Source organism: Cucumis sativus, chromosome 2 (assembly GCF_000004075.3).
Source record: "Cucumis sativus cultivar 9930 chromosome 2, Cucumber_9930_V3, whole genome shotgun sequence".
NCBI classification, from domain to species: Eukaryota; Viridiplantae; Streptophyta; class Magnoliopsida; order Cucurbitales; family Cucurbitaceae; genus Cucumis; species Cucumis sativus.
In genome coordinates this window covers 23,457,732-23,518,679 of record NC_026656.2, presented here as the reverse complement: position 1 = coordinate 23,518,679, position 60,948 = coordinate 23,457,732, and the positions used below count along the sequence as shown (strand labels likewise).

General features: G+C 31.6%; 6 protein-coding genes across 8 annotated transcripts; 1 reads left to right on the top strand and 5 right to left on the bottom strand.

Moving 5' to 3' along the window:
• Nucleotides 1-2,551: 2,551 nt before the first annotated feature.
• LOC101213629 (peroxidase 39) lies at nucleotides 2,552-4,198 on the bottom strand. The gene is made up of 4 exons (XM_004151830.3): nucleotides 3,905-4,198; nucleotides 3,610-3,801; nucleotides 3,304-3,466; nucleotides 2,552-3,188 (listed from the first exon to the last, which is right to left on the bottom strand). The coding sequence occupies exons 1-4, from the start codon at nucleotides 4,121-4,123 to the stop codon at nucleotides 2,776-2,778; spliced, it is 987 nt and encodes a 328-aa protein (XP_004151878.2). The 5' UTR covers nucleotides 4,124-4,198; the 3' UTR covers nucleotides 2,552-2,775.
• Nucleotides 4,199-11,367: 7,169 nt separating this feature from the next.
• LOC101213873 (APO protein 4, mitochondrial) lies at nucleotides 11,368-14,451 on the bottom strand. 3 transcript variants are annotated; one of them, XM_031881410.1, is made up of 3 exons: nucleotides 13,520-14,451; nucleotides 12,964-13,419; nucleotides 11,368-12,455 (listed from the first exon to the last, which is right to left on the bottom strand). In XM_031881410.1, the coding sequence occupies exons 2-3, from the start codon at nucleotides 13,221-13,223 to the stop codon at nucleotides 11,723-11,725; spliced, it is 993 nt and encodes a 330-aa protein (XP_031737270.1). In that variant the 5' UTR covers nucleotides 13,224-13,419; nucleotides 13,520-14,451; the 3' UTR covers nucleotides 11,368-11,722. The 3 variants fall into 3 exon arrangements, with proteins under 3 accessions (XP_031737270.1, XP_004151879.1, XP_031737269.1); XM_004151831.3 differs by having other exon boundaries at nucleotides 14,141-14,451; XM_031881409.1 differs by having other exon boundaries at nucleotides 12,964-14,451.
• A 10,805-nt stretch (nucleotides 14,452-25,256) lies between these two features.
• LOC101214114 (isocitrate lyase-like) lies at nucleotides 25,257-27,632 on the top strand. Its single transcript, XM_004151832.3, has 3 exons — nucleotides 25,257-25,478; nucleotides 25,566-27,168; nucleotides 27,258-27,632. The coding sequence occupies exons 1-3, from the start codon at nucleotides 25,449-25,451 to the stop codon at nucleotides 27,353-27,355; spliced, it is 1,731 nt and encodes a 576-aa protein (XP_004151880.1). The 5' UTR covers nucleotides 25,257-25,448; the 3' UTR covers nucleotides 27,356-27,632.
• A 1,497-nt stretch (nucleotides 27,633-29,129) lies between these two features.
• LOC101207292 (syntaxin-132) lies at nucleotides 29,130-37,942 on the bottom strand. Its single transcript, XM_011651715.2, has 13 exons — nucleotides 37,785-37,942; nucleotides 36,857-36,973; nucleotides 36,657-36,713; nucleotides 36,526-36,586; nucleotides 36,221-36,309; nucleotides 36,024-36,097; nucleotides 35,891-35,933; nucleotides 31,809-31,869; nucleotides 31,632-31,657; nucleotides 31,469-31,546; nucleotides 29,797-29,880; nucleotides 29,654-29,719; nucleotides 29,130-29,546 (listed from the first exon to the last, which is right to left on the bottom strand). The coding sequence occupies exons 1-13, from the start codon at nucleotides 37,806-37,808 to the stop codon at nucleotides 29,397-29,399; spliced, it is 930 nt and encodes a 309-aa protein (XP_011650017.1). The 5' UTR covers nucleotides 37,809-37,942; the 3' UTR covers nucleotides 29,130-29,396.
• A 1,718-nt stretch (nucleotides 37,943-39,660) lies between these two features.
• On the bottom strand, nucleotides 39,661-43,205 carry LOC101214355 (syntaxin-132). The gene is made up of 13 exons (XM_004151833.3): nucleotides 43,071-43,205; nucleotides 42,342-42,455; nucleotides 42,143-42,199; nucleotides 42,022-42,070; nucleotides 41,671-41,759; nucleotides 41,484-41,557; nucleotides 41,354-41,396; nucleotides 41,214-41,274; nucleotides 41,033-41,058; nucleotides 40,870-40,947; nucleotides 40,644-40,724; nucleotides 40,504-40,569; nucleotides 39,661-40,114 (listed from the first exon to the last, which is right to left on the bottom strand). The coding sequence occupies exons 1-13, from the start codon at nucleotides 43,086-43,088 to the stop codon at nucleotides 39,953-39,955; spliced, it is 918 nt and encodes a 305-aa protein (XP_004151881.1). The 5' UTR covers nucleotides 43,089-43,205; the 3' UTR covers nucleotides 39,661-39,952.
• A 16,182-nt stretch (nucleotides 43,206-59,387) lies between these two features.
• On the bottom strand, nucleotides 59,388-60,561 carry LOC105434691 (vascular-related unknown protein 1). Its single transcript, XM_011651711.2, has 3 exons — nucleotides 60,121-60,561; nucleotides 59,985-60,041; nucleotides 59,388-59,876 (listed from the first exon to the last, which is right to left on the bottom strand). The coding sequence occupies exons 1-3, from the start codon at nucleotides 60,427-60,429 to the stop codon at nucleotides 59,739-59,741; spliced, it is 504 nt and encodes a 167-aa protein (XP_011650013.1). The 5' UTR covers nucleotides 60,430-60,561; the 3' UTR covers nucleotides 59,388-59,738.
• Nucleotides 60,562-60,948: the final 387 nt, after the last annotated feature.

Sequence of the window (60,948 nt, the reverse complement as noted above, 5' to 3'; positions counted from 1 at the left end):
AATCCTTGTTAGATAGCAAAGAACACCTTATGTCTCTCCAATCAAATGTTGAAGAAGTTGACCTAGCACATTGATGATAAATGAGATCTCAAACCACATATGTGTATGTGTTAGACAATGGAGTGCACCAATCAAACTTCTATTCTTAGTGAGATTAGGAAAAGGATATCTCCACCATAGGCCGATAACATTTTAACAACATATGTGGGGCAAAGTTATTTTAGATGCTAGAAGTTCCCTTTGTGCCACAAAGCAACGATTTTACTACTCTATATAAGGAGTAAACCTTGTGGAATCCGACATATACTTCTATGCCAAGGAAGAAGAAGCTCGACTCACCAAAACTATAAATTTGGTTAAACTAATTCTTCTTCTTCTTCTTCTTTTTTCTTTTAAGAAACATCCCTATATTATGCCATTGATGACCTCTTTTCATAGGTAAATTTGTATAATATAACCCTAATAAATATTGTTAGAGAATGATTTCGTGATCACGTTCTTCAAAATAAAGATTAATGAATCTATTAAAGTTAAAATTGAATATTTTGAAAATTTATTAGTTGAAACTAAAACTAGAATGATCCATATTCAACACAAAACTGAATATTCAAAATTGATTAGATCATGATGATAAATTTAGATCGTGAGAAACAAGAGGTTTTGTTAGTCCATTTGTATGGTTTCAATTTCATGATTGATTATTGGCATCAAAGTTTAATACTTTTTCCCTTTGAAAAATATCTTAGAAAGGATTTTTTTTTTTCTTTTCAGTACAATGTATTATTAATTGATGACCGTACACATTTCATTATTATAAAATCTAAATTGTATTAATTGTTATAAGGGCATATCCAACATAAGACATAATGCTTGTTTCATAGGGGAATTGAATTGTCAATGTTAGAAGATGATTGTTGGACTATAAATTAGTCATAAAATAGGGTTTAGGGAAAAATATGTAAAATCAAAATATATCCTATTCAAACAAACGAAAAGTATTTAATTACGCACGTATGTTATTATTTGCAAAAATAACAAAATTGAAGCCCAACCCACACATCAAGAGGTAAAATGTCATAAATGCCCTCATTACTAATATACGTTCGATACACCTTATATACGTCTGATACACCTAATACACCCCTTGATACACCTGATACTTCTTGATACACCCAATACATTTGATTGATACACGCGATACCTTTTGATACAAACCTGAAACATTACTAATATATGTTTGATACACCTGATACACTACAAATACATTTAGTATTCTTCACTTATACAAGTGATTGATTAATGCACTTGATATATTTGCTTGAACTTTTACTTATACACTTGATATACTATTGATATATACTAGTAAACTTGATTCAAGTTGATAATGATTTACTTTACTGATATGTTTTAACAATATATTGTTGATATACTTGATAATGATACACGGAGTTATATACTTAATAATACTATAATGAACTGCATAAAATTTAAAAAAACGAAAAATCATGTAGTAAGTATATTAATCAATTAATACATATATTATAATTATATCACAACACTGATATATCAAATTGAGACAAAGTAAAATAACAAAATTAATGTAAAAAAATAAAACAAAATCATTTGGAATAATGTTTAACTCAAAATACACATCGGAGAAAGTAAAAAAAGAAAAAAAATACAAATGAAGGTAAATTACTTTGATCAACAATTATTATATTATATTTCATATTACAATTATTATACTATTTATATTTTAAAATTAAGATTAAATAGAAAGAATAAATAATTTTTCTAATATAAAAATAAACAAATAATTAGATGATTAAAATGCGGGAGAATAAATAAATAATGAGTAAGGTGTTAAAAAGAGGAATAGAAATAAGTTATTGAAGAGTAATTTAGAAATATTAACAAATTTAAGATGGAGAATTGAAAATTTTGCCATTAAAGATACTATAATTGCTATCTTATAATCTTAAAATTGTATGATAGACGATCTTTCTTATTACAATGGTACTCTGTACAAAGTTTATTCATCCCACTATACTCTAGATAGTTTTTATTACCATAGGAGTTGTAACCACTCTTTCCCTTGTCTTTTATTCCAAAATGTTTAAATTAACTGAAAACTAAAATCTTCCATATATGTGTGATGTGCGTACTTGCAAGGGATATTTTTTTTTACTCTTTTTAGAGTGATAAATTATCCTTTTAAAATGTATATTCTTTTTTTTTATCTCTCATCTTATTGTTCTTTAGAATATTACAAATTAAGCAATTTCTTTTTTATATATTTTTACGCTATATTTTGTAAATCAAATGTTTATGAATTAATTATTATTACTTTTTATTTGTTATTAACTGTTGTAAAGTTGATGAATTGGTTGATGGTAAACTAATTTGTAATTTTGGGGATAGTTATTTTTTGAAAATTTAACGATGGTGATAGGAGTAGAAAGAAATCATCCATCTTCCATTAGTGGAAAGGCAAGATCACCCTCCTCCAACAACAGCAAAAAATGAATTTTGTTATCTGCCAATCCATACATAAATTATTCAAAATCAGAATCTTATTAATATTAACCTGACAAAACAAAAATAAGAACATTACAATGGAATTCCAATTATTCAACCCCACGAATCTCCCCCCAACAAAAAGGATAAATTCCCCACTAACCACATTCATGATTCAACAACATATAACCAAAAGATTTCACACACACACACACTCACTCACTCACTCACTCACACCCATTTCCAAGTTACAACAAATCAACTATTCACCACACCGCATCTCCTTCTGATTTCACCTTCAGTTCCAGTTTTCACTTTAATCCGACCCATTTTCTCCATGGATGCTGCAAATTCAGCGAAGAATTCTTCAATGGGTCCTTCTACCAGTTTCTGAACTAAACCCAATGTAGTTGCGTCTGTTGTAAGAGCAGCATCGGATTCGAAGAGGCCCCTCCTTTTTAGTAGAAGAGAATAGTAGCTAAGGTCAAAAGTGTTACGACTTCCTGGGTCCATTTCCACTTTGTTGTTGGCGGTGGGAGTTCGGCATTTGTTAGCCTTCAGATTAGCAGCGTATCTTGGGTCTAGAGAGGGATCTTGGTCTCCTACCCCGGTGAAATTGTAGAGTCGATTGCTGAATGATTGGCAGTGTGCTATGCCGATTGTGTGAGCGCCTGAAATCATGATTGGATGCAACGTGTTTCAGAAAAGTACTGAGTGAAGAATTAGTGTTAATGGGGTTACTTTTTCTTTTTTTTTTGGTTACTTTTTAAATTATATGGAACTTACCAGATAGTAACACCAAGTCTTTTAGATCAAGGCCTTGGTTTGAGAAAAGTCTTTGGAGCGTGGACAAGTTTCCAAATGGAGGAGGAATGTTATTTAAAGCTTCTCTTGATCTTGAGATCACTCCATCTCTTCGGCCAGTTGGAACTTCCCAGTAAGGACCTCCCTGCATATTGAAATGAATACAACCATCAAATAGAGAAAGTGTGTTGCTTGTCTTTTTCATTTTTCGATAAGAAAAGAGAGTACAAACAGCATCGAACACTGGAAAAGTTAAAAGGGCATTTGGTCGGCTGGGTGGATTCTTACTGTGGCTACAATGGTATCTCTTGCAATCAAGGAAAGAACATCTGCGCAAGAGACCACTCCAGGGCATTCATCTTCAAGTAAGCTTTTGACTCTATCAATGAAGTCAAAGCCTCTGAGTGTTTGATTTGGTGCAGAATCCCTCTCAGCTTGGTTGTTTGAGGTGGAGTTTATAAGCACAGATGCATCACAACCCTGTTCAGCAACACATCAAACAGAGAGAAGTAAATGTCAGTTGCATATAGGAGTTGTAAGGATTAAGGATTTTCATGAAGATGGAAACGAAAAGAAACAATACCCTGACAAAGCAATCGTGGAAGTGCATTCTAATGAAAGTTGCTGCCAATGAAGGGGCATTGTGGATATGCTGGTGAACGAAATCTAGCACAATCTTCTCAGCGTGTGGGCAGCTTTTGGCATAGAAACCAAGCTTTAACTGAGCTTGAGTGGAGCCTATCAGGCTTAGAAGACCAACTATAGTGGCCAACACCAAAAAAGTAAGCCTCTGCATTCTCATCTCTAACTTTACTTCTGTTATCTATGCCTTCAACCTGTTTGGAGGAAACAAGTTTTGTGCTTGACATTCCATCTCAGTGTGAAGAGTCTTATATATCCTAACAGAACAAGAAAGACAAGCAGCAAAATGTTGGAAAAGGTCCACAATGCATTAAAAATATTCTCTAGGTGAAGCTTTACAGTAATCTATAGTTTAATCCGTCTTATTCTATTATAGGCCAAGAATTGTAGACCTGATTAGTTAGGCACGTTCATTGTAGGACAACAGGAACAAGCTCTACAGATTGAGCCACTGTTCAATGGTAGAATGTGCTCACAGCAAAGAATCAGAATTAATTTTCTTCTTTTCTTACCGCAGTGGTTTTGTTTATTCGAAATGTAACTGTTCACGAAAATGCAGTTGTTAGCTATGAATGATTATCTTTAAATCATGGATCTTTGGCCCACCTTGAAATATTTCTCATTTCATTACACATACAACAAAAGCCAGCTAAATAATGGGGTGCCACGAAAATACATTCACCATGCACTTTTTCTTAATGAAAATTTATCTTTACCCATGTTTGAAAAAAACTAATGAGAAGAAAGAGACACTTCTTCTTAATTTTAGGGTCTGAAGTAAAAAATTTAACTTGCTGTGTTACCTAAACTGTAAAGTTGGATTAAAGTCCAACTTGACTGTTTCAAATCTCTGTTATACTTTCTTTATTATTGATGGTGGGTTTGGTTGGATGCAGGCGTCACTAAAGTTTGCAGCCCCAATCATAAACAATGCGTAAAAGTACCAAACGACTTGATAGGCTTACCTGCTCTGGGAACAAAGCACGTTATGGGGCTTTTTTCAATCAATAATTGTGTTCTTGCATGGCAGCCAGACATCAAAGCCGCCTTACAAAATATATATCAAAGGAAAGAGAGAGAGGGAAATAAATGGTTTCATTATGACTGGAATTGGTTCTAAATGATCATGAGTTAGGCCTTTGGGAGGCACATGCGTAGCCACTCCTCTTCCAGAGGAAAAGGAGAAAATGAACCAGGAAATAGCAGCCTCAAAGATTCCTAGTTTTAAATTTTGAAGCAGCAAAGCAAAACCAACAGCCGAACCATGTGCTTTGGGGAGAAGGTAAGAAGAAAAATTAAAAAAATAGAAAAAAAAAACTTCTACTCATAACTTTGTGTGTAAGAACTGGAGAAATGCTTTATCTGATTAAGGAAATGATGGTCCCAGAAATAAGGCAAAGAATTGATAAGGAAGTTGATTAGAATAGATTAGGTTTAGAAATTATATTATTGGAGTTCTCTAGACACCTTGAAACCTAGCCGATCTAAATGGAATTTCTTGCACTGAGATACACGATTTGGTATATTGAATTATTTTCCTTCAAATGATAATTTGCCTCATAAACTAGTTGGGTACACTTAAAATATGTTATTTTAGATTAGCAGCTAATATTATACCAATGGACTATAAAATATGATTCATAATATTCTCTATCTGAGATGTATATTATGATTAGAAAATTATGCTATACAAGACACTGTTCCCTTATACGTAGATGAATAATAATATACTATAGTCGGACTTAGAGTGATAAGTTCAAATCTTCTAATGACATTTCCTTTTTGATTAATTAATATAGGTACGCAAAAACTATACTAAAATAAACGTATAAGTTTAGTTAAAACCCTTTATTCCTGCATTAAGAAAAAAAGAAAAAGAAGAGGAGTTCGAAAGGACAAAGATAGGGAACAAAAAAAGGTCAAAAAGTCATATGTGCCAGCAAATAATGCTTCCAAAATATTGATTTTAACCACCCTTTAACTTATCACAAAGAAAAAAGAAAGGGTAATTGGAAGAACAATTAAATCTTTTTGCTCTTCCTTGAATCTTTGATAGGGTGCTTCTTCTAAAAATAGACCCCATCCAATTATGTACTGGGAGCCTTAACCAATAAGCCAAAACCCATCATCTCTATCAGTTTTTTTTCTTCTTTTTTTTTTTCATCTAACTTTAGTTGGCCATTGATTTTGTTTGGAAAAGGAAGTTCTTATTTGGCCTCTAATCAAGCTTTTGGGGAAACATATTTAATTGAGACCACTTGGATTCTCAAATTAAGGAACAACCCCACAAGCTTAAAAGGGTGAAGAGAGGACCCCTGAAAGAAAAAGAAAAAGAGAGGAAAAAACAGTGACTGAAAATGACAAAAGGGTAAGAAATCTGAAAAGAATTGCGTTTTAATCTGTAGCTTTTTTACCAAATCATTAGCCACGCTTGCTTGTGGGAAGTTGTACATGACCTTTATGCTATCTAATGTTTGAAGTGTTTTTCACATCACTGAAAACACCAAAGATAGGTTTTTTTAGGAAGTAATAATTTTGCATTTGTCTAAGGTTAGGTAACATTTCCATTTACTTTATTTTACTTTCAATTTTTTGCACCAAAATAATGTATATATTTCTTTTATAAGCCCCAATCAGGAGAAAGTAAAAGAAACTCCCTCTAAAAAAATTATAAATGGGAAGTAGAAAAACAACGTAACAAAGTTATGAAATGAGCAACATGATGCCTATTGCAAGGCGAAAATGAGAAAGTGGCTATTCCAAAATGTCTTGCTTTAAGAGTTAGATTCGACCACAATATAGCAAGGAATGGATCCACCACTCCTATGTAATAAAACTCAACTAAAGATTGAGCTTTCAACAAATTGATTGACCACTCCTATGTAATTGTTTTTTTTTTTTTAATAATTGTGAATGTCTTGGTCAACTTACATGCATCTCGACTATACTCATAGAACAACCCGTCTGACCCTACAATATTTGGTTATCAAGATAATTCATAAAAAATTAATTCTTAGGTAGGTGACTATAATGAACACTCTTGTATTATCTCATCAGGCTTTTCACTTCAACATCCTAAACCGATATTCAAGGTACTTAAACTAGAATAGGTGATACATACAATTTGATAGCTTTCATGTTACCTATCAAATTGTTATAATTAAGATTGAATTATTACCTACTAAAATTTTGGAATGAAACTATTTTTGTGGTGGAAGCTTAGAATTAAAATGTTGTTTTAGCTCAAAATTGAATGGGGAAGTGCACCAACGTGTGGGCGAGGGGACCTTATGTTGTGTCCCAATTGAGTGAACCATACTCAAAAGAAAATTCACCAATCAAATAAAGCTAAAGATGATTTACTTTTAGAATTCCAAAGTAAACTAATTAATAAGTTGCATGATTTATGTTGTTTGAGATGTCCCTCAAAGAACAATCGATTTCTTAGGCCATGCACGTACAAACTCTCATACCAAGCTAATTATGAAGTGGAAGATGTCTTTTAGGTCATGTTTAGGTAAATGTAATAAATGAATCATGATTTGAAAAGTTGACCCGTTTGATCAAGTTCGTTTTTGTTTATATGTGCCCTATAATCATAGTGAGATGTTGGTGTCCGATTATGATATATGCTTTCATTAAATGCAATTTGTTTGCATATGTAAAGACTGCTCAATTTGATTACATTTGAAAATTAGGGTATCCACTAATATTTTTAAATATTTTTTCAGATCTCACCCTCAACATACTATTTTTCGTTTCTGTTAATTTGAATTATCGAGCATAGGAGTGGGCTGATAGACCAAAAACTGAGTCAATAGACAAAAATTGATCGAGTTGAAGATGGTTTGTCAATAGATAAGGAGGGATTTTGTCACATCCCCTCCCAGACTTCCTCACTAGTCCAATGGGAGATGTAAAGCCAGTAAGTATCGACTTAATCTTATAACTCTAACTAACAATTGAATTAGAAACTACTATAGATAAATTGAAAATATAATATGTATTAACTCAACTACTAATCATCACACGGGAAACATACCATATAATAGAAAACTATATACAAGATCAGAAGGATATTTGAAAAATATAGACAACACCAACCAACTTTCATACACCAACATCCCAAGTCTAGATATGCATGAAAACCAACCAAACCTAATAAACAAAGTATCAAAGGAAACCTAAACAAAAATAAGGCAGACTGACGTCTATAAGTCTGCTATGAGATCACAATTACTATCTGAAAAATGGAAATATTTTAAAATAGTGAGTTGGAAGCTCAATGAGTGACTAACTTGAATAATAAATGTAAGCTTTCTGAAAAAACGTCATGTTGGTAATAAAACTTACCAAAGTAAATTTTTTTAAATAATCATCACAAAGTAAATTTCTTAAGTAAACATGACAAGAAATTTTCATGTCTCTAATACCTTGGTAACTTTAAGGAAACATGCTTGCTAAACTCATGGTAAGTTATTAGGAAATTCATTTAACACGCTTAACAAATAATCATGCTTTTGAAACTTAGGTAAAAACTAAACTTAAAAACACTTTGTCACTCATGACTTTAAGCGTACTCCCCCTTGGTCGATAAATTTGTCCAACTTCTTCTTGTCCTGATATTAGGAAACTTAATCCTTAATCAACTTCCTTAAACGTAGAAAATATCCAAAATTATATTAGGAACTCCAAAACTAACAAACTATGTCGGTGAAGCCCCATTAACCTCTCAAGAAGCCCCTTTGTGCGCACAAAAGCTATCACGCCTCGCCTCACCCCGCACGCATCGTCCTTATTAGCCATGCAAGTCACAGTATGACTTTGAGTATTTTGACGTGTTAAACGACAAGACACTCAGCTTAAGGTCCTTAAGCTTTGCTTAATCCCCTACTGACTTGCATTTGGACTCAGAGTTGTACATGTCTCATCATATGATTAATTCTATGTGATAAGTCATTGGTTAAGATCATTGTACGCGAAATACTCACTATGTGCCTCTTTATCGTGTATTAGCTATTGTTTGTCCAAGTATAAACAAAACAATAGGTTTTCCTGGATGATCTAGTATCTAACACAAGGAATTGATATCAAAGCTTAGTGTTAGAGTCTAATGGTCAATCAGGCGATATAAATGAATAATCAAATGTAAAGAATGTTAAACTATAACTACTTATTTACATATAGAGATTTTCTGCAAAGAGGATTAAATGATGGTAGAATGTGAACTAACTTGCATAAAAGAGCAAGTGATGGAAAATCTATGCATTGTAAGGTGATTAAGTAATGTAAGAGCCTTAATACACTATATTGCTCTTAACCAGATTATGATTAAGACGTGCTCCTTTCAGAGTCATTGAACGCGTTTTGATATACTTCTTCTACATTTTGGCCTCATTATTCTATAAGAGAGGCTACAATAACTTGTATTTCTACAAGTTTATCACCTACTCAATTCTTACTTAACACTTTCATACTTAGGCGATAAACAACTTGACAAACCAAAACTTTTATTAACTTTAAACAAGACGTTCTACAACACTTAATACAAATTACATAAGTACAACACTTAAACTTAAAACAAAACGCCTACAACTCTTCTCGCCCAACATCTTTTCACCCTTTCCTTGGTCTTAACGCCTGAAGCCCGGAAAAGAAACTTTAAAACGTAAGTCTAAAAGACTCAGTGCGGTTTTATAAAAAACCTTTTTGCGAAATTCTTTTCATAAATGTTATTTTTCCAAACATATCATTTTGCATAAATACATCTTTTGATCATATGAACATAACAAATCGAATAAACATTCATTTCACAATAACACACATTAGTCAACAATTTTTATTTTTACCAAGGACCTAAATCATTCTCTACGCAAAAACTCATCATATCGTGTTTAGACTACTGAGATGACCGCCTTCTCATCATCAGCATCCGAGAATATCATGATTCATTCCTTGTTGCTCAGGCCAAAACACAATGCACATCTTTTATACATCGTCCCTCCTCATTTCACCATGCATATCTTTTATACATGACTGTCTTTACTGTTTATTTCCACTTTTAAAAATATACGGTGAAAATACTAATAAAAGAACACAAAGTAATAATAATAATAAAAAAAGACATATGATAATTTTGTTATATTTTGTAAATAGTTTCATTTTTTGTGTTGTTCACACGCACGCACACAAACACGTACTGATGTGATGTGTTTATTATTAGCGTGCACGCACAGTTTTTGTTTTTGTGTGAATATGTAACACACGCACTGATAATGAACTATTCCTTAAATAACAATCATCATTTATTGATTATTCAATTGTTAAGCTTTAGTTGGCGTGAATTAAACAGTTTATTATTAGTTTACCATTATCAATATCCAATTGTCTTATAACCAAACCAACTATAGTATTATCCAGGATGATGAAACTATTAACAAAAAGCAACTTTTACTTTCATGAAAATAGTCACTAAACTCACACAAAGTATTGCAATTTCTATATCTTGTTCGCTCTCTCGGTTCACTGAAAGAAATTGCACGATCTTACTAATTTCAGACCAATCAAGCTTTACACACAACCAAATATGATCAACCAACAAATTGACTCTTTAATAGTTTTTCCAAAATTTACAAAATTCAACCAACCAAACATTTGCTCTAATGTTAATTTTCTCCCCAATCTTTCCAATTTTGGAGCAAATCTTGACAGTATGACACTAGTTTTCTCCCCTATAGACACTCATTTCACCTTCAACTTTCTTCCTTCCTAATATAGTTTACCAAAGTTATTTTGGAAAACAAACAAAGTACAATCAGATGGGTAACCCATTCATTTTTTGTTTTTGATTTTTAATTTTTAAAAATTTGTTGTGTCGGGTAGCTAATCACTTTTTTGTTTTTAAATTTGATAAGTATTCAACTATTGTATTTAAATGATATGCAAATATTGCAAGACATGGAATGGAGTAAGTTTAATTATAAAAAAGAAACAAAAAACAAAATAATTACAGAACGAAATTTAGCTTCTACATGTTTAGTGATTCATTGGGTGCAAAGAATATTTTCCTTAAAACAAAATTTTAACCCAAAACTCATAGGAGTAAAAATTGCGATATGTTTTTCTAAAGAAATTAGAGTTAAAATTCCAATGCCTATTTATGTAGGTTTATTGGATGAAGTTATAAAAATTGACGAGCTGAGGAATAAAAATGAATTTCCTTCCCTTAAAATTATCGATGGTTAGAACTTGATAGTCCACTGATTTCATATGCATGCAATAAGTTAAATCAAAATAATACTAACTAGTAATAACTAATTTAGCAGAAATCTTCTATTGATCATCATTAATTACCATTCTGTGAGGCCCCGTAACGAAGCAGAGAATTCCTGTTAGAAAGTAATGGAGGTAAAAGAAAATTATGTTCACGAGCTAAATGGAGACGGGGAATCGACCTGATACATATTTATGATAAAGAGAATAAGACGACTGTACAATATTGCTTTATAAAGTTAGTTTTAACTATCAATATACCTGGTTCAAAATTATTCAACTTTGTGAACTACAAAACTTTTCCTAAGTTGCCTCTCAGTGATCTGATGATGTACCATCCATGTTTCTCCTTCTATAAGCTTAAAAGATCAACCCAACAGATAAAGCAGGAAGAAAGAAAATAAATAGGTACAGTCACCTTAAAGTTGTATACTGTATTTGCGTGAAGTTCTGGGAAGCTCCACATGATGTCCATCAAAAGGAGATTTCATAGCTCAAGTTTGACTCTAGGCGATAGGCCTTGAACTTTCATCATACAGTGATACTTAAATGGTGCAATGACTCCTGCTTGCGTGCAAAGAGCCACCACTGCTGGTGCGTGTCCATAATAATCCTTCCCTTTGTCAACAAGCACAGGAGGATCTTGTTGTCTCCGATGCCAAACGATCTTCGGAGGAACTAAATCATCTACATCTGCTTTCTCCCAGAAATGGGACCCTCGCCAACTCTCATATGTAAAAACTCCACAAAGTCTAGCTTTGTGTCCTGATGGCCCAACATGAACTTCTGAGCAGTACTTACAGACTTTAGTAGGATATACCATTAACAGCTTCTGCACGCCGGTCCGAAGTGTTTCCCATGCCCTGATGGTTTCAGTTGCTAAAAGCATCATCTCGTGATCTGACAGAGGTTCATCCATGCCTGAGCCACCACCTTCAGCTGAATTCTGAGTGCTTGAAGCCAGATTTTTATCATCTGGATTGGCCCCAGCTTGGGAGCATAGCTCAACTACTGCTGGAACACGTTCAAAGTTGAACCTCTCGTCATGTTTAATAACATCTTGGAACATGTGATGGAGGTGAAATGCTTCTACTGGGACAATGATATCCTTCAAATCACCTCTGATCCACTGATGAACCTGATTCTTGGCACCACGTTTATAACCACCACAACTTCGTATTAGATGACCTTCCTCACCAACATATACTTCTGGACAAAATCTACAAAAACAATACAACGACCTAGGAGTATCAGAAACAACATTCACAAAGATGTATTCATGCTAACAGTTGAGATTGTTGAATGTAAACTTTAGAAAGAACAGACTGACACAAGTGTCTAGGAGTTCTAGAAGCAGCATTCATATTAACACCTTAAGATGGTTCAATCTAAAATTAAAAAGAAAAACAAACAAACTTAACAGACGGTCCTAGGGGGCATAAAGAGCCAGATTATATTGTCGAATTCATTCAATTTACTTCAACTGCAGGAAATTTCTTATATCGGCTACTTGTCAAGAAACATCATACTGAAAATCAAGGCCACTAAGCATTTATGACAAAACGGAAAAACTCTAATACACATACTAGTCCACTCATACAATTTATATAAAACTATAAAAAGAGAAAGGAAAAAGGAAAGGAAAAAGAAAAGGAAGCAGAGTAACATCATAACAAAAAGAAAGAAAAAAAAACTGAAGAGAGTTTGTTCCGGCCCAGGGACACTAACTTGCAAGAGAGAACTGGAAATGATTTGAGAAGAGTGGAAACTCCATGTATAAGCATTGCCCTAGCTTCAAGGACTTGCTGTGCCACTGGAGTCATTCCCTTTATAGGATAGTTTTTTGCCCGATCTTGAATTCTCTTTAAAATCATTGGGCGAAGTTTCTTCAAGTTGACTTTAGAGCTGTAGCACCGCTGTAGCATGAACTCCTGGACAACATTGTCCCTGAACTTCCTTCTAATAGCCATAAAAGCCATAGTTTTCATGGTGCAAACTCTAAACTTTCCCAAATCTTAGGGAAAAGATGAGCGACAAACTTGCAGGCATAAATTACAGTTCTTAATCCGATTCTTGGACTTCAACTCCAAGAGTCCTTGAGTGTCAAATTTGCAGGAACGAGAGGCGAAACAGTGTAACAGCCATTTCTCTTTTATGATAAGGAGCCCGTATTTTTCAATAAAGCTATTAAAACAATAATGTAAAAACAATTAGAAAAATATACAACTTACACACTTCAGCGGAAGCAATTTATTAAAAACTATCCTAGGATAAACTATCAAACCTAAAAGAAACATCTTTTGATGCCTTGTGCCCGAACACCAATCTTATTGCTTTTACAACCTTCACCCAATCCCTCATCTGAAAACATTCTGGAAAAACAACTACGTGTACAAAAATGCTCATTAATTGGAATAAATGTAATGGCTTCTATGTCCATGTTTTGGTGGGGTTTTGAGAATAACTGTAAGAAAATTCACTAGTTGAGTTGGAAAGATCTATGCAAGAAGAAATTTCATGATACTTTCACAGTCCAAAAGCAGTCATGAATACATCTTAATTACAATCCAGGACTCCGATAGTAAATTCCTTACCTCAAATTACAACCGCACAATAATATTTAAGTAAACAATTCACATTCCAAAACCCAATCCTCCTCCTTGAATCAACATATAACATCACATAAATTATTATTAACCTTACCAAGACACTTCCAATCAACATTCAACTTAGTTCCCTTAATTACTTACCAAAACCTCACCAAGATGTTGCTAGACAGCGGCCTAATCTCCAAGAACAACTCTAAAAAACCACTCAAATAATCTTCCGAAGTCAAGAAAGAACCAAATCTTAATCCAATCTATAATGGGTATCCAAAACCCATAAAAAAAAACCAAAAACTTACCTAAATCTCATCCACTTAGCAGATCCAATAATCAACAGCGGCAGCAGGAGGAGAAACCCGACGACAGGGAGGAGCGGTAGACGAAGCGTGGTTGAAGCGGCAGCGTCGGACCGGCTTACGAAAGGACAACCGACATGTAGAACCAGCTCGGGAGGCGTGGAGACTCAGTGACGGCGTGAGGATCGGTTGGGAGTCAGCTGAGGGAGGTTGTCCACGGCGAGGAAACGGCGGCGCGAACAAAAACCAGGGGGTGACCGGTTTGTGTGAAGAAGAAGAGAAAAATAAATTTATTTTCTTTTTCGTTTTTTTCGCACGTGAGGCATAAAACCCAATATATACGTATATACATGAAATAAGAATATATACGTGTATATACATGAAATAAGAATATATACGTATATACATGAAATAAGAATATATACGTATATACATGAAATAAGATTTAGGGTTAGTGTATCAAAAAACTTTCTATCTATTATTATTTTGATCCCTCGATTTCTACAATGAAAACGGTAAACATTGGCAGCGGAATAAAAATCAAGTTTTACTACTAATTACATCTAAACACTTTATAATTAACATGCATTACAACCTTAATTGGAACAAAGATAGGATTAATAGCAAAAACTCACATTTGAAGCTTTTCCATCCTCATAATCTCCTCACGAATTTGACCCGCTATTCTCCAGACTTAGAATCGGGTTGTAGGACTCGAATGGTGGAGGAAATAGAGAGAATTGGAATTTGGAGGAGAAACTTAGCTTTGAGATTTTGTGGGAAAAAAAGAGTTTTGGTTTATTTTGCAATTTCAAATTACAAAATAAAATTTCACCAAAAGTCCAAAAGTTTTTATCCCATTCCAATAAACCTTTTATGAGCAAACTACGTACAAGAATGCATGTACCATATCTCAACACATGACATTACATGCAAGAATGCATGTACCATATCTAAACACATGGCATTCTAGTAAGTGTATAGCTGATGCATGGAGTCACTTCAACTCACATACATGTGATAAGCTTGTCAAATCTCATTATTTAAATTAGTATATAAGTAGAAAATATGGTAATTTGACATTTAAATCAAATTCAAAGTTTGACTTTTTCAATTCAAAAGTCAACATTTTAACTTCTTACCATTTTGTCCATCTTGATTGATTTCGACCTCTTGAGCATAAATCCACATTCATTTTTTCAAAATTATTCAAATCTCATCTAAATGATATGATTTGTGTCCTTCCTTTCCGCAGACATAGCATATGAGTTTCCTTTTTTTTATTTTTCCTCTAGGAGCCTTGAACTATACTTTTTTTAGGTTCTCTAATTCGGCCTTTTATCTTATTTTGACCTGTCTTTGTTTACATAGGAAGACTCAACCAAGTTAGCATTAACTGAATTTAAATTTGTGGAAGCTAACTTATCTTTTAATCTGTTGGCCTCTTCTGTACGCATGTGGCTTATCAGATCTTGGAGTTTAAGATCTTTCTTCTTGTGCTTCAGGTGATTTTGGTAGTCGCACCAGGAGGGAGGGAATTTTTCCAGCAGAACGTTAGCTTGAAGTATCTCACACATCTTCATACCTTCCGGTAGGACATTTGCCACCAGATTTTCATACTCATATATTTGTTCCACAACTGGCTTATCATCTGTCATCTGGAAATGCAACAATTTTCCCACAATGTACTTCTTCCACCCAACATCTTCTCCAGCATAACGAGACTCTAGAATGCACCAGATGTCATTGGCAAATTTTTGGGTTACAAATAAGTCGAACATCAGATCCAACATATGGTTTAACAGATGCCCACGAACCGTCTTGTTGTCCTTCTTGTACTTCTCAGGATCAATTGAAGATGCTTTCTTTACCTGATCGGCAGTTACGACAAGGGGTCCCATGGATGATTCTGGATCAGAAGATGCTGGAGGATCGTTTAATGGTTCGACAGTGAGGACGTAGTCGACTTCGAGCTGTTAAAAAAATCAACAATTCTTTAGACTAGCGGCAGTAGTTCATTCCGTAAAGTGGCTCTAATTTGGACAGGTATGGTAGGACTTTGTTGGTTTTGATCGACATTGTAATTTTCTTTCAGATTGTTGTAAAAATAACATAGATGACGATCAAAATGACTTGCCGCACCGTGATGAATTATTGCCCTGAAAGTAAATTCGGCCAGATTGTGGTGCTAATCGTAATATCAGTTGCTTTTCAAAGTTAACACAACTCCCTACTTCTGACATGCACTCAAATAGGAATAGAAATGATGAAGGAACTCGCTTAGAACTACTTGTATTGGTAGAGAGAAAGGTAGAGAGGATGAGAGGTTATGAGGAATGAATGAATAAGAACTGGAGGAGGGCTCTATTTATAATGGAGTCCCACTGAACTGCCATATGAAGTTTCAATAAAAGGAAGGCATGGAGGAAAGATCGACAGCGGATGAACAAGGGCGTGGAACGTGGAAGAACGACAATTCAAAACAACTGGAGAACAAGCCCAAATTGTGACACATGGCAAAACATAAGCGACTACATAACTAAGCGACGCGTGGCGCGGCACTTGGGGAACAAAAAAAACTATTCAAATGAGTATTAAAAATTACATTCTTATTCGTGCAAGTGCGGTTACTCGAGCCCGCCCAGACGGACAGATGAATAGCGGCAGCGGCGCACGTGGTGACATGGTCATACTATCATCATCAACACAATTTGTAATCCCCTAGTGACACTTAGCTATTTATGCCCGTTTGCTTCTTCCATTTTTATCAACGTGGGACAATAAACGAGGTAACTTTGCATTGGACCAAAAACCTATAGTCTTTTCCAACATTCAAAACTTGGATTCAGTCCTTAAGGGAACAACCTATCTACTAACCTTAAAGGGGGTAGTATGTGAATTATGTCTTGCATCTTATGTCCCAGCTATCCATCTAGTCTTACCCCTAAAATGGGAGGCTTATTGGGTTAGTGCTAGTGCTAATGACCTGCCCTCACCTATGCAAATCTAAGGATAATCTTGTGTGAACGGAAGTTCATAGTTAGTTTAGGATTAAGATTAAGTTACACATGATATCTTTAAACGAAATTATTAATACTATAATCTTAAAGCCAATACTAAAAAAGTACATGCTTTGATCCTCGAACTTTTGAAAAAAACTTATTTTGGTTCATGTCATTAGAATTACATTAACTCTTCCACGAAATAATGAGGTGGCTTCTAGATTTGAATGATTATGCTTTAAATTCATCATATTAATTAAATGGATAAATAACTAAGAAATCTTGTTAATTTATTCAACAACAGCCAAATCAAATAAATTCAAATTAAAAACTATTTTTTTTTTCTTTCAAAACTTAAATCTATCTCATCCCTTCTCGATTCTCCACAATTTATTTATTTTTCTTTCAAATTGAAGTCTTGAAGCAAATCAGAAGATCAACATTAAATATAATAAGAAAATAAAATAAAATTTAACATCTTGGCGTTAACATCCATGATAAGGAAAAATAAAATAAGTATAACACACATATAAAATAAACTCTATAAAATTGCAAATAAATATTCCAACAGTGAATCACAAAATCTCTTAAAAGAAGGAAAAAGATAGAATTTGGAGAAAGAGAAAAAGAAAACAACTCAATGAATAAAAAAATATGCTAAACTGGCATAAAAAAAATTGTACATAGATGAAATGCATCTAGCATATGAGTTGAGAAAAGTGAAATAAGAATGACAATGCCCAAAATTTTGACAATCAAAATCTTAAAGATATTGACTTCTTAAGTTTTCTTATAAAACATCAATTTATCATATAATCTTTAATTAAAAATTAAAACCCTAAATTATTAAGAGTGATTATCTAATTTGGTAGCCTAACTATTTAAATATTGAAGTCATTTGTTCAAGTTAACAAAATACCAGCGACAGAGACCCAAATATGCTATTTTTTAAAGGATTAGGGACTAAAACATACAATTTTAAAAGTTCAAGGATCACAATAGAATAAGATAGAAAGTTTAGGGACCCAACCATTTTCAAATCCTAATTCGTTTTGCAAAATAAATATATAAACCAATATATATTAAATTTCTTTTTCTTTCCTTGTTAATTATCCAATTTTCTCAATTAAATATATTTCAATATATATTTAATAGAGGCACTTGCAAAAACGCAAAACAAGTTATAACAACTAAGCTCATATACACATTTATTGTTGTAAAAATGATAAAAATAAAGCACAACCCACACATACAAGATGTGAAATGTTACAAATGCCCTTGTTACTATTATATCATTTGATACACCTGATATACCCGAAAAACTTAATATCCCTTGATACACCTGATACTCCTCACTTGATACATTTTATACTTCTTGATACCCTTTGGACCTTGGATACACTTGATGCACCTAATAGCTTTTTTATACGCTTGTGATATCCTTTAATACCCTTGATACATCTTTGATACCTTGGCTTTTCTTGATACACTTGATCCCTCTTGGACCTTGATACACTTTATATGGTTTTAATATACATGATACCCTTGAAATGTAACACATGTACTTTTACTCCAAAATAATTAATTAATTGAATGTTGACTATTGTAAGTTGTTATAAGATACTGTTCATACATTTGAAATATTGATTATTGTTATATACAATTGTTGATACATTCATATATTGTTAAATACACTTGAAATGTTATTAGTTAAAGTATTTACTAATTCATGTTGGATAAATTTGAGTATTTAAAATGCTTATATGTTTATTGTTTGGTGTATGATAACTTAACTTGTCGATGTATTTAAAATACATATGCTCACAATAATTTTTAGGGCTTCTTGCATATTTATCATAATAGGTTTAACAAATTAGACCTATAATACACAACTTTTGGTTTTACGAAAATGTTAAAACCCAAACCCAACCTAAATTTAAAAATGGAAGATTGCAAACTTGCCTTCATGTTGTGCTTCACTAATATACTTGATTAGTTTGATACACTTTAATGTTTCATTGTTAAGTTTAATACACTTAATGCACTGTTGATAAACTTGTTATGCTTCACTGGTACACTCAACAAATTTAATATGCTTGATATTGATATACTCATTGATTAAATACACACTTGATATACTTGAAGTTCCAACTGATACACTTAACACACTATTGATATACACCTGTAAACTTGAATGATATACTTGATAATGTTTCACTTTACCGATATGTTGTTATATTTTACTAATATATTATTATTGATATACTTAATAATGCACTAGTTTATACAATTGATGCACTTGATATAAAATTTATTATATAATTAACCATAACTACAATGAACTACAAAATTTTTGAAAAAATGAAAATCACGTAGAAAGTATATCAACCAATTAATACATATAGTATAAGTACATTTTAATACAAACATATAGAACTGATATACAAAGTAAAACCAAAACAAAACCAACATAAAAAAGTAAAACAAAATCTTTTAAAATTAGATTTAACCCCAAAATTCACATCGATGAAAAATGTAGATAGCAATCACAAATGAAGTTCAATTCTTCAAATCAACAACCATTATATATCATATTGCAATTAATGTATCATTGATATCCTAAAATCAAGATTAATACAATAGAAAAGAGAATAATTTGTGGATGTCTAATATCAATGCATCCACTTCAAAACTAGAAAAAAAAAAGAACCAAAACCAAAAATAAAACTTAAAAAATCATTCAAATAGTTGAAAAATACAAAAAAAAAAAAAAAAAAAAAGAACCACAAAGATGAAATAAAAATCAGTAATAAGAAAATATATTTTTATATTTTTTTCAATAACGAAACGATGATAGACATTTAATATCGGACAATTACTGGCAAAAAAAAAAAAGGTGACAACTCGACATAGAAGATTTTTAATGTAAGTTTAAAACCAACATCAAAATAAAACCAAGTACATTAAAAACTTTTAATAACATGTTCTTTGATGTTGGTTGAGAATTGACATTGTACTTTTATAATGTTAGTTTTAAACTAAAATTGATGGATATCTATGATGTTAGTTTAAAACCATCATCAAAGAAAAACTGATATTAAAAGTATTTAGTAACACGTTCTTTGATGTCAGTTGAGAACCAACACTGTACCTCTATAATGTCGATTTTAAACTAACAATAAAATGCAGTATTGTTTTAGTGGGGATCACCCTCACTTATACAAGTCAAAGGACAATATAACTCTAATGAGTGGGAGTTCATAAGTCACTTAAGATTTAAATTGAGTTACATAGTTTTTTTGTTGAAACAGTGATCTCTACGAGAATCCATAATGTTGATTTTTAACTATTTGACGTCATAAAAATGGATAATAATGCAACAAATTAATAAAAATAAATTTGTAAAAATGGACTAAAAAATAAAGCTTCGATGTCGGTTTAAACTGACGTTATTGGAGAACTATAATATCGGTTTAAAACCGACATTGTTGGACTCTTTAATTCAATTTTAAACTGACATCAAAGCCAATTGACATTAAAAGACTTTAATAATAAGATCAAAGATGTTAGTTGAAAACTGATATTAAAGGTCTTTAATGTCAATTTTAAAGACGACAAAGTCCAATTGATATAAACGGCTGTAACTTGGGAAATTTTGATCAATCGCATAATTCCATGATTTTGTCTTTGCATTCGTTTTCAATCTTGCATGTTTATGATTATACCACTGTTAGAAGTTGTATGATCATTAACTAGGTATCAAATTGCAATATGTGACGAATAATTGTGATTTGATATTGAGTGACAAAAGGATTGATTAACTTGTTATATATATTGTTCTAATCAACCTAGAAAGAACTATGACGAATATTAATGGAGGTTGTTCTTAGTTTGATGTTCACCTTAGCATAATCTCTATTCGTAATGCGATTAGTGTTAATTGATTATGATGCTTTTCGTCTAATTGAGTTTGACTAATTTGATTAATTGGACTTAGACAACATAGAAATTAATTTGATAATCTATGTCGAGTTATAATTCGGGGAACAACTGGCAAGCCATCGTTGAGAACATTTAATTATTGAATTTAAATTGGTTTATTTTTTTCTTCATGCAATTTAATTTTCTTGCATACAAATTCAAACACCAATGGCCCCTTCTGTTACTTAGGGTTAGTTTAATTAATAGAGGAATTCAAAGGTTCCCCATGTTTGCTAGCTATCACCATTCCATTTTTATTGGGCAGCTATTCAACTATTTAGTCCATAACTAGGTGACAAATTTCCATAGTTAAAATCATTTATCTCATCTTTAGTTAAAATCACTTTGAAACTTCTAATCAATCAAAGTTAATTTAATATAAAATTCTACACTTTTCATATAATTAAAATTAATTTTTATGAATCAATAGTATGTACTATAGTAAATTTTAAAATGGTAAAAATAGTTTCAACAATTTAGAACCACTCTAAAAAAAATACAACAAATGTTAGAATGATGTTTACTAATATTAACTTGACAAAATCACACTAAAACTTACCTGGAATTGCTATTTATTGAAGTGATTTTTCCAATTTTTCACGTGAGAGAAAAGAAAACAACTCAACTACAACAAAAAGAATTACACATGTTATGTATGAGTAAGTATGTTGTGTTGACTTGTAACCAAAATTTGAAATATTGGTGTTGATGGAAATATCAAAGTATTGATTTTATGAAAACGCCCATATTAATGAAAATTTTAAGAAAATATATGAAAATTGTTAGAATTAGTTGATTGTGGCTTATCTAGACTAGCTATAGTTGATAATTTTTACTTATCATTTTTATAAAGCAAGACAATATTTAGATATCTATTATAAATACTTTATAATGTTTATAATGTTGCAAGATCATAATCTTTTTTTAAAAAAGAAAATAATCACAACCTAATATAAAATTTTAAGAATAATTTTGGTAGAACGAGGTGAAAGTCATGAAAGTTTTAGATGGTAAAAGAAAAAAATATATCAATTCAACTTTTGTAAAGTGATGTAAAATTTAATGAAAAAAGTTTGAATGAGGTTAATTATAAATAGCGGTTATTTTATGTGCTTTTCCAAATTCAATTTGTTTAGAAGTAAATGTTTTTGATTGAAATTAAAGCTAAAAATTGGAAAAAAGAAAAGCAAAAAATTAAAAAATTGGAGGTCGTAAAAGCTTTATTCTTTTACAAAAATGACAATTGTGGTGTGAAGCTATAGAATTATGTGTAATAAGGACAGTAAAATTGAAAATTTTGAACTAAGCTAACTTAACTAATTAAAAATAAAACATAACCAAATTTTTTTCAAAATTTCTCAAAATATCAAAACCCGAAATTTCAACTATTTGAAAAAAATAAAATTATTGTTTTTCTATATATTGAAATTTCCTAAACTTTTTTTGGAAGGAATTCGGTTATCTAGATTTTAATTGGCTCGACATTGTCTCAAAACCTTTTAAGTTTTATGGAAATTTTAAAATGTAACAAACTTTAATAGCTTGATATAATTTAAGCTTGATTTTTAGGTCAATAATACTTTTTATGAAAAATTTAAAAACTATGAGAAAGACAATTTTTTCTTTTTTTTTTTCTTTCTTTTAAGTGAAAATTTGAGTTTTAGACCTCTACTCATATCATTATAATTCTTCTAGACTTACATGCTATATAGAAAGATGTTGGAAAAACAACACTTGAATATGTTAGGAAGGGAAAGTAGTAAAACAAAAAGGATATATACAACATTAAAATGATGTGGATGAGGTCTAGGAACAAATAATGAAGTAAATAAAGAAGAGAAAATGTAGAAAGGTTTTGAGATACTCCTCGAAGTGCTAAAAAAAAGGGTAACCCAATCTAAGGGGATGGACAAGGTCGCAATTCAATGGCCACTCTTGGCCCCATTTTCCACCCGCCCTTGAAGATAACCCAATTTTATTCTCACACTTCCCGAGGACTAACTACATCAAACCGATTTTTAGTCCTAATCCATTTCCATTTCCAATTTTTATATTTTCTTTTTTTAAATTACACCTATTCCCCATGTGAACAAGACTTGATCAATACCATATTTATTCCCATTTTAGGCATTCATTATTTTTTTAAAAAAAAACTTTCATCATTTTACTTAAATAAATAGATAACAACAAAAAGTCAGTTTACACCTGTAAACAAAAGCTATATGACTTCACCAAATTAATAACAAACTTTTCAATAAGAACCTTTAACTAAACGATGCTGAACTATAGTTGGCTTAAACAAACTATCAACTTTATTCTATAAGTTGAAAAGGACCCATTTATCAATTTATTTAGTAAACAATGAACAAGATTCATGCAAATTAAAACTACAATTATTATTACTGTGTTGTAGAAGATCCACGGCCTTGAAAGTAAAATTGATACGACCTCAATATTTAAAACATTTTGATAAAAATGTGTCATATCTAAATTGAATTAAAAAACATTTAAAAATTTAATTAATTGAGTAGTTGTTCTACCATATGTTAGATGAATCATATTATATGTAGGAAGCCGTTCATATATTTTCGTTCAACCATTAGTTAAAGTTCGAAAATGGAAATGCTAAGAATAAATTTGACAAGATAAATACAATAATAATAATAATAATAAAAAAGAATTAGGAATGCAATGAAAAGTTGTATTTGATCATAATAGAAAGTATGTATGTGGTGAAGCGGTGGGGAAGTGTGGTTGATGTAAATCAAGTTGTTATCGGGTAAGTTCATAGGGATATATTATAAATGGAGTAGTCATGGTTGACGCAGCCTCTCTTGTTTCGATCCCTTCCACCCCTACGGATCATTTAATTTCAATTTCATTTCCATACTCTATCCAAATTTTGAAATACTTTGAGGGTTCTTTTTCTAATACATACGCCAATTTTTTCATTTTCAAGATAGATTGAATTTTTGAAACACAACCCCAACCTTATCCATTTCCATCTTCTTTTAATTAACCCATCAACTCCTCCCAAACCCCAACTATGTATTTTATATATTTTCTCCCCTCTTTAGTTATGCCGTAATATATAAGAGTACCCTGATTTTCATTCACTTTAAATATATCTCTATCATTACGTCCTTTATGTACGTCATTGGATGATTTAAGGATAAAATAGAGAACTAAATATCTTTTCTGTTGGGTAAATAAGAGATGATGAGTAATTACTGTTATTTTTATATGCATCACTAATTGAATTTTTATGGGTAATTATATATGATGTTTCAAATATTCATTGAACTTGAATATCGATATCAAAACCTTATAATGATTTATTTTGTCAATTATTGACTATAATCAATTAATATATCTTTGTTTTGTTTTCCCCCTCAAAGTTATAGTATAAATTTTTAATTTTGATAATGATCCTAGATTTTTTTTAAAAAAATATTTCTCTTTAAAATAAGATAAATGAACTTGTAAGAATTAAAAGAAATATGGAATCTACAAATTATTAACTTAATGTTATCTACTTATACGTAAAAAATGTTTAATCGAAATGATAAACAAGATTTGAAGGATAGAAAGAGAGAATAAAAAAATCATAGGTTTAGGGGAACGTTTAAGTTATAAGAAAACAATAATGCGAATATGGTATCTGATAATACGCAGAAACTTGTAAATGGTTACCTTTATGCATTCTAATTACGACACATCACACATCACACATCCATCTTAAAACTGCCTTCAACTGTGTCGACAAATAATTACGACACGTCGGCTCCTTACATTTGAAGGAGGAGATTCCGATGAAATCTTCTGAATTTCCTCATCAGACTGCCTATTTTGACCCACAGAAAAACTTTACCGTATGTTATACACATAAATTCTTAGCTTATACAGAAATAAGAAATCATATTTAACAAAAAAAACCGTAAAAACTATTACCGAAGATTATGGTTATTGAGAAGATGAGAGAAAGACAAGTATGGCAGCAGAGAGAGGGATGGGTTTCCCTTACGTGCCCCGCAGTTGCACCTCATAACAGACAAGTTTCCATCAAACTCTGAAGATAACAATGAAACAAATTCAAATTGTATTTTCTTTATAACTTGTTTTCTTGGTTTCTGTAGCTCTCTTTTCTTATCTAAATCCATAATTAACACTCTTTTACCTATCTCAAAGGGATTCTGATCATCTCTCCCCTTATAAATACAACCCCATCAACAAACTTCTTGCATTGAGTTGATTGGCTTCTTTTCGTTATTGTCGAGGAATATAGAACTAAAGAACCTAAAAGAAGCATTATAAACTCAGCTCTACCCATGGCTGCCTCCTTCTCTGTTCCTTCGATGGTGAATACAAATCCATTTGAATTTTGCTGTTAATGCAGGTACTAATAATACTAATACTAATATTTTTTAGATTTCTTGTTGGTATAGATAATGGAAGAAGAAGGAAGATTTGAAGCGGAAGTTGCAGAGGTTCAGGCATGGTGGAATTCAGAGAGGTTCAAGCTAACACGACGGCCGTACACGGCAAAAGACGTGGTGTCACTACGTGGGAGCCTGAGACAAAGCTACGCTTCAAACGATTTAGCTAAGAAGCTGTGGCGAACCCTCAAAACCCACCAAGCTAACGGCACAGCCTCGAGGACATTCGGAGCTCTTGACCCTGTTCAAGTGACGATGATGGCTAAGCATTTGGACACCATTTATGTCTCCGGTTGGCAATGTTCTTCAACTCACACCTCCACTAACGAACCTGGCCCGGACCTCGCCGATTACCCATACGACACTGTTCCGAACAAGGTCGAGCATCTTTTCTTCGCTCAACAGTACCATGACAGGAAACAGAGGGAAGCCAGGATGAGTATGAGTCGAGAGGAACGAGCCAAAACTCCTTACATCGACTATCTCAAACCGATTATCGCCGACGGTGACACCGGCTTCGGCGGCACCACCGCTACAGTGAAGCTCTGTAAGCTATTTGTGGAACGCGGTGCCGCCGGTGTTCATATTGAGGATCAATCCTCTGTTACGAAGAAATGCGGTCATATGGCGGGAAAAGTGTTGGTAGGGGTTAGCGAACACATCAATCGGCTCGTAGCGGCTCGATTGCAGTTCGATGTGATGGGGGTTGAGACGATTCTCGTGGCTCGAACGGATGCGGTTGCAGCTACTTTGATTCAAACGAATGTTGATAAACGAGACCATCAATTTATTTTGGGGGCGACGAACCCAAATTTGAGAGGGAAGAGTTTAGCTGGGGCTTTAGCAGAAGCCATGGCGGCTGGAAAAACAGGAGCGGAGCTTCAAGCTCTAGAAGATCAATGGATTTCCATGGCCCAATTGAAAACATTTTCGGAATGTGTAACGGACGCAATCATGAATACAAACGCAACAGAGAATGAAAAGAGGAGGAAATTAGACGAATGGATGAACCATTCCAGTTACGAGAAATGTATATCGAACGAACAAGGACGTGAAATCGCAGAGAAATTAGGACTGAAGAATCTCTTCTGGGATTGGGATTTACCAAGAACTAGAGAAGGGTTTTACAGATTCAAAGGTTCGGTAATGGCGGCGATTGTTCGTGGTTGGGCTTTCGCACCACATGCAGACTTAATCTGGATGGAAACTTCAAGCCCAGATTTGGTTGAATGCACAACATTCGCAAAAGGGATGAAATCCATACATCCAGAAACAATGTTAGCTTATAATCTATCCCCATCTTTCAACTGGGATGCATCAGGAATGAGCGATAAGCAAATGGAAGAGTTCATCCCGAGGATCGCGAGGCTGGGTTTCTGCTGGCAGTTCATAACACTGGCGGGATTCCACGCGGATGCGTTGGTGGTGGACACATTTGCAAGAGATTACGCGAGAAGGGGAATGTTGGCATACGTGGAGAGAATTCAAAGAGAAGAAAGAAACAATGGAGTGGATACATTGGCACATCAGAAATGGTCTGGTGCTAACTACTACGATCGGTATCTGAAGACGGTTCAGGGGGGGATTTCGTCCACCGCGGCCATGGGAAAAGGCAAGCAAATTGTTTATCATTAGATTTTGATATTAATGTTAAAAAACTGTTGAAGTGTGTTTATCAAGTGTTTGAATTTTGAAATGCAGGGGTAACGGAAGAGCAGTTCAAGGAGTCATGGACGAGGGAAGGAGCAGTGAACTTGGGAGAAGAAGGGAATGTGGTGGTAGCCAAGTCCAGAATGTAATGAAGAGCAAAAGCAAAGCAAGTTCTAAGAATAATAATAGTATGGCGTTGGAGATTTCAATATTTTTATTGGTTGTTTGAGACAATCTGTTTTTATTTATTACTTTGGGTTTTCTTTTGTTTTTTTCAAATTTGAAGTACCAGCATTATGAAATATCATTTTGTTGTCTTGTATTGTATTGTGTGTCCCAACTCCTCCACTTTTTTTTTTTCTTTTTTCCGCTGTGTTATTGTCATGTATGAAATGAATGAATTGGAAGCTCTTCTTCTTATTTTTACTTTTCCGCCATTTACCTCTCGCTACTGTTTTGTTTACTGCAATTTGAACCATCTTGTTTCTCTTCAAAATTTCAAAAGCCTTCTGATTTTCTATTTGTTAGATCATTGCTTCCAACACCAAAAATGTTCATTTTTTTTCTAGATTTATGTGTATTTAAGTCCTAGTTTATTTTTCAAGAGTAAATAAAGCTATGAGAGATAGATACACTACTTATTAACAGAAGTATAACAGAAACGTAACAAACTAACAAACTATAATCTAAATAATTTGTATCTCTACATATGTGGACTGGACGATACATAGTAGATGGATTCACAGCTCTGAATATGGTAGCTCTTTCTCTCACACACACTTGCTCAATCTCAAGGTAATAGTGTAAGGTAGTAGGGTTGGTTTGGGTAGAACTTGGATTTTTTTTTATCCTTATGACAAATTAAAATTTTAATTAAGTAATCACAAATTTATTAAACAAAATTTTGAGCCCTAAGAAACCAGAACAAAAACAACATGACAAAGTTTAACAGTTGCATTTAGAGATAATTACAAGACATAGTTTAAAGTTTAACACTTGCATTTAGAGACATAATTACAAGACATAGTTTATATTGAACTACTGACCACAAGATATATTGCTAGTTACCTGAAGGTCAGGTTTGGGGATCACGACCCTCTTCCTAGAAAGTGAAAAACATGAAAAAGGTTTAAACTTAAAGTTTAGTTTTTAACATAATTAATTAAGTACACCATATAACATAAAACTGGTAAACTCCTTATATTTATAAATAACTTACTTTCTAAAACGAATCTTCTCTGTTAATTCTATACCTTGAAACTTGATCACGTTAGTTTGATAGTTCAATACTACATATTCATTTGAAAATGTGGAGATCACATGATGTATCTTTGCAATACAAAAACTGCATCTCTTTTTACAAACTTTATGAAACAAGAAGAAATGAAAAGCCAGAAATTTCTGTCACTTTCCAAAGTATCATTGGAGAATTCAAGTATTTGTGCAATTTGTCTAAGAAACTTTATGAATGAGTTGAAAACTCAAATTAAAGATCCAATGGAGATAATTTTTATGAAAACAAATCATTGTCTTGACCAAAAATCCACTATTTTATGGAAGGAGTAAACGCGTCGCTACTCAATTTTACTACATAAAAAGTTGTGGTACAAAGTCAAATATACCAAATCCGATCAAAATGAGTTTATTAGTGTAACGAATCATATCAAGGGAGTGTCGAAAAAAAAATGAAAGATTTTATTATTAAACTGTGTTCGTGACTCTTAATTTTTGTAACAAATAGTAACTTTTGAGTTTTTTTTTCATTTTTGGGAAAGAAGTTTATGAACATTAACATTTATGGTTTCTTAACTACTATATGGTCATTTTTTTGTGTGTAAGTCTATGTTAAGACATGCTTGAAAATCCCTCACTTTCTCCACATTTGTACTTCCCCCAATCATATCTCCCCAGAGTTTTGGAAGATGTCAAAATAAAGAATCTTTTAGGTTTACTTTTGCAACAAAGTTCAATATTTTTCTAATAGCATTTGAAAGTCACACGCGTAAAACACCCACATTTAAACACAAATCATATTCTGGTTTGCTTCTCTTATTTAAATTATAAACTTAAAAAAAATAGAAATAAAATTTATATGGTGAGAGAGCTGACATTTCTTCAAGCAAACAACATTCTTTTAGCAGTTAAGCTGACTTCACTTTTTGGTATCATTTCCATCAATTTCCTCTTTCATTACTTTGAAGCTTCCAGAATGTAAATGATTATAAAAACCACCATAAAGTATAAGTAGTAATTCATTAGGTTGTTTCCTGACATATTCTTGAGTTCCTGTTTCTTCTGGTTCTCATCGATTTTTTCAATGCGATCAACCGCATCCTTCACCTATGTGCATAAGTAGTTCAAGTTTCAAAACTACTACCCATTTAATAATTACTATGGAAATTCCAAACAAGAAGTTGAGGAGTAAGGAAGGGAGGAATAGAACCAACCTTATTTTCCATGTTATCCAAAACCTTGGCATGACCCTCTACTAAAATAGCCGTTTTCACGTAAAGCTGACCAAAGAGACGAGAAATCTGTAGGATATGACTGAAAATCTTACATCATATGCTTCATATGAAAATACACATACCTGATACACGTCCAAGAATCTTTTCTCAAATTCTTTAATGACATTAAATTGCTCTTGAATCTTTTCTTCCATAGTTCCTGTGACCTAAATCAATGCGCAGAGTAAAACATTAGGAATGATCATGCTTAATCAATTAGGAGTAAAGTACACTTTTAATGCTAGAGTTTCAGGTAGGTTTCTAGTCATAACATTGTAGTTTTTACAAAACATTAAAGTGGTGGTGACACGGAAGGAGAAAATAAAAATTGTCAGGAAGAATATGTTAAAGTATATAACAACGCTAACTCCTAGAATCTTCTTGAAATATTCAATGTACATATTAAATTTGGAAAATTGTGAGTGGGTAGCATTTTAAGAATATGATATAGCAAATATAGCACATTGTTTTAAAATTTTGTAAATATGGCAAAATTCTCACTTTTTAAAATACTATTCATCTTAAATTCTCCTCTTTTTAATACCTTAATCATCCATGATTTCTTCTCCCATTTTTTAAGGTCTTAATCATTCTTTTTTATACGAGAAAAATAATTTGTATTTCTTGTTTTAATCTTGATTTTAGGATATCAATGGTAAATTATTTTCAATATGAAATATAATGATTGTTGATCGGAGTAATTTAATTTCATTTGTGATTTTTTTTTACTTTCTTCGATGTGAATTTTAAGTTGAATTTGATTCCAAATGAATTTGTTTTATTATTTTACATTAATTTTTTTGTTTTACTTTGTCTTAGTTTCGTATGTCAGTGTTGTGATATACTTATATTATATGTATTAGTTGGTTAATATACTTACTACGTGATTTTCATTTTTTCAAATTTTATGCAGTTCATTAGTGTATTATTAAGTATATGAATGATGTAACTCAGTGTACCATTATCAAGTATATCAATAATATATTGTTAAAGCATATCTATAAAGTGAATCATTATCAAGTATATGAATCGAGTTTACAAGTGTATATCAATAGTATATCAAGTGAATAAGTATGACTTCAAGCATATCAAATGCATTTAATCAATCAATTGTATAAGTGAAGAATACTAAATGTAAATGCAGTGTATCAGGTGTATTAAACATATATTAGTATGTTTTAGTATCGAGTGTATCAAAGAGTATCAGATGCATCAAGTATATCAATCAAATGTATTGAGTGTATCAGACGTGTATTAGGTGTATCAGACATGTATAAGGTGTATCAAATGTATATTAGTAACAAGTGCATTTGTGACATTTTACATCTTGATGTGTGGGTTGAACTTTGTTTTTGTCATTTTCGCAAATAATAAAATGTGTGTGCTATGAACTTAATTATTATAACTTATTTTGTCATTTTTGCAAGTGCTCCATATTTTATTGTAAGTTCTTCTTTTTGGCTCTTTAAAAAGCAGAAGTTCTATGAACGTAAAATGATTCTTCACAGTTGCTGTTCAAAGTTTATATTTCTAGTGAAAAATCTGTACGAAGGTAAATCGGTTACCTTCTGCATTATGACAAATTATTGAAGATCATTAAGGAATTTCACTGAGTATCAATTGATAAGAAATATGAATGAAGGTTGAGTTAATTGTGACAAGTCCAAAAGTGTATTCTACCCATTTATCAACAACAAGAATGCAAACACTGATTTGTAAAGTTGGAAGCGATGTACTTTCTAATGTAAAATGTACCTTTCCACCTTCAGTTTGTTTAAATGTAGTGGGGAATATTTGCTTGCTGCTTCCAGTTTCTAGAAGGTGATCAATGATCTGGTATATGGTGATTTAGATTTTGGTCAGCAACAACAATATTTTACTTTGTTATTTTTCAAGTTTAGATTTGAGTTAAACATACCATCTCATCTGATCTTGTATCTGTAACTGTATAAATCACATCATGGAAAAGTTCAAAATAGAAAATTCGTTAGCCTCAGCCATGAGTAGGGGAAGTAAGAGAATAATCATGACATTTGAGCACACGACCAATTAGAACCAACAATTTTGACAATGTAGTTGTTGAGCAATTTTAAACCTGGATTCACTTGTCTTTCCACAACTTCACAATACTCATCCTGAATTGTTCGATGAAGGGCCTGAAACATGATAAAGGATAAGATGAAGGTAAACAATCGTATCGATAATAACAAAAAGTGTTATATCACTCATCAATCCAAAATCTATATCGATATTCAACAAAATTAAACATGTTTTAAATAAATAAGTTATATGTGAATTGATTAACGAGAGTTAAAAAAATTGAAGGATGTGAGTTAAAAATGTTAAGAGTTAATTATTAGCAAGAGCTTCACATCTCTAAATGTAGCATTTAAATTGTTGTGTTTAATTGTGATATGAGTTATGCTCGTGAATAGGATTGAAATGTTGTAATCTAAATCATCCAAGTGTGAAGTAGAATACACACAAAAAGAGTTAAAAGTCTTCCATTCCAATAAGTTTAATTTGTTTTTATTTCCTCTAAAATATTTTATTTGGTGATTATTTATTTGGGGTGTTCATAACACGCATCCAACAAAGTGGTATTAGAGCTTGAGTTTGGAGTTTAAAATTTTGTTTTGCAAATGGAAAACAACAATTTAGTTACCTTCCAAGTACCTTAACTTACGAAAGAATTATAATAGTTGGTGTATTCGAATGAAAGCTTTACTTGGTTCCAAGATGTGTAGGACATTACTTATAATGGTATTGAAGAACCAAAAAGTGATGCGGTTTTGAGTCAAACTCAACAAGAAACATTACAAAATACAAAGAAAAAAGATCAAAAGGCTATCACCATCATTCATCAAGCAATCAATGATTCAAATTTTAAGAAAATTTCTGAAGCAACTATTGAACATCAAGCATGACAAATTTTAGAGAATATGTATGAAGGAGTAGATCAAGTCAAGAAGGCTCTCCTTCAAAAAGGAGGTGGTTATGAATCATTGCATATGAAGGAATTTGAATCAGTTTCATATCATACTTCAAGATTGTTGGCAATAGTAAATGAAATGAAAAAATATGGTGAAATAATAAGTAATGAGCAATAGTAGAAAAGATACTTCAGTTATTGGATGAAAAATTCAATTTCATTGTCGTAGCTATTGAAGAATCAAATGATTTGAGTCCAATGTCCATTGATCAACTATAGCTTCTTTAAAAACCCACGAAGAGAATCTTCTTAAGAGGAACAAGTAGACTACTGAGCAACATTTTTAGTCAAAGTTGAAATTAAAAGACAACCTAGAAAAAGGCAATTAAGGTCGACGAAGTGGTGGCAATTAAGGACGTGGTGATTTTAGAGGTCGAGGTTGAGGTTGAGGAAACTATGATCAAAGAATTTGATAAGTGTAATTCAAACTCAAATTCATCAAGAGGTTGTGAAAGACAACATTATTTGAGGTCAAATGAAGAAATATCAAATAATGACAGAAGGTATGACAAAAGACTGGTTGGATGTTATAATTGTCATAAATTTAGTCAGTATTCCTTGAAATGCAAAAATAAAGTTGAAGAAAATGCAAATTATGCTGAGAAAGATGAATAAAACGGTGCTTCATCTTTGCTTCTAGCATGCAAAGGTGTGAAAACAATGTATGGTATCTCGATAGTGGTGCAAAGCAATCATATGTGTGGAAGTAAATCGATGTTCGTGGAGCATGATGAATCTATTGGTGGTGATATCGTATTTGGTGATGCCGCAAAAATCCAATTAAAGGAAAATATAAAATTTTGATCAATTTAAAGAATGGAAAGCATGAATTCATCTCTAATGTTTATTATGAGACTGATATGAAGAACAACATTTTGAGTTTGGGACAACTCTTAGAGAAAAGCTATAATATTCTGATGAAGGATTATAGTCTTTTGGTAAAAGATAATCATGACAATATGATTTCTAGAGTGCAAATGACGAAAAATATAATATTTTTATCAAATATTCAAACTGATGTTGCTAAATGTTTAAAATCATAAAGCCTTGGCCATTTTTGGACCCTTTTTGGCGCAACCGTTGTGCACTCCGAACGAGCCCCACCCGACCCCAAGGCCTTGGGCTTTTTTTCTGTGTCATACAGGGTGCAATATAGATGGGTTTCCACACCTATCGGCGGTTTGAAAGATCCAAATTGGATCAGTTGGCACTTGTGATTTGAGCACTTGAACTTTGATGGCTTGAGACTATTAGCCTGAAAAGACATGGTGAAAGGGTTTCCATATGTCTAACATCCAGATCAATTTTGTGAAGGTTGTCTTTACGACAAACAATCAAGGAAGAGTTTTCCACAAGAATCATCTTCAATAGCAAGGAGACCACTAGAGTTAGTTCACACGGATTTTTGTGGATCGATCAAACCAAGTTCTTTCTGTCAGAATAATTATTCATAACTGGTATTTGAGTTGTCCTTATGAACATTCTCTTTATATTAAGACTAATAGTCATGGAGATATTTTGGTAGTTTGTTTGTACATGGATGACTTAACTTTTAAAGGAAATTTTGGGAGTATGTTAGTTGAAGATTTTAAGAAGGCAATGACCCAAAGATTTGAAATGACAGAGATAGGGTTGATGTCATATTATCTTGGCATTGAGGTGAAGTAGTCAGAGGAATGTATTTTCATCTCTCAAGAACGATATACTAGAGAAATTCTAGAGAAGTTCAATATGATAAATTCTAAGTCTATCACAACTCCAATTGAAACTGGGACCAAACTGTCCAAATATGAAGAAGGAGATGTTGATCCTTCATATTTCAAAACTTTGGTTGAGATTTTGAGATATTTGACTTGCACACGACCATATATTCTTTTAGCGTTGGATTGATGAGTCGATTTATGGAATCTTCTACAACTACTCATTTGAAAGAGGCAAAGAGAATTCTTTGTTACCTTAAAGGTACGATTGACTATGGGTTATTTTACTATTCATCTAAAGAATTCAAGCTTGAAGGCTATTGTGACAATGACTGGGCTAGAGATACTAATGATCGAAAGAGCACTAGTGGATATGTTTTCTTTGTTGGTAATACTACATTTACTTGGGAGTTCTAAAAGCAACCTATTGTGACATTATCCACTTGTGAGGTAGAATATGTTGCTTCAGCTTCATGTGCCTTCCCTGTAGTTTGGTTAAGAAATTTGTTAAAGACAGTTGGAATTTTGCAAGATGATCCAACTGTGTTCCATGTAGACCATGAGTCAACAATTGCTCTAGCAAAGAATCTCGTGTTTCATGATTGTAGCAAGCACAATGATACAAGATTTCATTTCATCAGAGATTGCATTTCAAGGAAGGAGGCTCAAGTTGAATATGTAAAGACTAAAGATCAAATTGCAAATATTTTCACGAAGCCGAATTAAGAACTTTGCTTGGAGTTTTTCAAAAAACATGTTTATTAGTTTTTCAAAAAACATGTTTATAGGGAGAATGCTCATAATTAAACATGTTTTAAATAGGGGCGTTTGCAAAAATAGCAAAAATGCTTATGATAATAAAACCCATGTGATCACTATATTTTTTTTAAATGGTAAAAGTAGCAAATTTAAAAGCAGATAACCATTTGATAGCCTCTATAGTCATATGATATAACTAATTACTTGTCATATTTGCAATATGCAAAATAAAGGTGGTATGAGTTACTTTTATTTCTAGTTTTTTTTTTTTTTTGTTATCTATATAATTTCTCTTTCAAATAAATAAGTTATATGTAATTGATTAATGTGAGTTAAAAAAATCAAAGGATGTGAGTTAAAGATGTTAGAGTTAATTTAGTAAGAGTTTCACATCTCAATTAAGTGTAGGACTTAAATTGTTGTGTTTAATTGTGGTATGAGTTATGCTCGTGACAAACCTATAAATAGGATTGAAATGTTGTAATCTAAATCATTCAAGTGTGAAGTAGAATACACACAAAAAAAGAGTTAAAGTCTTCTAATAAGTTTGTTTTTATTTTCCCTAAAATAATTTATTTGGGGCGTTCATCACACGTTTCCAACTAACACTCCTTAAAACTTGTGAGCTTCAAAAATTCATGGGAAGACACAATATAGGCATCTTGGTGTGATACAATATAAACCATTTATCAACCCAAAAGTTTAAACGAAGGGGATTCGAAATACCTCAAATTCAGTCAACACTTCATTGAGCTTTTTAGTCAACACACTGCCATTTAGAAAGAAAAAAAAAAGCTTTACTATAAGGAATAATATCATTCCAAAATAATCGTTCAAGATTAAAGTTTTAAGTGCCAACTTTGTCAAATTCATTCTTTCTCTGTCACAGGCAGTTCCCTTCTCACACCCAGGCATCTGCCTATGGAATACGTTCTGTATTCAAGAAAATTTCATCAATATCCTACTGCTTTTCAAATCTAAGTGAAAACTCCAATAAAAAGGGAAAAAAACGAAAAAAAATTTGGAAAATCTTAAAGCAGGTCCAGCAGTACATACATCTATGGTTATAACTTGTAGCTTCCCTCTAACTTCACCCGTGTTCTTTCCCACATCATCGATATACTTTTCGATCCGATTCTTAAAAGCTGGAATGACAAGAAACCTCAGAAGGCCAGTAGATCATGTAATTTGGTACTAATTAAGATTGAATATATATGGCCGGAATTAAGAAAAAGTAATCACAATTGATGAGTATTTTGGGATGTGGAACCTCTACATAAGTGGTCTGCATAGGCTACAAGCTTAGTTGGTTGGCCAAAGCTCAACCACTCGCTTAGCTAACAACTCCAAAAAAAATTTACCTTTTATCTCTGATGTGTTTGTGGCAGATTTCGATTCCTCATTGGCATCTTTCAATAAAGTCTGCAGAAGTTTGATTGCGATCAAGTTCATTCGAACTCAGAAACTTGTGAAATGAAGTGATTGTATATACCTTCAAGTCAATAAGAAGTCCAGAGAGCTTATCCACTTGTATCTCAGCCTCTTGAATCTGTATTCAAAGAAGAGAAGAAAAAGTAGGTAAGAAAGTTGAAACTCGAAGGGTAACTGTAAAAGAAAAAAAACTAAATTTCAATAGTGTAAAAAGAGGGAGAGAAGTAAAGAAAATCAAATGAAACTACTCCATGAGTACACCTGCTTATTGAACACATCCATTACAAAATCAGAATTGCTCTGAAGAACTTGAGTTCCCTTCTCAAGATCTGTTTCTTCGGAAGCCTGACCTTCGGCATCACGGACGATGAACGGTTCCTTAGGCAAAGAACATGATCATAACATGTCAGAAAAAAAAATCTTTGATTAGCTGAATAGTCAAGCACATTCTACTGCATAGAAATAGAACACAAATTTATAAGCACTAATAACAAGATGTGGATTGAACATTCAAACTTAAGGAAGGCAATGGGTGCTTAGCTATGTTTTCTTTTAGTACAAAAATGCTGGGTTGGGGGATTGAAACTATGGTGTTCATGGTTATTAGTACACTCAAATATAAGTTGAGTTAAGCTATGGTTGGTTTTAGCTATGTTTAATTTGAGTTGTCCTATAAACCATTTGATTAAAATTTAAGTGATGGTATAAATTGAGGATGAAAACGAAAGTGTTGCCTAAAATATGAGAATGGAACTTGCCAAGTGCCAAGGACAATAAAAATATAAAAACCAATAAATTTTACGAAATAAAGGAAATGCAACCATGCAAATTTATGTAAAATTTTCTAAATATTTGAACTTTCTTTTCTAAACACCCAATTCATTTCTCAAGACTCAACAGTAAGCTCAAATAGAGCAGGAACCAGGCTCAATTACAGCCACAATGGCAGCAGCCTAAAACCAATGATTTGGATCTTTCAAGTTAAAAGAAGAAGTGGGCTGGGAATCCTCTCTGAAAAGTTGAAATTCTACCAAATAAACTATGAGTTTAGACAACCAAAATCATAAACCGAAAAGCAGACAACAAATTCAACAAAAGCTCTCATGGAACAAGAAGCTCAAAGATTCAAAATCCACTCATTTCAATCTCTAAAGGTTAGAGGAAACACACTAATGAAAGAAGAAAATACCGTGATGAAGTTGCTGAAAATCATGACGATAGCCTGGGTGTTAGTTAAACTTGAATGAGCAAAAGAAAGAAAGGGCAGGAAATTGAGGAAGAATGGGTGTTGGATTTACAAAATTTTATAATGAATGCATGTTTTACATTTCAACTATTTTGAGTAGACGAGGTCATAGGATGACAAGTCAAAGGACAGCACTGCAAACACATAGAAGATAGAACACAGCACAAGCAAAGGGGGTCATAATACAATCCATTCATAACTCTGAGTTTCTTTGTCAACTAATTTTCTACGTCTTCCTTCAATGCTGACAATTACATTTTTCTTTTGAATTGACATATCTTTTAATTTAATATTATTCTCATAAATTAGTTCCTCTAGTTGAACAGGCCAAAGGTTTGAATGTTTAATTTTCAAAACATTAGCTGAATAATTATGAGATTTTATTAATACTAACTTCTCTTCATGTTGACGTATTTTGAATGGTTGTAGACTTTGTTTATTTTATTATTATTATTCTTTTTCGTTACCTTTCCAAAACTTCTTCTCTTTCAAATTTATTCCTTCTCTGTTATCTTCCATCTTCAACATCATCTTTTTTATGGACTATTTTTTTAAATTCTTTTTTCATTATAAGATATTGTGTCTTTTTCTGTTCTTTTTTCTTTGTTCTTTCTTCACTATACAATCATGTACCAATGTATGAATGATCAGTCAATATCTATCCAAAGTAGACAAGAATATAGATAAGTGAATTATTCAAACAATCGTTTATATTTGGTACAAGATCGTGTACCAATATCGTTTATATTTAGTACAAGATCACATAGTAAGATCGTTTAGATGGATACAAAATCATCTTTCGCAATCGTGGATATTTTGGTTATTTTATGTTTCCTTTTACAAAATTGTTTTATAGCGTGTAAATACTTTCACATTCAATTATTATTATTATTATTATTTTGCATTTATGATACGTGAAGAATATAGGTTAGTTAAGATCACTTACCAACAATGAAAATATAAATCTATTCTTAATATGAAAGACGTGATGAGTGTATAGTTAAGAGCATCTTTTCTTTTTAGAGGGAAAGTAAATTATAAGCTTAGAATATATAATATTGTTTAGGTGGCAATTAACAACCATTTTGACTAAACTTTTTCTTAAACCATGCTAGAATGTTATAACCAACATGAAAATCCTATCGGTGGCATATATTATATATATAAAAGAGTATATTCATTTTTTATCACAAGTATATCGGATATATTTTATAGATCGATAGGATCATAATTATTGAAATCTATTTACAAAAGATGATGGTAATCATAGTTACACTCTCAAATTTGCCATTGTAAAAACAAAACCTTCAAACTTCTAACAAATGTTGAAATTAAAACCTCGTTCGTATAATAGTTGTAGAAATAAGATTGTCCGAAGTGATAAAATTTAAAACATTTGCAACTAGTGACAATTTAAGAATAAGATATTGAAAGTGTGTCAAATACTTTTCTTATTTTGTAGAAGTGACTTTTTAGAGTATCAAGTGTATCAAATATATATCAATAGTGTATCAACAGTATATTAATAATGTATCAAAGGTATAAGCGTATCCATACTTTTCTTAAACTTCATAGATTCAACTTGTTGTCATTATTGCAAGAATAAGAAGTCTAGCCTATAAACCTAATTTTTAAAACCTATATTCATATATTTATAAGAAGCACTAAAGGTTAAAACTATCAATCAATACAATTACTATAATTTCTATAAATACGTAAGTACGAACGTTTGAGAGTTTGATTTTAATAAAGTTTAAAAGTTCAATTTTTACTATTAAAAATTTAGAGATTAGTCCGTTACCAGACACATTCTATGGAGTTGTTTAAATTAGAACTTAACATTTTAATATGCTCCAAAGGCGTATCTAAAAAATACAAAATACAATTTTCTTTCATTAAATTTGTTATTTTCAAATTTCTGTTATTAAATTCTCTACCAAGGAGATGGTAATTTTTTTAAAAATAAAACAAAAGCCTTCTATGTATTCTGAGATAAAACAAAATAAAATTTGTAATTGAAGGAGATGACGATTTCTACAACGAAGGGACACTCTAGTAAGCAATGGAAAATGTGAAACTGAGTCCACATTTTGGTATATCATTTCCATCGCTTACTTCTTCCATGGCTTCAGCACTGAGAGGATGATTATAATTGCAATAACCAGCAGCAATATGATGCCAATCATCATGCATTTTCTTGATCTCTTCTGTAAGCTCTTTGCGGTTTGGAGTGCATCCGTTCCCGTTCGAACGTGATCGACTGCGTTCGTTACCTATGTCGAAAATGTTGGAAATCCAATAAAATAAAATGAAAGATATTCAACTTAATCAATTTGAACTTAGCAGAATTATGCACAAAATGACTATTCTGCACGACTGACTCCACCATTCATCTACTAACCATTTTCCATATTGAGCAAACGGAGATATAAAAAATGGCCAAAAAAGATCTCTTGTTCATTCTTCTATGGTTGGATCACACAAAGAAATTACAACAGCAACTATGAAAAGAAGAACAGTAATAGCAATCCACATCCTTTTGAAGCGAAGTCTTCCTCGGACATGATTAACTACATTCTTAATCTGGATGAGAGCTCGTCAACACCTAGGACCGACCGACGAAAACTATATATACATACCTAGAGTTAGAGGTAGGACAAACCTGATTTTCTATGTTATCCAAAATTTCACTCTGGGCTTCCACTAAAACTGCCATGTCAAGGTAAATCTGACCAAGAAAAGAGAAACACATAAGACTACTGAGGATCTTCTTTCATTGTAGCTCCAAGAGATAATATATACCTGATGCAATTCCGAGAGCTTTTTCTCGATCTCTTTAACTGCATCATGTCGCTCTTGAATTTCTTCCACAGTACTGATAACCTATGTAAAGAGTGGAAAATTAAGAGTGGTCATAGTCAATCACTCGAATATTGGATAGTCAAAGAAACAGGGACGAATACAGTTTGAAGTTATACTTTCTGGAGTACAATGAATTTAACTTAAACCCTACTTACGGTCAGCGTACCTGTCCTCGTCCCATTTGTTCAAATGCATTCTTGAATATTTGCTCACTGTTTCCAGTTTCTATTAGGTGATCAATAGTCTAATATTTCATTAAAATTCCAGTCAGAGACAAAAAATTTGATTTGTTCTCAAATTTCAAGTTTAGACTTAAAAGATAAGCTTACCGTCTCATCTGGTCTGGTACCCGTAACTGCTCAATAAAGGCCCATAATGATAAAGTTTGTATCAGAAAATTAGTCAGCCTCAGCCATCAAAAAGAGGGAAAGAAAAGGATAACTATAATATTTCTGCACATAATTAATCATAACCATAATTTTGACAATCTAGTAATAGAAGCATTTGAACCTGTAATCACTCGTCTTTCCACGACTTCACGGTACTCAGCTTGAATTCTTTGACGAAGAGTCTTAAACATGATACAAGGATAAGAGGCAAGGGTATTAGGCAAACACTCATCAAATAATAACAAGGAGATTTCAAAATACCTGAAATTCTATCATCAGATCCTTGAACTTTTTTGTCAACGCACTGCCATTCAGAACATAATTCTACCATAAGGAACATTATCAATCCAAAACAAGAGTTCCAAAAATAAAATGTTTATTGGCAACAAACTTTGTCACGTTCATTCTTGCTCGGTCAATGGCCGTTCCCTTCTCGAACCCAGGCCTCTGCCTATTGGTCAAGTTCTGGAGAGAAGAAAACTGAATTACTATGCAACTGTTCTTCAAATAATTGAGAAAACTTCAACAACAAAGAAGCCAAACAAGTTATGAAAATCTTGGAGCAAGTCCTGTATTACATCTTTATTTACAGCCTCCAGCTTCCCCTTGACATTGCGCGCTATTTTTCCCACTTCATCAATATCCTTTTCCATTCGCTTTTTGATAGCTGAAATGACAAGTGCCGTTAGCGAAAGCAGACATGTAGGTACCAAGACTGAAACAAATGCTCAAGAAGAAAAGGAGTATTCACAATTGATGTAAATTGACTTATTATGGAGCCTTATGGATTGAAAGATTTACATAGGCATGCTTAGTGGTTTGGTTAAACCTTAACCTAACCTGCAGATAAGTAATTCAAAGGACATAAATTTACATTCTCTTTTGTTAATGTTTGTGCCACTCGACATAAGACAAGGATAAACATATACCTTTCATCTCTGATGCTTTTGTAACAGACTTCGATTCTTCATTAGCTTCCTATAAAAGAGTATGTGGTCATTCCTCAGAATTCAGTTCATCAAGATTCAAAGAATAATGAATCATACATACCTTCAGTTTAATAAGAAGCCCAGCGAGCTTATCTACTTGAACCTCGACGTCTTGTATCTGACCTCAAAGAAGAGAAGAAAAATTGGGCAAAAGAAGTGAAAGCTAAAAGGATGGCTATAAAAGAACAAACAAAGTCCCACAAGGGTACAAAAGCAAAGGGGAAGGGAGAAAATAAAATGAAATTACTCCATGGTTACACCTGCTTATTGAAGGCCTCCATTCCCATGTCAGAATTGCTTCGCAGAACTCGAGTTCCCTTCTCGAGATCAATTTCTCTAGAAGACTCGACTTTGGCATTGCTAACAAATGAATCCTATGATAAAGAACACGATAACCCATCATAAAAGTTTTTTGGGTAGCCAATTAATCAAGCTATTCCTACTAAGAGGGAGATAACAAGAATATAGAATGAGTAACAAATCAATAATTTCACATTGAGATCGAATTCTAGAAACATTCATCCTACCTACTTTTGAAATATAAATTGCTTTTCTTTTCAAATCAAACACAAGGATAGAAAATCCAAGTGAACGTTAATCTTCATTAAAAGATCACCATGAAACTTATGACTGCCAAAGGGAACCAACAAACTCAAAACCAATCAATTTCATGAAACAAAAGAATGCAATACAGCCATGTTTGGATTGATAGATAGGAACTACAAACCGTAACACTAACAACTACATTGGATGGCACAAACCAACTATATTGCATCTAAATAAATTGTAAACCATTTCAAAGGGCTAAAATTAAGGTAAGCACACTAGCAGAATCTTAAAATCGTAATAACTGACAAAATTCAAAACACACAACTAAAACACCGAAAAGTTTTCATGAAACAGGAAAACAGAGGCCAGTATGAAAAATCCACTTTTAAGCAATCCCAAAAGCAAAGTACAGAAAACCCACAAACAAAAGCACAAATTACCGTGAGCAAATCGTTCATCTCGATCAAAATCACAGACTCACAAAAGAATGAGAGTAAAGAAAGAAGAAGTATTATAAAAAAAATACAATAACAAAGTGGAAAGAAAAAACAAAAGAAAAGGCCAGTCAAATCGAGGAAGAATGAGTCTTGGGTTATAGAATTTATAGCGATTTACGTTTCTACTATATTGGGGAAACCAGGCCGGCCGGCCGTAGCAAAGAGAGGCAGAACCAAAGAAGACAAGAAACGGACACAGCAGAAAGCAAAACGGTTACATTACAATTAGAATTACAATTACGAAGACAATCCATCCATTTATACCTTTTGGAGTATTTGATGAACTCTCTTCTTTATTCTTCTGCAATTTAAAATTCTCCTCTTGGCTTCTCCCGACCCATTTGAAGCCTTCAAGCTGCCGTTTAACAATGGCAAACACACACTGGATCTTCCAGCTTTCTCATTTCAAAATTTTCTTTTTTCTTCTTGAATTCAATTTTGATTATGAGAAATTTATTTTAAACAATAAACGTCTTAGAATATTCACAAATATTACCGATTCATCTTGTTTTTTTAATATATAAATACAATAGGGTGGAAATTTTAAAACTAACACATACTATATTTCAATTAGTCTAGTTGGTAAAACTAAAAGTATTTGAATAATTTAATTGAGTTTGCTATGTAGGTGTAACAACAATATAACAATGGCGGTTTGAGCATTACTTTGGTTATAAGTATTATACTTTTTCTTGCTATTAGAAACTGAATTTCTTGGAGAGTATAATCACCGTTGAAGTAGCTTACTTTCACAAAATATAGTGATAGTTGTTGAATTAAGAAATACTCAAGTATGCATGCTAGGATGTTATAAAAATTTTAGAATGTAAAGCTCTAATTTAATTAGATGGCAAATACACGAGAAAGAATCTATATATCTTTATATAAAAAAACTAAAGTAAAAGAAACTTTTTAGATCCATGGAAACTAAGTTCAACTAGTTAAAATATATATTCTTAAATTTGATACTTCTAGTTGTGATTATCGAACTAAATAAATATTGAAATAAAAATAAATGAATGATGAGACTAAAATGTTAGTAATAAAATCTAAATTACAGGTTTGGTTCTCTAGGTTTTTGGTTGGTTAGTTTTAGTTTTAAACTTTAAAAAAGCATTCAACAATTAATTATATTATTGTATATATTAGATTCTTAGACTTAAACTTTTGTGTTTAAATATCTTTAAAATTAAAATTTTAATTTTATGTTTATTACGTCTTTAAATCTAATATATTATAAATATTAGATGAATATATAAATCTCGGTTATCTAATCAAGTCATATGTTTTAGTCTTACATACACTTAGTGTCCAAATAAAATTTTCTCGTTCGTCTATGTGTCAAGTACTCAAAAAGTGACCAAGTAATCCACCACCTACTTGTCATTTTTCTTATAAATAGAGGGTTTTGGTGAATTTGTAAGAACGCATTCAGAGAGAACTTCACGAAAGTGGAAGAAAGTGAATTTTTTTTACATTTTCTTAATTTTCTTGTTTATTTATTTATTTATCATATTTTATTATTTTATTATTATATTTTCTCAATTTTTGTATTTCGGTTGTGCCTTGTTTTTACACAAGTTATCAACACGAGCTCCGGTCGCCTCCTCCGTCGAAGGTAGGTCCTAACAGTATGTCAAGTTTCCCCTACTCGTTATAATTAATAAATTAAGTATTATTTTGCATATTTAATATATATTAAATTCATAATATAATTACAATATTTTATGATAGTATTACCATTTGAAAAATCTTGTGACACTAGAATTTATGACTTTTCACATTAACGGTAGCAATTATTTGTTGTGCGCTCTTGATGCTGAAATGCATCTAGACACCATGAATCTCAAAAATATAATTAAAGAAGAAAATGAAACGATCAATCAAGAGAAAGAAAAAGCCGTGATTTTCCTTGGTCATCACACTCAAGAGGATTTAAAGTTAGAATATTTAACAGTAAAAGATTCTTATACGTTGTGGAATAAATTGAAAGAAATGTATGATCGTTTAAAATTAGTTCATATTCCTCAAGCCTGTTACGATTAGATACATTTGAGGCTACAAGATTTTAAATCAGTAAGTGATTACAATTTTGGATTATTTAAGATTAGTTCAAAATTGTTGTTATGTGGAGAAATAATTACTGATATGGACATGTTGTAAAAGGCATTTTTTACTTTTCATATCTCGAATATGCTTCTGTAATAACAATATCAAGAGAAAGGTTTTACAAAATATTTTGAACTCATCTCATGTCTCCTTGTTTTCGAACAAAATAACGAGTTGTTGATGAGAAATCACGAATCCCAACCAAATAGAACAACACCATTCCCTAAAGCGAATGTTGTGAATCTTAATCATGGATGAGATCATGGTCATGGTCATGGGGAGGTAGAGACCGTGAAAGAGGTGAAATAATTATTATTTTCGTGTTGGTAATTTTTATAATCCAAATTTTAAAAGAACCATACGGAATGATGATTATAAAGGGAAAGCTCCAGAAAATAAGAATTCAAAAAGTGATGAAGAATAATACTACCGATGTGGTATGACTGGACATTGGTCTCGTGTTTGTCGTACATTGAAACACTTAGTCAATCTACATCAATCATTTCCGAGAGAAGAAAAAAAAAAGGGTAAAATGTTAAGGGAGGGGTAATGTTCTAAGAGCTAAGAAGCCAGTGGGTATTCAATTTGTTTGAGAGTTTCATTCCATTTTTCTTCAAATTTAGCATGTTGGATTCTTTAATATTTGTTCAAGAACGAATTTTAATTTTACTTTCAATTCTATGTGTTCTCTAATCCTTTAATTTGGTCTTGATTGTTTAATTAATATACAAGATTGTGAAACCGAGAAATTTCTTAAAAGTTTTGAAGTTTGGTAAGCTTAGTCAAACATAAGAGAAAATTAAATTTTTGGAAGAGGTACAAATTCTTTGGAATTTAAATAGTAGGTTTGAGCTGATTCTAGATTTAATTAAATTAAAAATATAGGTTAAATGAAATATTACTTAAATATAATTTTATTAATTATTAATTTAATTTTAAAAAATATAACCCAAAATATTTCCACAGTATATAATAATTTTAAAAAGTTCACAAGCCTATAGTGAGGAGTTTAAAAAATGTTTCCATTAATTGACATCCAATGCGTGTAATATATTTAGAAAAATATCGTTTAGATTTAGATATTCTTTCCTACCGATCGTTTACATTTGACTTTCCAAATCTAAACAATTTTTTTTTAAAGATTTTATTGTTACCCTCGTTTAAATTTGATTGTTTAAATTTGAATTTAAGTAGTCAAATCTAAACAAATTTTTTCATAAATTTTTTTGTACATAATCGTTTACGTTTACGTTAATAGTTTAAATTTGGGTTGTCAAATTCGAACGATTTTTTTGTACTAGTTTATATTTAGATTTAGCTATCAAATATCCCAATTAGTTTTATATGATATTTTATATTTGTAACAACCAAATAACAGTTTGAAAAAAATAAAAGAAAAATTGGAGACAAAGAGACAAAAACGATAGAAAGAAATTATAGAAAAGGAGGAAAAGAAAGACGATGAAAAGAAAGGGTAAACCTGAAATATTTTATAAAATGACCAGTTTCATAAAGTTTTCATTTTGTTACACTGACCATATATTACGATACTCTTAACTGTGGAAGTAAGTAATGCAGAGAAATGATGCAATAATTGGGATGAACTAAACTCTTTCTACCTCTTTCAAAAATGAAAAAAAAAATAAATTATTCTTTCCAAATTCATTTTGGTTCCCACAAACGTAGAACTTCAATTGCTTCCAAAATATTTCTAAGTGGTGGTGATCTACAATTTGGAGTTTGGTAGGATTCTGACAAGGAAAATGTAATTTTCTTTTTCTTTGTAATTTTTTTCTATTATGAAAAGCATGTTTAGCCAATACCTTATATATACTAAATTTGTTTCCGTAAATTTTTCAATGTATGTGTGTTTTTCTAATTCCCAATTTAATGTGAGAAAAGATCCTGCTAATAAATTTTTGCACCTCATGACGGCTTTAATCCACGAAATGCACTCTTCAAATCACTAACAACTTTAGTAGGAACCATGAAGTATAAGAACGATATATCTAACCATTTAGCTTTTAAGGATGAAATGACTAACAACTTTTGTTCTTGAAAGACGAAAGTTTAACGTCATCCACACCCGTCGTTTGTTGTACTATATATACATATAAATGTAATTGTTTGATTCTTAATAAATATTCTTTTCAACAACACCTATTTATTGGAAAAGAAAAGAGGGGAGGGACTTTTTTATAAATAAAAAAACTGCCAATCGTATCTACATCTACCAACATTATAATGAAAATTAGGAGCACATGGTTTACTAAACATTGTATTTAAAAGAAAAATGTTGGACGAAAAGAAGGCACAATTGATGGGATAATGTTGAGTTTTAAATTGATAACATGTGGAAGGAATAGGATGAGTGCTGTTTTTGGTTAAGAAGCTTATTAATTAATTAAATTATATTGCTTAATATAATCCATGCAGTTACATGATGATCAGCCTCTTAATTAATTTTCCCCTTTTGGTCACGGGTTTCTCTTAAACAAATTAAGTATGTACCTTTTATTTTAGTTTCTTTTTTCTTTATTGCAAAGTGTCAATTACAAACATACCGACGAAAATGACACAAATAAATAAATATGCAAATCGAGAGGTGTGCAACTGTCTTGACCAATGCAGTCCTAAACATCAATCGTCCAAGTTTTAATTTGGAACCAACTGATATCTATTTTATTGACACGAATTTGATTCACTGGTTTATTATACACTATTTGTTGAGGGTTATCAAATTTAACTAATAGTTGTACGTTGAATATTAAAATCAGAGACTGGATTTTCCAATCTATATATTGTAAAAATAGTAAACATTTATTGAGGATCCACTAAAGCAATGTCCAAGTTCATGGGCAGGTCCATGTTCAACCAAATTGTACAATGTGTTTTGAGTAAGCTAGTCAAGATTTTTAGTATTTGCCAAAGAGTAAGAGACTAAGCCAAATTAATATTACTCATATTCCAATTACATCAAAGAGTAAGCTAAGCAATTGTTAGTGTCATTGCTCATACTTTTGTACCTTTTCTCCTCCACTGACGTGTTCAGTTCAGAGGTGGCTTGAAGAGTGCTCCATGGCCTATAAGAGTTTGTCGCACCAACAACGTAACATTACCAAATCTAAACGATTAAATCTAAATGATGATGTCTCAAATACTAAACGATGGTTTTTGAAATATATTATGCGTGTCGGATGCCAATTAATTAAGACATTTTTTTTATTTTTTATTGTGAATCTGTAGGCTTTTTTCGTTTTCGCTCGTTCAAATATGCTTCTTGTCACACCATCCTTCAAGTCACCTACTCTTATTCCAAGAGATTGTACAACTAGGTAAGAGAGGTTCTCTTGCATGATAATTATTTTTGTAATGTTATATAGGTTAGTATAATTTGTTTAGAAAAGAGTTTTGATTTATTTGTTAACTACTAGTTATTTCTTTCAGTAATATTTTTCATTTTTTCTTCACACTTCTTATTAAAAGTTATGTTCACTCGTCATTTATGCCCACAATTATCATTAATTTCCATTTTCTTAAGTAATGTTCTTTGTGCTTAGTCAAATAGTTAATGTCTAAAAAATGTGGGTATGCCGAAAAGACATGGAGATATTGATAAATGATTATATGTACTGACATCTCTTCAAATAATTGTTTTGTTTTCTAAATTAAAGGTAATGCACTAACCACTCTCATTTTAAAAAAATTTCATTCGTTGTTCACCTATCTTTTAATTAGTTATTGAAGTGTGACTATGAATAATGTAACACAAATAAATACAACAAATAACAATTAAGGGACAACCTTAATTAATGATAGGCACCCACAAATCGCTAATCCCAAAACTATGATAGTAAGTATGTATCCAAACACATTATTTGGACTAATTCACATACAAAAACATATAATTATATGCCAAAGCTCAACATTATTTGCCACAAATGGAGAATGGGTGGATCCCATTGTTCATCCTTTCAGAAAATGTTTGCCAAATTCCTAATCATGCCATGTGAAACTAGGCCACCCAAGTTATGTCTTATTGTCATTAATTTCCTTAATCTAACATGTTGCTTTAAAATCAAGTTTCAAACTATATATTAAAATAATTCAATTCAATTTTCAATGGTTGAGCGGTTTTAATTTACTTCTACAAGCATCTTGACGTTATTTTGAACATTAAAACGTCACACTCTTGAATTTCTATTTGATTTTTTTTCTTTTACTACTTAGACTTTGAAAAATCTCGATTAAATACTTGCATTTCATCATAAATCTAATTATAATTTCTTTGATTTGCTCAAGTAGCTTGATACTACAAAATAATTAAATATCATGTGAAATTCATGTAATAAATAGTACATTTTGCTTATGGTCAACCTATGATGACTATTTATGGTCAGTTTAAGCGAAAAGGTAACAAAAAATCTTTTGGAAATAACTTTACACCACACAACACATGCAAATGATTATGATATTCACTTTTGGGAGTTGATTTAAGGTTGTTCGTTGGCCAAATCAAAATCTCCTCTTTTAATTCGATTCCATTCATCAGTATGAATAAATTAAATCAATTCATCAATAAAGTTATATTAATTGATCCGTTATTCAATTATGTCCAAAAAAAACTGGTGATGTGTGAATGTTAAAATATTCTATTATTAAGTAAAATTGTTCTTAACGAGAGAGGTTTGCTTATGAAAACTCATCATTCAATAAAAAAGATTTATTGATTAAAAGTACGAGTATTTGAACTTTATATAGAGATATATGTTAATCAAGTTCGAGTAATTAGTATAAGTGATGTATAATATGAGAATAAGGTTGGGTGTCTTATTTCGAGGACATTATGGATGTAACTCATTTTGCATTTAGTACAAGCAAAGTGATCTCAAGACGCTCATGTAGAGATATTATGCGTGGAAGCATCATACGCATTATTTTATAACACCATTAATTAACTAAAACTTACTATTTGAACTATTAATGACCTAGGTAACTCATTCTTAACCCTAAGTGAACTATAAACTCATGTTCATATGAAATTCTTCTTATACGTGCATAGGTGAGGCAACTCATCAACACCGGCGCAATATATCTCCCATTTCAGGGGTAAGACTGGGTGGATAGTCGAAGACATAGATTTAGTAGATAGGTTGTTCCATTAAGTGATGACCCCATATCTTGAACAACAGAGCCTCACCCTCTCATTGACTCGAGAGGGATTCAGTTTATAGGTTTGTTCTTAAATCAATTGTTCATTAGAGGATCAACTAACGCTTAAGGAACAAAATATAATCTTGAAGGTCAAATGATAAATTGACCAAACCAAGATTATTAACAGCATGTGAATGATTGACTTACTAATTATGGTTATATCAGTTGGACACAAGTATATCTACAATGAGGAGGGTATATCTACAACTTTTAGTGGACAATCCTAATTAGTTAAAAGAATTGTACCAGTTAATCTCGAATTGTTAGAGCTTGTGATCTGTTGGTCCACCAGATCCTCCCCTAGCTCATTATAAGATTCAAATTTTAAAAAATTGATCAAGTAATTTGAACGGTTTGAATTGATTGTATCCTTAAAAAATCTTTTATATAACGATTGCAAATTGAGAGTGAATTGATATTTAAATAAGATTTGATATAAAAAATTATTAGGCCAATTAAATTGATAAGGATTAATGATCATAAAATATAATATATCAAATACTTTAGTTAATTATATATTAGTTAATTATTTTTATTATTACTTAATTAAATTATTCAAATTTTTAGAATTTAAAATTTCATAAAAATCTAAAGTCAAAAGTTGGCTTATGGTGAAGTTAGTGGAATTATCCCACTTACCAAAGTCAAATTAAATACTAATTACTAGTTTTTGCATGTGATTTTGCTCTAAAATACACAATTTGATTGTGTTGAAGATGAATTGTACTTTGTTGAATTTCAGAGAAAATTCACTTCGGATCATATTATTTCCTTTCTCAAAACTCCATCAAATTCCACAACCTTGTTGCAAGTCCAACCAGGAATAGAAAAGACTCTTGTGCTTCACAATTTGATTTCATCAAGAATTTGGGTGAATTTTGGGCTTCCAGTGTTATAAAATTTTAAAATTTTCTTAACATGTTTAGCCCTCAAAATTCACATGAAATTTTGAGTGTTTTAGTTCGATTCTTTTTTGCTAGCATGTTAACTTAACGTTCAAATAGTCACCTGGATTTAAAAAAAAAAAAAAAAATCACCAAATGGGTAAAAGGATCGTTGGGTGATAAGACGTAAACACCTATGGTTAGTGGAATGACAGGGTGTTGAGATTTAGTCAACTAATTACATGCAATTTTGCATGTAATTAGATTATAAATAGTTTCTTTTTTCAAATTGTGAAAAGTTTGGCTAATTTTGTAGTTTGAAATTACAAAATATTATAATCTATTTATCTCTAGTTGTGACGGTTTGGACTATATACTCGAACTTGATTAACGTTTATGTCTCTATATAAAGTTCAAGTTCACACTAGATGGCCTCGGAACCTTAGTTTATTGGATTCAAGATTATAGCATTCTGTTTTTACTAATAAGTCCTCAATAACCACTTTATTGAATAGAATATAATTTTAAACTACATACTACGAGTTTTAGGACATAAATTCCAACAGGAAGTTGTCTCACTAAGGCGGAGTTTGTCTCCAAACTCCTTCTTGCATACGTTAATCATAATCTTGCTACTTACTCTCTCGAGCAGTTGACGATAAACACTAGTCAAGTGATGAATATAGCTCAGCTAACGCGATAAGAGTTATAAGCTAAGCTTCTTATCAAGAACTTATCCCAGATCTAGACTAAGAATAACACATTGATAAATTAATAGTAAACATGTGATGGATTGAAAATGTATAAATATGCAATGTATTAAAGAATATGGGCATTTAGCCACTGTACAATATGAACAAATACATTACAAAAGAAATACAAATATGGAAAGTAAAGAAATGAATATTACAAATTAGGGGGAAAAGGGAATAATGACATCTTCTCTACTCTGACTCTAGGCTTTCACCTAAAAACTGACTAGAGAAGAAGAAGAAATACTTTTATAGGCGGTGGAAAGTCTACTCCTTTCCACTATTCTCTAGGGTTTGGCCCATTCAGGCGTAGGTGGGTCCATTGAGACATCTAACTTCACTCAAAGTTGGCCTCCTTTGCTTGGTGGTGATGGAGTCTTTTTATAGGCAACTTTCGACGGAAAACTTCTATTCTTCTAAACATGTCAGCGCCGAAAGTATTCTTTGTCAACTCACATCAACTTCATCTACCACTTTTGCCTTCTAGTGAACCATTTATCGTGTGTTGATGTGGATCTCACTTAGAAAATGTACTTTCTAGACAAGGTCTTCTCGCATAGTCTTCGCGCGAGTTTATCTGCGATTCACTAGCTTCTTCTTTTGTTCATATCCGTGTTAAAACACTAAAAACAAGGTGAAACAGTCATGAAGACTTATGTAAAGTGTATTTGTTAATATTTATGAATTTACGACATAAGCTTCGCATTTTGACACACTTAATTTAAACAAGCATCTAGGTGTTCTAGTGTTTATCTCGAAACATCAGTTCACCCAATCCATGTCCACACTCATTACGGAAAGGCCACATTTCGGATGGAGGCATGATAGAGCTAGCCTTGGAACCTTTACACTAGCTCTATTTTTCTTTGTCTAATCATTTAATCTTTCCTTATTCTCCTTTGACTTTTTTACCTTTAATTTTAAAATCCACACATAACCCTTTTACCTTCCCTTGTTCTCTCATTTCTCTAACGCAATTTTGGCTGCGTAGTGAGCTTTTCTTTTAAAAGTCACTCACATTTGTAATTCACAAATCTACGAAGGGGAGAAGAAAAAGGTTTTGCGAAAAACGAAAAATGGTCCTGTTGTCTTCTACCCTTTCTCTTCCAGTTACATGTCGTCGTCCTCCTCTTCCCTTTCTCTTCTAGTGTCATTGTCGCCGTCCTCTGCCCTTTCTATTCTGGTATGTAATAAGCTAGATTATTCTATTTTGTCCTAAAAATCTCTTTGTTCCCTAAAATCATGCATGTTATTTCCTATGGGTGAATTTAAAGAGGATTTTAGGATTTTAAAGAGGTTTAGTCTAAAGCTGAGAGGAATTTATAGGTTTGTTAGACTTTTAGATAATAATGGATAGTATTTTGCTCATTTCACTTGTTCTTTGCAAGATGTATAATGGTATTTTGAATCTGATCAAGCGCACCATCAATATCTTTTATAAGATTTGTTCTAGTTTTTAGATTGTATGAGAATCTTCTCGAGAGATTATAGAGAACTTTTGACACCGTATGGATGGCATCAAAATATTAGAACTATTGACTCCATCCATACGACATCGGAAGTTCTCTGTGGTCTCCTGAAGCATCATGCTATGTGTCTGGTTGTTGTCGAACTTTGAAATTTAGTTGGGATTCAGGGTTATTTATATGCATGAATATTGTTGTGCGACAAGTCATTAGTCAAGGTCATTGTATGTGAAATACTCGTTATGCACCTCTTCATCAGGTAATAGTTAAGTTCTCGTTGAATACAAGTTTCTTACTGCTTGTCCAAGTGTAAGTGAAACAGTAGGTTTTCCTGGATGATCCATGGTCGAACATAGGGAATTGATATCAAAGCTTTAATTCTAGAATCTACTTATCAATTAGGCGGTATAAACGAATAAACAAATGTGAAGAATGCTAAAATACGCTATAACTACTTATGTACACCTAGAGTCTAATTTAAACGATTTTGCAAGCAGGTCATGTCACTTCAACTACTACTTTTGTCTTCTAACGAACTATTTTTCACCTCTTCATATGGCCTTGTCGTTGAGTCTTTTCGTGAGTTCCTTGCAATTCGCTGGCTTCTTTTTTTTTGTTTGGCAAATTTGTGTTAAATCATTGAAAACACGATGAAATAGGCATGAGACCATATACAAGGTATATTTCTAAATACTTTTGCATCTTTAACATAAAATGCCCGTTTTAATACATTTTTCCTACATTTTGGGGTCGTTATTCTATAAAAGAGGCTATGATAACTTGTATTTCTACAAGTTATCAGCTAAGCGTCAAGAGAACCTCTCCCAACACATTTTTCTTGACCTCGATCTCGATGGACTTTTATGCGTTAAGAGATCATTTTTCGATGCATTTTTGTATATCTTCCAATGCATTTGTGTGTCGGGAAATTACCCCTTTCATGTAGTGACACTCCCAAACATGCTCAAGTCTAGGTTTCTTTAATTGTTTTTTTAGGAAATAAATGATGTCACACATTTGATAAGATTTTAATAATAGCGAACTATTTTTGGTTCTACCTAGGGCCAATTTCCCCACTAAAGATATTCACATAAAGTCATGTTATTTACCATTTCTCACTTGCCTTTGTCCTTTCTTATTACCAATCTTGAACATAAATGTAAATAATATCTACCCAATAAAATTGTCTGATAGTAACACTAGATCTCATTAATTATATTAAATACATTCGTGTTTGATCCATAAAAATCTTAACTAAACGTAAATGTTGATTCATTTGCGCCTGATACTGTATGTGTATGTATGTATGTTGATCCATATTTAAGTAAGAAATGAAAGTGAATTAAATTGAATGGCTTCATAATTGACAGTGAAACTAAGGTGATGGATCACCAAACTAATTGAATTGCAAATCAAACTTAAGAGGCAAGTGAGAGAATAACAAAAAGCTTATCCAATAAAGTTTGGTAATAAACTGTTATGTAATAATAATGGTCATAAAAGTGCCAACCATATTAACGATTTGTGACACTTGGATATGACACTAGTGAACCATAATCAATGTTTTGCAACCTAGGCCTTTTAACCTAACTCCTTTTAATTTCACTTTTTTATACATTAATGGACCTTATTTTTCAATCCAAATTCACAATCTTGGGTTCAATCACTCAATATTTGTTGGATTTATTTTCAAACTCAAAATGGCTAGGGATTAAAGAAAGAAAGAGAGAGTTTTCAAATAAATTATTTCCCTATTGGATTTCACATCAAAATATATGTGAGTTTTAATTTGCCGACATATCTACTCTATGTTAATTTTATACTGACATTCTTATGCACGCATTATTTACAACATGTTTGATAACATTCTATACGAATAGTTTTAACTTCTAAACTCCAAATATGAATTAGGATTAAAAACTTTTATTTAGTATATTATCCATAATAGAGAAACTAGGTTTAACCATACCAAAATAATACTAAAATTAGGATACAACAACGAAGTAAATAACGAGATATAGGAAAAAAGAGAAACTATACGAGGAATTATATACTGGTAGTGTCAATTTTGAGACTACATGTCCAATACTCTTTTGCAAAAGTAAAGTTCAAACTATAATTGATAATCCAACCCACATTTGAGCAAAGAATACTTAGATCTTATAAATAGCTTTGGAAAAATTGTTAGTAGTTTTGACGAACATATTTTAGCTCCACCAAAGCCAATGACAAAATACGTCATGCACGGTTTTGAAATACATTAGGGTACTAGTTTATTACAAATAAAAAGAAAACAACCAATTTTGTTAATTATATTATGTTGCCTAAATATATATATATATATATATATAGTATGTGTCACTTCAAAATTACATTTTCATTTCAATGTTTTACTGTTGTATTTGTATTCTTCTATTTTAATGGACGAAAAGCCAAAAATAAAGCTAATTCATCTAGTATTTTTATGTATCAAGTCAGAAAAAAGTGGTATCTTTAATATATATATCTATTACTTATTTTTTTAGTATGTTAATCATTTTTTTATATTTCAAAATTTTTGGAGGAAATAATAAAAGATATGAAATCATCCGAGTATCATTAACGAATTCATTGAAAAGGTCAAAATATTAGTTAAAATATTGAAATGTTAATGGAAATTGAATACTATTGTTTCTTGCAATACATTGGCTTCCATTAATATTTTGCTCTAAATGTCACATCAAAGCTTTTTTTCAAAAAATAAAGTGTCACATCCTGAGTTGATCGAAATTCATCATTAAAAAATGTTATCGGATGTATAAACATTATTTTAACGTCATAATAGGCATTGTATATGTCATAGATGACAATCTTTTCTTTTACTTCTCTCTTTTTTTAATTTCTTTCTTCTCATCAAAAGTTTACTTAGCTACCGAAATTGGCGTTATTATGACGGCAGTTCCTTCCTTCCTTCCTTATTCCAACTCTCATGGTTTGTTTGTTTATTAATTTACCTAAATTATAATAATTTCTTTGATTTCTCATCAGTTTAAAAAATGTTCTTCAAATTTATTTTCAGTTTAAAGAGTATTTATATAACCTTTCAATATTTATATAACCTTTCAAATTATAATTGGCGTATGATTCAAGAATGCTCTCATTTTATTGCATAGTAATTGATCATCTCTATTTTATTAAAATGAAGGTATGCATGCACTTTTGCACGCCACATTTTTATTTTGGCATTTTTCTCCCCACAAATAATTATTACATCTTTATCCATTATATTATTTCTTTCTTTCTTTCCAAATAGTGTTTTAACATATAAAAAAATTGGAAAACAACTATATAATGTTCAATAATTAAACATCTTAACACAACATTCATGAATTTTCCCTCTTTCCCTAATCCCCTTGGCCTGCCCACTTCCAATCAATTCTTTTGTCCTCAATATATCTCTCTTATTATCATCTTATTTCAACAATATTATTGTTTTTTTTCTTAACAACTCATTTTAACAACTTAGATTCTAAACCTAGTAACCATCCTGAATTCTTTTTCTTTTGTATAATAATATTTTTAATCTAGATATAGGTATATAAGAAAATGTGGTAGATATAATTGAGTAAATCAAGAAAAGGAGAGATAAATTATTGTATAAAAATAATTTAGTTGGACAAAATATGTGGAAAAAGAAAGAAAGATGAACGAGAAATAATAAACTTCAATCTTTTATGTTTGTTAAATAAATTGTAGAGATAATTAAGAATGACTCGTTCAAAACTTTAGAAAACAGACACTTCTTATAAAATAGATGGATGATTTCTCACACTGTTAATTGATAATTTTGAAATGTAATTTTATACTATCAAATAAGAATCCATCAAATCTAAATCGATATTAGTAGACAAAAAAGACGTCATTCGGATGTTGAGAATTTTATACTATTAAATTATTACAACTAATTATTTTATTTTTTTTCCTTCTCAAAGTATATTTCTCATTCATCAGTCAATAAAAAATATACTTTTTGATTTATCCCGATTATATTTGAAGTGATTTAAAATTTACATTTCAAATGTATATTTTTGAAAACAGAAAATGACATTTTTTTTTAAAGGAAAAATAGAAAGTAAAATTTATTTTGTGGTATTTGAAGCTCTATATATTTAATACAAAACTATAACAAAGAGCAAAAACTAAATGAAAGAAGGATCACTTTGTTTACATAAGATGCATATTTTTTCTCTTAAAAATATTAATAATGTAACTATTAAATTATAGAATAAAATATGAAATTAGAACAAATAAAATAATGTGTCACCAAATAGACTTTTTTTTTTTAATGAAATATATAAATTATTAGATATATAATGACTACTCCTCAATGTTGATAATTACATACATAATCAAATTGATGTGATGATAATTTGACACATTAATTATTTAATGCAATCTATGGATAAATCGACACATTAATTGAGATATATTATCAATAACTTCTTTTCACACTTTTTCAAATTCAACAAAAAAAAAAAAATAGATCGGTGAAAATAATAATAAGCTGCAAAACTTCTTTTTCAAATAATGTCAAATGAATGATAATTTTAAAATTTTAAAATGAATCAAGAATTACTAAATTATGGTACATATATATATAAGTAATGAAATTTTTTTAGTTTTTAACTTATTTTTCCTTTTCTAAATTTTTCATAAGCGGTGTTTTTTAGTTTTGAAAAAAAAAATGTTATTTATAATCAATCATTTAAAATATTATTACTTGTGATTTGGTATGTGAGAGATATTAAATTTTTGTTGATACGTTGGACATTTTGGTTGATATTTCTAAATATTTATAGATTTTCAACGTGAAAAAATTATTCACCAAATATCATATATTCTAGGGAAGATTGATGCTTATAGAATTATCAAAATATTTGTAAAATCGATATTTTTGTAACATTTAATTGGACATAGACATAGACTATAATAAATAATTTGAAAAGCAAAAAAGGAAAGAAAAAAAAAAGAAAGGAGAGCAATATTAGGTGGGATTGCATAAATATTGTGGGTGATATAAAAATGAAAGGTTTTGTAAAAGAAAAGGATAGGAGAGATGGAGAAATAAGTGAATTGAAAAAAAGAAGAGATTTGGGTCTAAATTAGTAAATGGGGGAATTAGTAGGTAAGTAGAGATGGGGATTGAATTTGAATCGTGCATAACACTCGAGCGTCAACGCTCTGATTGGGCCACGAAATGGGCCCCATTTTCGGTTCAAATAATTAAAATTATCGACCTTACTCTCACGCTAATTTCGATTTTGGTACCAATTATCATCATACGCCACCTCACTAATTCCGCCTATTCTAACCTCCTACTTTATTTTCTTCCTTCCCATTACTACCAATTTCATTATCTTTTCCCAAATTTCAAATTACGTACCATCTTCGTTTTCCAACCCCCCATCACTAATTCTTTCAATCTTCTTTTCTTTTCTTTTTTCATTTATCTATATGGAGTGCTCCAGTACTATTAGATTAAAAGATTATGGATTCCATTTATGCCTCTCAACTATCTATTATTTAATATTATATAATTTTTCTTTTTATGTTCATACATCCAAAGATCAAATGGACTGTCTCATGAGATTAATTAATTAGTTGAAATGTGTGATTAAGCTGACCTAGATATCTATATATAAAAATAATTATTTATTTACAATCTTTCATTATCAAAAAGTTAGATAGAAAATGAGGGTTTAAAAAGACAAAGTAAAATGAATTGCTTTTAAGTTTGACCGTAATTTAAATTATTTATTCAAAACCTTTTGTTTTGAAAAAATTCAAATCATAGAATGAGATTGAACATTCGACTTTAAAAAGAAAGAGTACATGTCAATTATACGGACTAAACTAATAGAGTAGCTAACTTAGTAAGTAAATTTAGTCTGAATTAAGTTTACAATTTTACATATTAAGCCGACCATAAAGGCCATGCTTGTAACCTTACCCAAATTAGGTAGGTCACTAGTTGACTATAAAACTTTCACTATCATATACAAACTTTCTTTCTTTTTAGAATTTGACATCTCGACAATTATATGAAGTGAGATATCGAATATCAACGAAGAGAAGTGATGTTGAATATTGAGAGTATTAAGTATATGTATCTTATTTACCGAACTATGGTCTTGGTATGCCAAATCTTCAATCCAAGTAATTTGTGAGCATGGACAAAGGAACCAAACACAATCCTCTTTTCTTCAAGTCTGTGTATTCAGAAGCCTTCCTTTTAAAACTTATCTCCAATCTTCTTTCATGATCTCTATATTTCTCTCCATTTCCCTGCCCCATACATAAAACAAACAAATCTCCATACATAAATTAGTTATACAAAAAAGAAAAAACCTTAGTTCTTTGATGATAAATGAAATCATTTTTCTAATAAAATACCAGTGAACTCTTTCTTCGATAATGATTCCCATCGAACGGCCCCAAATGATCACCGACCTATACATAACAATAATTTAAATAATTAAGAAAATTTGTTTCAATTTAAAAAAGAAAGAAAGAAAACAAATTTCTTGACCTTGGGGCTATTATCAGGAGAACTGGCAGTATCTTCAAGAGAAGTATCAACAAAAAGGTGTGGTTGTTTGGGCTTGAGAATCAACTTCGTTGGGAATCGGAGGTGGTTGGTGAGCGGAGTTGGAGGGAGGGCGGCAGCAACAGCGTGAGAAGCGGCGTCAGAGAGCAAGGAGGAGGTGGGGAAAGTGTTGGTGTCATCGTCGGAGGGGCTGTCCAAATAGGCAGTCCAACCGCTTTCCAGGGCGGAGCTGGGAAAGGAAGGCAATGGGTGAGGGAATTGTTGGGCGGATGAATAAACAGACTTCTCCATGGATAATTGTTAAGGATTTTGAAGAGAGATTAGAAAGATGGGAGGGGTCTTTCTTTCAATATAAAATTGAAGTTTGGAGGTGTTGAGAGGCTAAGAAAAGGGAGAGATTTTATATAGGAAGAGATCAAAAATGGAGGGCGAGGGAATAGGAATAAACGGAGAGCATGATGGTTTAGAATCTCGGGTGTGGGCCATGCAATCAATTAGGTTCTCAAACTTCTAACTTTTTTGGTATTATTATTATAGTTAAGACTTAGGTTAGGTTGTAGATTCAAACTTCTAACATTTTAACATAAGTATAAATTTTATACTATTTGAGCTATGTTTATATTGTTGATTGTATAGGAGTTAACTCTTAATTTATGGTTCATAATTTGGAGCTTTGCAGTTGATAATTAGAAGATTTGGACACCCTTTTGAGTTGTATTGAGAATTAAATTTTTATTACATTATAATTGTGAAATTAACTATACTCGTTTAAGGTGGTCTTGGTGGTAAGAATTGTCTGGTTGTTGTCTC

Coding starts and splice junctions, on each gene's coding strand:
- LOC101214355 (XM_004151833.3), bottom strand. Junction 42,200..42,341: donor TGGAGGCCTTCAATAAGCAG/GTGTAACCATGG, acceptor CTTTGAGGTCAG/ATACAAGACGTCGAGGTTCA. Junction 40,115..40,503: donor TGGATAACATAGAAAATCAG/GTTTGTCCTACC, acceptor TTTTCGACATAG/GTAACGAACGCAGTCGATCA.
- LOC105434691 (XM_011651711.2), bottom strand. CDS start 60,429: ATGGAGAAGTCTGTTTATTCATCCGCCCAACAATTCCCTCACCCATTG. Junction 60,042..60,120: donor CTCCTGATAATAGCCCCAAG/GTCAAGAAATTT, acceptor TGTTATGTATAG/GTCGGTGATCATTTGGGGCC. Junction 59,877..59,984: donor ATCGAAGAAAGAGTTCACTG/GTATTTTATTAG, acceptor TGTATGGGGCAG/GGAAATGGAGAGAAATATAG.
- LOC101213629 (XM_004151830.3), bottom strand. CDS start 4,123: ATGAGAATGCAGAGGCTTACTTTTTTGGTGTTGGCCACTATAGTTGGT. Junction 3,802..3,904: donor TCCACGATTGCTTTGTCAGG/GTATTGTTTCTT, acceptor GTTGCTGAACAG/GGTTGTGATGCATCTGTGCT. Junction 3,467..3,609: donor GAGATACCATTGTAGCCACA/GTAAGAATCCAC, acceptor TTCAATATGCAG/GGAGGTCCTTACTGGGAAGT.
- LOC101207292 (XM_011651715.2), bottom strand. CDS start 37,808: ATGATTTTCAGCAACTTCATCACG. Junction 36,098..36,220: donor TACAAGTTATAACCATAGAT/GTATGTACTGCT, acceptor TCTTGAATACAG/AACGTATTCCATAGGCAGAT. Junction 31,547..31,631: donor ATACAAGATCAGATGAGATG/GTATGTTTAACT, acceptor ACCATATACCAG/ATCATTGATCACCTTCTAGA.
- LOC101214114 (XM_004151832.3), top strand. CDS start 25,449: ATGGCTGCCTCCTTCTCTGTTCCTTCGATG. Junction 25,479..25,565: donor CCTTCTCTGTTCCTTCGATG/GTGAATACAAAT, acceptor TTGTTGGTATAG/ATAATGGAAGAAGAAGGAAG. Junction 27,169..27,257: donor CACCGCGGCCATGGGAAAAG/GCAAGCAAATTG, acceptor TTTGAAATGCAG/GGGTAACGGAAGAGCAGTTC.
- LOC101213873 (XM_031881409.1), bottom strand. CDS start 13,223: ATGAAAACTATGGCTTTTATGGCTATTAGAAGGAAGTTCAGGGACAAT. Junction 12,456..12,963: donor TTTCCAGTTCTCTCTTGCAA/GTTAGTGTCCCT, acceptor TTGTTTTTGTAG/ATTTTGTCCAGAAGTATATG.